We start from the raw sequence: 70,045 nt of genomic DNA on the forward strand, positions 1-70,045 counted from the left end.
AAGGCTGTGAGGAAGATATAGACCCTAATATTGCCTATGGGATGGATGTTCTTGAATAAAGTCCACAATACTACATGGAGGACTATTGGGGACAAGTCAAACATGTATATCAAGTAGCTGCTCTTGCGGCAAGAGGCCAAAATATCAATTACACTGCTAAGAGACCACCTCTTCAATTCTATGAGTGTGGAGGTCCACATCGTGTAGCCGAGTGTCCTATTAGGCTACAAAAGAACACCACACTAATGCAAACCAATCAAGCGAGCACGTCTACAATGCCGATACTCATGTTTAATCGATGTCGCATAGATCATTCGATTGCCCAATGTCCAAATAATCCAAATGCACCGAAGATCATGCCATTAAACTTGATTGAAGCTACCGAGGAGCCATCACAAAGTACACATGTGGTACCAGTAAACGTACTCACACGATCGATGCTCCAAAAACAAAATTATATTCTTGAGGAAAGAGACACGGCATCAATTGCCCAATCTCAGAAAAAGAAGAAAACACGAAGGAAGAGATCGCAAAAAGCAGCGAAGTCACACCCTAGTTCAAAGACCAACATAGGGACTGGTGACGACCCCGTATATATGAACGACACCGAAGAGGTTTCTGATTCAGGTGAAACCATGGAGATCAAAATGACCACTAAGATAGAAACCAACAAGGAAGATATTCATGAGCCACAATGGCCAGGATCCAAGAAGAAGATAAGAACTTATCCAAACCCTACAGAGGAGATTGAGCGAGTCAAGCAATTAAGGAGTTTGGTAGAAGATACCCAACGAGATCTAGAACCAGCACCTAGGCAGATCCAGATTACAGACACCGTGTTCCCTACGCAACGACAACCTCACCAAGTCCATAGACCCTTAGCCATACCTAGTGTCATCCAAGAAGAAAGTGACTTAAAGTCATGGGAAAGTGGGCGTACTCACTTCTTGATGAAAAGAATGTTTACAGAGGGACTACCTGATCCTATCGGAGAGATGGAGATCCCATCTTCCCCACATCAATGCACTCAAGGCCAAAAGGTGTCGTTAAACATTGCCAAATTGATGGATTTCATGTCTTCAGAAGTTAGAACCACCATCATGTCCAAACTATATAAAGACCCTGAGCTAGTCTCAGCTCTTCGAGCCTTCCTCAATGGAGAACTAAAGTTTGGGCTACCACAATTTGCACAGATGTATGGAGCGGGGGAGATGCCAATAGAGGAGGAACACTTAGATCCACAACCCAACCTAGATGAGAACCTTGTTATAGAAATACATGTTAACAAGTTGGGACAATACTTTGAGGGTGATGAATCCTATGCAACCATACCAATCACTACTACGGGATTAACTGTGAATGGAATCCTTGATGGTGGCGCTGGGGTTAGCATTGTGACTAAAAATTGTTGGGAAACTATGGGAAGACCTCACCTTGCGACCACAACCATAGTAGTGAAGATGGCCAATGGGTCTATTGTTAAACCTATTGGGATGCTAGAAGATCTCAAGATCAAGGTCTTTGGACATAAAATAAGGATTACCTTCATTGTTATGGATTTCTCCATACACACTATGGCATCGGAGATGATCTTAGGACGTCCTTTCATGAGGGAAGCAAAAATGGTGCATGACTGGTCTAAAAACCATGTCTACTTGCAGTTCCAAGATTCTGTCATTCGAGTGGATCTTGTGACTGGTCGAGCACATCCCCTAGGAAACAGGTTTATAATTGATCATAGATCTAACACCAATGTTCACTCGGCCCCATTGCAGTATTGTTACATGTGTAAAGCGGACACTGATGTTAGGGAAGATTCTCCTTATATGGATGTACTGCCTAGGATGACTGAGTCGGGCAATGTGGATTGGGTCTACCTAGCAGCAACCATAGACACTTGGGGAAATAGGGGGACGACCTGGGTAACACCTGAGGGGGATGAAATGCCACCACTCGTACCCTTAAATATGTTAGAAGCAATGCATACAAGTGGGTTCCTAAACCTAATATAACGAAGAAAACATACAAGTGGGTTCCTAAAGCTTCTTTAGCGACCATAGCTAGTGTTAAAAACAAAATCCTTGTAAGAACGTTCCACTCACTCCAAGAAATGTAAGAAAACTTGGAGTTGGATTCCTAAAAAACTATTGGAAGCCCAAGGCTACTATAAAGGAAATGATCAAATCTGGGTGCCAAAACGTAAATTTTGCTCTTACCTATCACCTGACCCATGTGAACCCAATCCCGTAGCTCCAAAACAAATCAACGATTGCGGGAAAAAAAAAATCATAGAATACTACACACCCGCTCTAGAGCTAGTTTGGGTACCAAAGAAAGAACAAATTCTTCCACCTAGCTCAGGAAGGGGGGAGTCCCATGAAGCTTCTAGCTCCTCATGTAATGCATCCATAGAGGTAAAAGCTTCTCCACAACCTTCACCTACAATAGTGGACCTCCATAAAGCTACAAAGGAATCCACACCTCCCAATGTTCAAGAATCAACTGATGAACCACTTCAAGTTTGATCCTGGGAGAGTACCTTACCACCCTTGCAACTCGACGAGGCACCTAAGGTAATAGAAAACTACTGGCAAAAATCCTCACCTATTACCAACTAGAACAATTGGTTTCAAAGGGTGACGAGCACATTTCAAACGGTATGATCTACCCAAGGAAGGGGGGAGTGTTTGCTGACAGTCATCATTCACTCACTCCCCTCTCAACCTTCTTTCTCTGACATTTCAATCTCCCAATCTTAGGGAATGTATATATAAAGCCTTATACTCACAAAAAACAAAAATAATAAAGAGCAAGAGCAATTAGCAAGCGAGTATGCACAATAAAAGTCAAAACATTGACCTAGACCTACACATTCACATCCGGTACACTGAAACAGAAATCTATGTCATCAAACGCCTTTGATCCTCATCACTCGAGTGATGGAGGATAGGTAGGATTATTACAATAGGAGTGTTTCTGTTTTAGTTTTTAGTGATTAGCAAAGTTCTTTTTTCCCACTGATGTGCCTCCTAGAGGTATTCCTTGTGTTTCCTCATGTGTACAGGAACGTGTTGCTGTGGTTAGGATTTGGACCTTCATGGAATCTTTCTCTCGTTCACACTTCAAATCAAGTGTGACCATCAACACAAACAAGTGTTTCTTGTCCATTAGTATTCCCCCTTATCTATTTTGCATCCATGTTTGTCTGCTTTAATTGTGATTGGTTATATAATATTCAACACATTTGCTTAGTATCAACAAACATTAAATTCAATGTAATTTTTTGTCATAATCACTTGTTTAGGTTTAAAGATCAAGCAGTCCAACTAAGCTAGTTTGACCAAGCTAGGTGTTACAGATCTTCTCTTAATACCATGGGGAATGTGTTTCTAATAATCAATGGTTACTTAGGTTCTTAATCCGATTTAGAAGCATTGTGTGAAATGTACTAGGGCTTTCTAGTGGGCTTGACCCTATTGACCTTTAGCTTAAGTATTATGAAGGGAGTTTACTAGTGTGATGAGCCTGGGGAGGTGTAACAGTGTTATATGGCCCCCCAAAGTTACAAAATTAAAATGCTGAAAACGAACAAACAAAAAAATAAAATAAAAAATCAAAGTGCCACAATGTAAAATCTTAAGCTGGAAGAGAAATCTCAGCTTGATTTGGTACTTCACTCACATGTATCGCCTATGGTACTAGAGCCCTAGAGGTTCCCAGTGTGGACGCTTTTCCTTGAAAAGCAAAAAACCCAAGGCATACAAAATAAGCACACACATCAAAATTGAATCACTGTGAAAAGACTTTGGGGGGTCAAAGAAAATGTTGGGGTATAAAGCCCAATGTGGTCGCCCAGGTAAGTGGGCGGGCCGCCAGGTATGTACACATATTCTTTTGTAAAAACCTAATAAGAACTCGCTATGCTCTACACATTACAGTAGAGCGAGTTCACCATATCGTCGTGCTCTTCTTCTCGCACTCTCTCTCGCGTCGCACTTCCGCTCGTACTCCTTCAACTGGTATCAGAGCTCAGATCGAGGCTCGGGGCAGCACTGCAGAAGGCTAGAGTCACCAACTCATATTGGAATGAAGTTCGACAGGCGAAGACACGGCCCCAAATCCTGTGGGAGAAGCCAAAGGGCTCGGTGTTCTCAGAATTTCATTCTGAGGTCATCTCGGCCACCGTTCGGCTTCGACAAAGGTCTACGCAGGCCATTTTGGACTACGTGGTCTCGACGGGTGCAGATCCGACTCTGCAAATTTGGGGTTTTTCGGCCGACGACTGCAGGTGCTGAGGATATCGACACTCCCAGATGTTGATTGTGGCTGTCTACACATCGAAGGACGGCTCACAGTTCTTGGAGGCGTGTCACATACGACACGGGCACATCTACACACAGACTGTAGGCGACATCCACTAGTTCATCAGGTAGCTTGTGTTTGTTGCTTGATATTCCATATTTCATCCTAACATTGCAGGTACTTCCACATGGGATGTATTGTCAGAGATGATGTATGTTTGTTGAGGGTTTGCTGGCTGTGAGTCACATAGCAAACAACCGCGGCAGCGGTTACAGCATATAGTGGGAAATTTGTGGATGTATGACTTTGTGGGAAGTCTATGTACTGTCAAATTTACTGCAGCCTTTGTTGAAGGTCGAGTGAGGTTTTATTGAGCTGGGGGATTCTCTAATGTTGAGATCCTTTCGGTGATACAGGTCTTGGAGCGATCCCTCGAGCACCCTTAGATAGGCAGCTAGGATGTTTTGACTGTGAGTTAGACAGTTGGGATTGCATCTTTGCTTTACTACCGTTAAGGCATTGTCGCAGTCTATGCTTACAGGACAGTGACAGGACAGTGAGAGACAGTACAGGTTCAGGACAGGTTTACCCACAGCTTACAGTGTTAGAGAGACAGTGGTTTTTTGAGCTGTTTTTAGTACACCAGAGCCATTTTACAAAGGAGACTCTGCCAAAATTTCTGCAGAATCTGAAGCTTTCTTGGTTCATTTGACAGGTTGATATTGGTTCAGAGGTCAGTTTACAGGGGAAACTCTGCCGAATTTTTCCCAGGAAAGTAAACTACTGTGAAGCGTAGCTATGGCTGGATCACAGGACACTGCTCTTTACAATATCAAGAAGCTGGATGGAACCAATTTCCCATTGTGGAAGAAGCAGATTTGGCACATGTTGGTACAAAAGAAGCAGATAAAACCTATAAAGCTCAAGGGGATAAAACCAGAAGATATGGACGAAGATGAATGGAGCGAAATGGATGAATTGGCACTTTCTACCATTATGCTGACTTTGGCAAAAAGCGTTTACTTCAATGTAGCAGACGAGATGTCGGCTTATCAAGCATGGTTAAAGCTGAGTGATCTTTATGAGAAGCAGAGTGTAGCTTCACAGGTATACTGGCTTAAGAAGCTTGTTGACTTGAAGATGAAAGAAGGGACACCTATGTCCAATCATCTGAATGAATTCAACACAATCTACAATCAGTTGTCAGCTCAAGGTGTCAAGTTTGATGAACCTGTTAGAGCTATGTTCCTGTTGATCACATTGCCGGAAAGTTGGGACACTTTTCGCACAGCTTTGAGTAATTATGCACCTCCATATGGTTTGAACATAGCAGGTGTAGAAGGAAGTCTGGTTACTAAAGAAACCAATAGAAAGACAATGGACAAAGGCAAAGGAACAGCCTTAGTTGTCAGGGGAAGGACCAATGAAAAGTACAAAGGTAAAAAGAGGAATCAGTCTCGTAGCAAGTCCCGCAGTGCTAAAGGCAAGAGTGACATAGAATGCTACCATTGTGGCAAGAAGGGTCACATGAAAAGAGACTGCAGAGAATGAAAGCAGAAAAAGGCAAAGACAAAGCTGAAGACCATGGTGAGAAGAACAAGTCCTCAGTGAAGATTCAAGAAATAAATGTGACAAACACTGTTGCAGAGGATGACAGTCTAGTGTCAGGAGACATCTACTTCTTGAAGAATACAATGGACTCAGCTCTTCTTACAGCATCTGATGGAAATGCACTGAGTGACTTGTAATGGGAATGGCCTATGAACTTAGAGAATAGCGGAATTAAGAGAATTAGAGTGAGCAATTTTGAGAGCATAGAGGGTGAACTTAATTGGTAGTAGCAACTCTATCATAACACTTAATTAACTAGGCATGAACAATACTTTTACAAGAGAGAGAGAGTGTAGAGAATATGACAACAGTTGAGGACCGGATTTATGTGGAGCCGGTCCCCCCTCCAAAAGGCATTTGTATTATAGATTCTCTCATTAAGAGAGACTTGGTACAATACAATCTTTGTGTTCCTTGAGACCTCCTTGGCAATATGAAGATGGAAGGTTCACACACCAAGCTTTTGCATGATTTCAACAATCAATCTTAGCTTGGAAACAATCAAGAACTTGTGAACATCATTAATCTTTGTGTTCCCTAAATCATTTGAGTGCATGAAGATGTATACTTTTTATGCATCAACTTGTGCTTAAAGCAATAATTAATCTACCTTGCAATACAATTAATCTACTTGCATTAAGTAATTAATCTACTTGCAATAAACCATTAGCCTTCTTGCAATAAGCATAACATGCACTTGTAGAAAGCATTAACTATCCCAAGCCTCAATCCCAAGACCTCAAACACCTTCGAAGGTGGAGAGAGCTAGCAGGGAATGAGGGTAGGGAAGAGGAAGAAGAAACATTTCATAGGAGAAAGAAGTAGTTCCTCACTTATCATAGTCTTGTTGCTAGCATACATAATAGCATAGTAATGAAGAAGGAGGAGATGGAAAGCTTAAGCATTGAAGCATAGCTCTTGGTTGGATTTGCATTCCATAGCCAAGAGAGTTGGTGTAGGCTCTCAACTTCTCAAGGAGCTTGGAGAAGGAGATGGAGCTCTTGCACTTTGCATAGCACACAATGAGAGTGTTTGTGAGTGTGTGTGGGTGAGTATACCCCCTAAGCACCCCCCTAGCTTGCTTGGGTCGACCCCCCCTTGTAGCTCATGCTTGAAGCTCATTGGACCCCTCCAGGCCTAGCCAATCACAAGCAGGAGCCATTACAAGCAACATGGGTAGCCTTGGGACAAGTGTCCCCCTTTCCCCTTTGAGGGAGTGGACTTGATAAATGCAAAATCAATTAATTAAATATCCTAAATTATCATTGGACCCCTTGGGTGGCCAACCAATAGGCTTCAGGCACCCCATGAGGGCAACATGGGGAGGAACTTGACAAGTGTCCTTGCGGCCTCTTCAAGCTTGGGCTTCCCTTGTGTGTGTGTGTGTGTGTGTGTGTGTGTGTGTGTGTGTGTGTGTTCTCTCTCATCCCCCCCCTTGTAAGCTCGCCCCCCTCCTTGTAGGGATCTTTTTGACTTTGGATGAGCAAGCCCCTTAGTCATCAAGCATGACAAAGCACTTGAACTAGGGGGTGTTCCCACAAGCATCTCAGGCAAGCATCTCAAGGCACCTCAAGCACCTTAATCATGTAGCAAGTCAAGCACCTCAAGCATGGAGCTAGTCAAGCACCTCAAGCATCTTAATCAAGCACCTCAAGCATGTCAAGCACCTCAAGCACGACAAGCACCTCAAGCAGGACAAGCACCTCGAGCTTAGGCCGGGTTCCCACCTCAAGCTCAGCCCTAGCTTGCCTAAGGTCAAAGGACTTTTACACACATTATTGGAGGTCTTCAATGAAGCTAACCCTAAGGTCTTATGCTCCATTGGTTAGCCTTGCTCTTTGATAGACCATCTCTCATTTGGGCCCCTTAACCATTGGCCCCGTGTTGAGATAGATCTATAAGCACATGTCTATATCTTAACCCTTGTTCCCGTGTATTCTCCCACAGTGAGTGATCGAAAATCATTTGGGTTGGATAGATATTAATTTTTATGACATGACTGGATTATAGACTCAGGGGCATCACTTCATGTGTCTCCAAACAAGGAGTGGTTTACCTCTTATGTGACCACTAAAGATCATGTTCGGCTAGGCAATGGGAAGACATGTGAGATCTTAGGTGTTGGAGAAGTTCAATTGAAGTTTCAGAATGGCTCTTCTTTCACGCTGAAGAATGTGAGACATGTTCCCGCAATTACAAAGAGCTTGATCAGCACAGGTTTACTTGATGATGCTGGCTACGTCACCACTTTTTGACAGAACATGTGGAAGATATCCAAGGGTTCTATGACAGTAGCACATGGAGTAAAGTCTGGAGGACTTTACATGATTTATGTATCAAATGTCTCTAAAAATGTAATCAATGTAACCGAGCAGCCGAACGTTTCTTTGTGGCATAGCCTGTTAGGACATATGTCCAAGAAGGGAATGGAAATCTTGTCTCATTCTGGTTATTTGCCTGGCTTTTCATTTAATGATTTTGAATTCTGTGAACATTGTCTGTATGGTAAGCAAACACAGCAGCCACATAAGCATAGAAGCAGTAGAAGAGATACACAGTTGGCACTTGTTCATAGTGATTTGTGTGGACCTATGCCTAACCTATCTCTAGGGGGAGCTTCTTACTTTATGACATTTATAGATGATTACTCGAGGAAAGTATGGGTTTACTTTCTCAAGCACAAGGATGAAGTGTTTAGTGTTTTCAAAACGTTTGTGACACTTGTGGAGAATCAGAGTGGCAAGAAGCTTAAATGCTTACGCACTGACAATGGTGAAGAGTATGTTTCAAAGGCCTTTCATGACTTTTGTGAGTCAAAAGGTATAAAACGTGAACTTACTGCTCCTTACAATCCTCCTCAAAATGGTGTTGCTGAGAGGATGAATAGGACCATACAAGAGAAGGTCAGAAGTATGTTGTCTAATGCACAACTGCCAAATGGGTTTTGGGCTGAAGCTGTATCAACAGCTGTTCATCTTGTAAATAGATCTCCTAGCAAGGTTTTGCAGAAGGATTCAGTGCCAAAGATGGTATGGTCAGGCAAAATGCCCTCATACAAGCATCTCAGAGTCTTTGGCTGTGAGGCATATACTCACGTTCCAAAGGAATTTAGGAACAAACTTGAGCCAAAGAGTAGAAAGTGCATCTTTCTAGGCTATGGTAATTCTGGTGAGATGGGGTACAGACTTTGGGATCCCGAATCCAGAAAGGTTGTCCGCAGCAATGATGTTCACTTTAATGAATCCAAATATCATTCTAAACTAGAGAGGGTTGAGGAGATTAGAAGAGTTGTCTTCCAAGAAGATGGACCTGTACGTGCAAGACAAAATGTCAGGGCTCAAGAGGAGCAAGGACAGGATAGAGTGGAACCACAAGTTGTGGCTGAGCCTGAGCCACCTATTGTGCGTAGATCTGGACGTGTCAGGCGACCTCCTGATAGGTTTGTTCCATCTATGAACTATGTCATGTTGACTGATTGCAATGAGCCTTCATGTTACAAGGAAGCAGTGCAAATGAAGGACTCCGGGAATTGGCAATTGACCATGCAGTCAGAGATGACAGCTTTGCATGAAAACAAGACATGGAAGCTAGTTAAATTACCACATGGCAAAAAGGCTCTACCTTGTAAATGGGTTTACAGGTATAAGATCACCGCTCATGATAGTCAGCCAAAGTACAAAGCAAGGCTTGTTGCCAAGCGCTTTAAGCAAGAACAAGGCATTGACTTTGATGAAGTCTTCTCTCTGGTGGTCAAGATGACTACATTGAGATGCTTTCTTGCATTGGTTGCCATATTAGATTTGGTGTTGCACCAAATGGATGTCAAGACAACGTTCTTGCATGGTGATTTAGATGTGGAAATTTACATGCAGCAGCCAGAAGGGTTTGTTGAGAAAGGCAAGGAAGATTGGGTATGCCAGTTGTTAAAGAGTCTTTATGGCTTAAAACAATCACCGAGGGCATGGTACCATAAATTCCACAAGTTTATGCTTTCTCAAGGCTACAAACGTAGTGAGTTCGATCACTATCTATATACAAAGAAGGCTAAGGATGGTAGTTGGCTGATCCTTATTTTGTATGTGGATGACATGTTGATTGCTGGCAAGCACTTGGAAGAAATCTCAGCTTTGAAGTCAAAGATGGCAAAATCGTTTGACATGAAAGACATGGGTGAGGCAAGTCATATACTTGGTATGCGCATTGAGAGAGACAAATCAAAGAAGTTGATTTGGTTATCTCAAACAGAGTATATTGACAAGGTTTTGCAACGTTTCAATATGGAGAAGGGAAAGGCACTGAGTGTTCCATTGCCACCATATGTGAAACTTAGCAAACAAGATTGTCCTGTGTCTGAGGAAGAACAGGCTGAAATGGATAAGATTCCATATGCGTGTGCAGTGGGTAGTTTGATGTATGCAATGATTGCTACTCGCCTAGACATTGCATTTGCAGTGGGAGTAGTAAGTCAATACATGTCAAACCCAGGCAAGAAACATTGGGAGGCAGTGAAAGGAATATTGAGATACCTGAAAGCTACAAAGAGTATGTGTATATGATATGGGAGTCAGGAGCTAAGTGTAAAGGGTTTTACAGACTCAGATTATGCAGGTGACTTAGACAACCGAAGGTCTACGTCAGGGTATGTCTTTACATTGGCTGGTGGAGCAGTATCATGGCGTTCTAGATTACAAGATTGTGTTACTCAGTCTACTACAGAGGCTGAATATGTTGCAGCATCAGAGGCATGCAAAGAATCAATTTGGCTTAATCGACTAGTAACAGATTTGGGAATCAAAGAAGAGATGCCTGTGTTATATTGTGATAGTCAAAGTGCTATACAATTGGCTCGCAATCCAGTTTATTACTCAAAGACAAAGCATGTGGATGTGAAGTATCATTTCATTAGGGAAATGCTCGAGGATAAGCAACTTCAGCTTGTCAAAGTTCACACCACAGAAAATCCTACTGATCTACTTACAAAAGGACTTCCCTCAGAGAGCTTTTGTCATTTTCGCAAGCAGTTAGGTGTAGGGTAGTACATCACTTCTCTACATCTCTTGTATATTAGCTTGTATAGTAGCTTCTCTCACACTTAAAGTACCACATTGGACTTTAAGTGGGAGGTTGTTGGGGTATAAAGCCCAATGTGGTCGCCCAGGTAAGTGGGTGGGCCGCCAAGTATGTACACATATTCTTTTGTAAAAACCTAATAAGAACTCAATATGCTCTACACATTACAGTAGAGCGAGTTCACCATATCGTCGTGCTCTTCTTCTCGCACTCTCTCTCGCGTCACACTTCCGCTCGTACTCCTTCAGAAAAGGTAATCAGTCAGGCGATGATTTCATGAGAAATTCCTTTTATCGTAGCTTAACTACAAGGTCTTCTAGGTATAGCCTCTAGTCAACCCTCGAACATGAAATACTTGGCTCTCGCAATTAAACAACTTAATTGACCAGAGAAAATTAAGAAGCTTACCCATGGTATTAATAGTTGATCTCTAGTGCCTTTCGATCATTAAATTAGCGACCCCATACTTGTTTAATTTTTTACCTTTACATCTGTTTATGCATTTGATTATATTGCAATTTAATCTTTATTGCTGACAAATGGTTTATAATTCTGTTACCAATCACATTGTCTGCCTACAACTGCATATGCTTTTTAATTCTATATGAGAATGCAATTACTGTGCCAATGCTGTTTGATTTTGCAATGAGGACTGAAGAAGGCTAAGGACATTCATCTCAAATGCTCTTCCACCTCGATGAACGAGCTTCAACTCAATAGCTTCCGAGGACGGAATCTACATCAGGAAGGGGGGCATGTTGACCCTCACGGTTCACGGACACCATATCACCTACGATGGACGTTGTATTATTTACTTGGTAGAGTCAGGTACTGGGCTTATCGGTCCAATAGGAAAAGGGTAAGAGTGATCGCCGATGAGAGGTGCACTCTAACTGGAACATTCAAGGGATTAGTTGGCTAAGCATGCGCGCCCAAGTGTGAATGGGGTGAGCTCATATAAAAGTCAACTAAACCTAAAATTCACTCATTCTCTCATTTGTGCAATTGAAGAGTGCTCTTGCTCCATCTCCATCTTCTTCTGCTTCATCTCCTTGTGTATGTGTGTATATGCGTGAGAGAGAGAGAGAGAGAGTGCGATCGAGCATTGCGGCGGCACGACGGCGGTGAAGCGGTTGAGCGTAGCGTAGCGGCGTCTCCTTCTTATTTGCAGCAAGGAATCCTCCACAATAGCAAGCGTAGAGCGGTGAGTGACACACCATCGCCATCTTTGAGCTTACTAGTTTAGGTTTGTTATGTGCTAGGAGCCATTTGTGGCTTGTACACAGTGTATCGGCAAGCTCCTTGCATTGACACGTGTGACATACGTGCACATCTCCTCACACCTATAGTATTGGGGTGCTATGTGAGAGCTTGGGGATGATTTACAAGAAGGAGAGGGGCCTATTTATAGGTTGGACACCTCTTATTAAGATTATTAATAACCTTATTTACACACTAATCAAATCAAGATTAGGATTTCTTTTGAATATCAAAACATTACAGGCCTTCTTTGTCTGCTTGGGTCATGGATGTGGGCTCAAAAGAGAGATTATTGATGGTAGATAAGGTGAAACTAGAGTTTTAAGGGGAGAGAGAGAGAGAGAGAGAGAGAGAGAGAGAGTTTACTATGCACATGTATTGAGGTGAGGTGCCTTTTTTGGTTAGGTCAATGGCTATTTTGTGTTAGCATGTTAGTGATTAGTGTTAGTAATCACTAAAAAGTTAATGATATATTTACAATGGGTAGAAAGAGGTGGATGGTTGAATGAAGTGAGGGAATCATTGTGATGGTGAAGCTTTGAAGAAGTTTTGAACTTCCTTGTGTAGGCTCTCAAAAATGACTGCCGATCCTCTTCTTCTTCTTCTCTTCTTGCTTCGTCGCCGCAAAGGTTGAACACCATGATGAAAGTGACGATGTTGGTTGATGAGAATCCCTTAGTTTGCATATATTAATCAAGGTTTTACATGCTATATTTTATGTATATAGAGAAGAGGTAAAAGGAATTGTGATTTAGAGGTAATAGAGAGGGGCATAGAGATGGTCTATGTACATATAGAGTTTATATGAGAGCTATGCAGGTGAGAGGAGAGGTTAATGGTGAAGAGGGTGAGAGAAACCATGGAAGGTGTAGGTTTGAGAGAGGGATAGAGAGAAATGTGTGTGTGTGTGTGTGTGTGTGTGTGTGTGTGTGTGTGTGTGTAGAAGTGTCAAAGAAACTGAGAGAAGACTAGGGCGACTTGTGAGAAAAAGTGGGCAGATTAGGGTCCACCAAAAAAATCATATCTCATATGTGGAGACTCCAGAAATTATGAAACATTTTGAGGTGATTATTCAGCTTGCAAGATAAGTTTTTCATTTTGGTCACTTCCTCAAATTTGGAGTGGAGGTGGACGCCAAAAATCCCCCCAAAATGCTTGTTTTTCCTCCTACAAAAGTCTTCAGTGGCCTTCCGTTTGTTGAATTTGCATAATCCTCCAAGAGTGAGTCCCTCCTTGCATGAGAGCATGGCTTAATATATTCTTGAGGGTTTGAAATATACATGGACTAAGATTATTCACAAATATGATATATGGATATGATGGAAAAAAACAGGTTAGTATATAAACAATTCATGGAATCTAAAATAGTGTCAGATGTTTTATTGATTTAGGACTATTTACAAGAAGTAAAGAAGATTGCATGTAAGAAAATGGTAATTTAGTAAAAAGGAATGACTAAGTGAAAGGTATTTTTGTGATTTTTTCTCAGAGTGGGTTCCCACCAAGATTTGGAGAGACTTGCATGAAAATACTTACTTATATAGTAAAGAGTATACACACTGGTAAGAAAAAATGTGGTAATGTGAGTATAACATACTTAGGCAAATACCAAAATAATAATTTTAAAAATTCCTATATTTAGGCTCTATATACAATGAGATATTTACACACAAATGGGTCATAATATACTTTTATTTTTATTTTTTTATTTTTTGACTCAACTAGCTCAATGACTAGCTAGCTGAGGGTTTTAAGGAGATATGGGAAAAGTCCCCTAACTTACACACGCCTATGTACAATGAAAAGGTAGGGATAGCCACAAGGTTTGGGTGATTTTGGTAGGGTGAGGTAGCTCACTATGGCAATTTCGGATAGCCCAAAAACGGCTATCATTAGCCCTCCCCCGAGATGATTGTACATTCATGTACCATCATAAGACATCTTTTCCAAAGAGACTGGTTCTGAGTCCTCTGTGATACTTGGTATCTTGACAAGATTTTTATTGTGTAGCTCCTTGCCACTTTGGCTTGAGTTACACACATGCATCGTTAGCTCTCTGATAATTCCTTGGTAGATCCTTTGGTAGAAGGCGACTCAAGTATGGCTTTAACCGATACCCATCTACCTTCTTGAAGTGCTCTTTACCATTCGAGTCCATGAGCTAGTAAAAACTCGAATTGAAAGCCTCTTGACAAGGTATGGTCCCTGCCATCTAGTCTCAAACTTGGCATTAAAACGATTATCAAGTCAATTGTCATATCTTAACACAAGATCTCCTTCCTTGATGCCTTTGTCTTTTAGTTTCTTGTCGAGCGTTTCTTTTGCTTGTATAGATTTCCTCTTATAGCACTCATAAGCAGCTTCTCTCTTCCATTCATGTTCGACTAAGGTAAGAAGTCGATCTACCCATGCTTCTTGGTCATCTTGTGCCCCTTTGTCATGAATCCGTATTGTTAGAATGTTGAGGTCAATGCTCTCCAAGGCCTCTTGACCATAGACCAAGTGAAATGGTGTGAACTCTGTGGCTTCCCTATATGTGGTTTGATATGCCCACAAGGCACCATCCAAGAAGTCATCCCACAACTTTGTCTTGTTTTGCACCATCTTTCTAATGATGCCTGCAATGACACCATTAGCCTTCTCCACCAAACCATTTGAATGTGGGTAGTAGAGTGTGCTATGACGATGTAGATTGTGAAGCTCTTCACAAACTTCCGTGAGTAAACCCTTTTTGAACCCTGGACCATTATCAAAAACAATTTCCAAAGGTGTGTCAAATCTATAACAAATATTAGTGTAGACAAACCTGCTCACTGTTTCCCATTTACCCTTGCCACACTTTGAGCCTCTACCCACCTAGTCATGTAATCTACATCCACTAGAATGTAGAGTTTACCATTTTGTATTCTAAGCAGAGGACCCATAGCATCAATGCCCCACTTTTCAAAGGGTCCATTTGCAAGCACCATTTGCCTTGGACCATGCACCAACCTTCTATTTCCATTTACCTGACAGGTATGATAGCTTTTACACAAATGTTGGGCATCCACATGTAGGCTTGGCCAAACATACCCCACAAGCAAAGTTTTCTTCATGGTTAACTCTTGGGCAAAATGACCACCACGTGCCTCTTCATAAAAATCTTTTAGAATGGCTAGAATTTCCTCGATAGTTGGTACTCTTCTTCACACTTGATCCTTCCCTCTTTGATAGAGGGAGCCTTCTAGGAAGAGATAGTAACTTGCCTTCTTCATGAGTCTCCTCTTCTAAGCTTTTGTGATGTCTTGTGGAAACTCGCCCTCCAGAATGTAGCCATTAATGGGAGCAAATGACTCCAATCCCTGGTATCTTGGTTGCTTGACACCTTTTGCCATGATGACCTGCACTTCTTTCTCAACACATGTAACTTCTTGTTGTATCTTCATTTTTTTTTCCTAGGAATATGATATAGTTTCACTTCTTCAAACTGATTAAACAACCTATGAATGGAATGAACTTTTGTCCTTAGGCTTTCATTTTTACATGCCCAAATGCCTAAGATCTGCTTCACAATGAGGAGTGCATCCCCCTTTATCATAAAATGTTGTATACCATGTCTAATGCACATCTTTAAACCGTGAAGCAGTATATCATACTCTGCTTCATTGTCTAGTTGAACCTGGTAGATTGACCTTCTCTTTCATGACCACCTCTCCACTTGGGTTGAGCAACACTAGCCCTCCCCCTACTTTTCCTGTGGCTCAACAAAAAGCTCCATCAAAGAACAAGATAAAAGCATTAGGAATACTTTTTGGTGGTGGCAATGGTAGGGTCTTTACTTCAGGCACCTTAACTACCTTCTCATGTACCCTACAAGTGAGAATCCGTGTCAATTGTGCATGCACACTATCTTCTACCTTGAAAGAGTATTGGAACTCTTGCAACTCCATACTCCACTTTGAGATCCTAATACTAAGATTCATTTGAGATGACACCCAAGGGAACAAATTTTCTCCATTAAGAGTTATAAAAGTTTTTGATAGCAAGTAGGATCTAAGCTTTCTCACTACAAACATGAGAGAAAGTATCATGAGTTTAGCCTCCATGTAGCCTCTCTCCAAAGCATTCATGACCCTATTAGCAAAGTAGATGGTTCACATCCTGGTACTGTGGGTATCTTGTTGTAATAAAGCTGCACCAATTGGTTATTTCCCAACACTAGAGCTAACAAAGAATGTGTACTCCCAACAAGGAGGCATAAGTGTTGGTAGTTTTGAGAGAATGTCTTTGATGTTACAAAAATATTCTTCAAGCTCATCATACCAAATAAACTATACTTGTTATGTCAATTTCTGCAAGGGGTGAAGTAACTCCGAGGCTAAGTGAATGAAGCGTGACATATACTTCACCTTTTGAATGAGAGATGACCTCCTTGAGACTTTTGGGTCATGGTAACTCAATGAGAGCCTTTGCCTTTGAAGCATCCACCTCAATGCCCTTATAGGAAACCTTGTGACCGAGTAAGATCACTTCATCCTCACCTATGTGGCATTTGTCGGGATTGAGCTGACCTCCCATGTTGTAGAGCTTCTTCAATCCTTATTCTACCCTCTGTAATGCAACAATTTTGAGCTATAAATCACCATGTTCATGAAGCGTTAGAAAGTTGCAGGAGCATTGGTCAGGCCAAATGGCATGACGCTAAAAGCATAACAACCCCAGGAGTGATGAAGGTTGTTTTCAATTGATCCTCCAATGCAATCCCTATATGAAAGTAACCTACGTAGCCATCACACACAGTGTACTTCTCATGACCAGCTACCTCATTTAGTATCTCATCCTAAAATGGGAGGGGAAAGTGATCTCTTTTTGTTGCCTCATTGAGTGGACGGTAATCCACACACACCCTCCACTTGTCGTTCTTCTTGGGAGTGACAACAAAAGGGGAGACCCACTCTGAATTCTCCACTGGATAAATCAAACGTGCTGCTAGAAGACTTATTATCTCCTTGAGTAGAGCCTGCTCCTTGATAACTCCTAGCCTTCGTAGCTTCTGAGCTTTAGGTGTGGCCTCCGACTTTAACTCAATCTTGTGTTGAACAACATCTACTCCACGAACATCTGTGTAGTCTTTTGTAAAAAGCCTAGGAAACTTCCTTAGCACACCTTTAAACTCCTCTTATTTGTCCTTTTTAAGTGTTGTAGATAGCATACCTTCTAACATTCCTTCATCTTGCACACCTTGGTTCTCTTGAGGACCTACCTCTTCAAAATCTGGACAAGAGGTCTCTTGGTTGCTTGGCTTAAACCTTACCCCCACGACTTTGATGGAAGACTCCTCTTCAGTAATGTTGCCGCTACTTTCTTCTTCTACAGTGCTATCAGTCTAGTTTTCCTCCATCTCACTTTACGATGATTCTTCATGGATCTCCTCTCGTTGCTCCTTCATGTCAAAGACAACCTTCTTATGATTGTCATTCCTACAAATTAACTTTCCACTTTTCCAATCCTGCAAAGCTCGCATTTTCATTAGCCATGGTCTTCCGAGGATAAATGGGTAGCCATTTTCTTTGGTAGATATAACATAGAAATCCATTGTCTTCTTAATGACAAAGGCCTCCACAAAAACATTTTTACAAATGCCTACGTACCTAGCCTTGCTATTATTTGCCATTTTTACTTTGAATTGGGGTGTCTCATGGATGTGCATGCCTGGTCTTTGCATCAATCCCTCTGTCATGATACAAATTTGTGCACCCCCATCCACTAGACCTTTTTTAATCAACCTCCTTGCTATATAACAATCTAGCACATGTGTAATATCCTCATTCATTTTAGCTTGTGCAATATTCACAATAGGCACACTCTCTTTTACCTTTCTCCTAGTACTAACTGCCTTTATTAAATCCCTCCTAACCTGTGGACATAATGCAAGAAACTGAGGTCATGAGATATCAGGGCCCTTACCTCTCTTGTCTTCCAGCAGGTTGTATGGATCCATAACATGTCCAAGAGGAAAGTCTTGGAGATTGATACGACATCGAGTCCTCTTGACTTGCTTGGTCTTCTTTCCCTTCTTTTCTCGTCCATGGTCACTTTGTGACGTGACTCCTTTCTCCTTACCTTTTTCACGGCCACGCTTAATACCTTTTTCTTCCATGTCAACCGCATTTGAATTTTTTACCTCTACCACATGCACATTTGAATCTGGAAAAGGTGGAAGTCCTTCTACCCCTCGTGGAGGTGGTATGGCTCCATTTGGCCTTTGTAGAAGCATTTGTTGTTGACTAGCTCCTTCACCTGCATTCATCACTGGATAATTCAAGTTAGGTCTCCATGGATCCCCACGGGGCCAAGGACAATTATACATCCCATTTTCAGACTCTCCGCAATTCCAACATTGCAAAAGTCACCTAGGTCGTGGCTCTCGCTCTTCAACTTTATTTGTTTGTCCCTTGGGACCTACAGCTTGTGCAAGGTGAATTGATAAGTTGCTTAAGGATTCATTTAACTTTTCAATCACCTCAGTTGTTACCTCGAGAATCTCTCTAGATGTTGATGCTTGAAATTTTTCCTTGGGTCTAGACCCCTCTATTGGAACCTCTCCCCTTAGGCACTTGAGTTTTCTATACTTCTTAGCAGCCCTACTTTCAGCTGCGTCAAAGGTAGCGGGTGCACCCGCCTCAAATTTTATCTTGAGTGTGGGAAAGATACTGGCTATGAACCTCTCCTTCTTTAGGAACTCTGCACCATCACCAGGGTTGGCAACATTTCTCACCCATATAGCCCAAAGACGTAGAAACTCTTGTTTGTACATGTAGTAGTCATCTAAGTCTTTTTGCTTGTGAGAAATGATGTCTTGCCATAACTTTTTGGGAGTCAAAGAAGTATCACTTGAAATTATCGACCTCCTTATAGTTTTCCTTAACTTTATGAGATAAAGAGACAAACCAAGTTCTAGCATCTTTCCTAAGGACCACTTCAAACATTTATATGCATTCATCATCTCCTATCACTCTCTTTATGCGGCAAGCCATTTTGAAATTTGCTAGAAATAACTCGGCATCCTCGACAGGCTCTACAAAAAAGAGAGGATATCCTAACATTCGGTGTTGGGCCTCTATTGAATCAATTTCAAAGTGACAACACATTTGTTTTTCTTTCTTAAAAAGATTTACACAATAATGTTTTCTAAATTGCAATCTATTCTACAACAAAATAAAATATGCATATCAAATGATCTACGATAGTCAACAAGAGGCAGGATGACAGGGTTTGGTGACGCGAGAATTTCTCCTACTATTTGGGCACCAAACATGAACACCATACATTGTGTAAATAATGGTCTATACATTACCTAATGCTTAAAACAAAACAAAAATATAGACGTCCAAACTGAAGTCGTAAATTAGAGGCAAAATAAAAGGATTCACTGAAGCGTTTATTTTAGCCAACCTAAGAGGGCCCAAAATTCTACGAATTACTCGTTGAAATTATAATGTTGTGCTTACAATGATATGCACCTTTTGCCTTGCAATGGGAATAAGCAGGTCATACAAATTTTCATAATTCGTACAAGCTACTTGATTACTCTAAAAGCTGAGTATTCACAACAACATACACAAGCCCTCCTCAGTGGGGGCACCAAAATTGAGCAGGCCCGGGCGAGCAACAAGAGAGGCGACCTCTAAACACCCCCCAAGGCTCCCATGCTTCTCAATTGGTCTTGGGGCAACAACAAGCAAGAAACAACAAAAACAAATTCACAGCCAAACAAGTGAAGGGGCACACTTAGTTATGGGATGAGAACTAGGACGCAGGAGAGATCTTGTCACAAACCAGAGGAGGTGCAACAAAACACACACAACAATCTCACACCAAGACACACACCAAATGGAGTAAGAGAGAGCCAGAGAAAAGGGGGGGGGAGAGAGAGAGAGAGAGAGAGAGAGAGAGAGAGAGGAATGAAACTTTCATAATACATCGTTTGTAACTTGCAAATGGAGATGGTTCATTTACAAGCTAACATACAGCTTGTACAAAAACTAACCCAATGCGTAGTGAATGCTAAACATCCTCCTAAGTACTGGAAAGAAACTATGAGTGCAAATTGGAAGTGAAATGGCATATGGATAGTACTTTCAAAGCATTGAGAAATTTGAAAAATGAAATGCCTTTTGGATCTCACTCACAACTCTCTTTGTCTCTCAAGAGTAGATCTAGCAAGTCCCCGGCTTCTAGCCTCTACCAAGCACTAAACCCTATGTCTAGCTACTTCATTGCTAAGGTGTAAACGGAATGGATTACATAATCTCTCAAAAAGAAGTCTATGAATATGACTAGGTCACTCAGCACCTAAGGATCATTCCCAAGCAACGACGTCAATGTTAGTGGGTCAACGCAATCGGATGTTTGTAGCATAGATATCTGGCACTACCATAATGTCAATACTGAGGGAAGTGACTTAGATGGGGCACGAAAACTCTTTGAGGGTGTCAACATCAAGAAGTGAACCTAATGAACTAATCTATCAACACAACTAGCAAACCATCACTATGTAATCTGAAAACTTGCCTATGTCCTATCTCACCGCTCTAGGTCATCACACCACTTCGTCAACCAAATGAACTCGGATCGCAATGAAACTTTAGGGGAAGCTATATTAGGCCTAAGGACACTAATCTAGAAATTCTAGAGATCATTTAATAAGGTCCAAAATCCCAATCCATCATGGTCTAAGTCTTGAAATTGCAACAAAACAGTCCATATAGGTCACCCTAAGGTCTAACATCACTCTCAAAATGTCAAAAAATAACCATTTAGACATTCAAATGTACAGAAATAGCTCACAAACATGTAGTCGCAAACCACAGTAAAATTGAAAATTATTTTACTGAAATGAAAGAGCAAGAGACAAGGAACACAATGCACTTTGCGAAATCAAATTTTGATTACCAGATCATGAGAAAAATCAATTATAAGTTGTTGTTGAGTAGCCGCTCATAGTCGACGTGCAAAAGCTCTTCAAAACTTTGAGATAATGTTACAATTTTTTCAAAATAAGGGTTTTTTGAGCTTTATACTGAGGGCTTTTCATATGGCCAATGGTCGGCTTACAAGGCTTTGGGCTCATGACAAGAGAATAATACATCTCGAAGTACACAACATTCGGGTCAAAAATCATCAAGACCCTTTTACAAGGCTATTCTGTAAGAATATAATAAATTACATCAAAATTTGTGACTTGGGCAAGGTGTGGTCGGCTAGGAGGGTGCCCATCAGCTGCATTGACCAAACACTTTGCCTCTAACTCCATGATCATTCTCTTCTCCACTCCTGGGCATACCATCACAACTCTAGTCATGCCCTCATCATCCATAGTCCGATGTATGTGCCATCTCTATGCTCAATCCTAAAAAGCCCTACTCTCCAATATACACTAGCAACCAGGAACCATCCAATGTGGGCACATAAAGTAGTATTAAAAAAGAGATAGAGTTTACTCAATATCTCTTCCATATGTACACAAAGAAGGTGTGGTGTTTAGCTGCTACACTATGAAATTGGAGGCGATGATGCATTATCCAACCCATGTACAAGATTTTTGAGCAACATGTTTGTGTTCATGTTCGTGTTCACAAGCAATGAAAGGTTCACCAACCAACAACATTATAAAGGCTCAAAATATTATCTCTAGGGAAGCTTGGCACGAAGTTTATGATAATCAATGAATCTTGGGGGGGGGGGGAGGGGCACTACAACAAAAAATTACATATCACGTGGGTTCAACAATTGGGATTATTTTACTCTATATTTTCTCACATTTTCACATACAGAAGGGTGTTGGAAAAATAACCTTGAAAAAAATTTATCAATTGAATAGGAAAAGAGTCCCTTTTATTGGTGAAAAATTCACTGTTAAGGGGTTTTATAAATAGTCCTTGAATGCATGTGATATATAGGTTTTACATATAGTGACCCTCCCACCCCGAGCAATCAAGGTAGCCCTAAAGAGAGTCACGCTGTAAATTTTTTGACAAATCCACATAAAGGCTTTGGTAATTTTCTACAAAAATCTATGAGAATATATTCAAAACTCACATTAGGTTGGTATCCCTTTCAAGCCAAGCATGTGTATGATGTGTTTTATATCCATAGAGACAATATCCAAGAAAAGCTACATCTATATTCCCATTAAATTAGAGATGGCCACCCTTGTCTTGCCTCTATACATTCCCTCTCACCACCCTTGTGTCGTATGATGCTACCCTCTTGTCATTGTTCAAAGTGCATAGGCAATGTTTTCTATGTGACAATTTATATTACTCCAAACATTGACATCACCGATAAGGGGAAAAAAAACCCTTCAAAGCAAGCAAAGAATATCCCTTTTTGTCATGTCCACCATAGTCTATTCAAGGGTGCCACATCAATTGGTGGAGCTCCATTTGGCCATGATGGACTAATAGAAGGCACTACCTCTAGCGGTGGACATCGAGAACGAACATGCAATACACCTAGTGAGGCTATGGTCCTTCTATACATCAAGCTATGCCTACTAATGTCAACAATGTTCATGTCTACCCTAGGAAGCTAAATGCTAAGTCTTGATGAGCATTGCTTTTGCAGTTCGATGTGCACAATGTATACAAATGTTGAGGATGTGTGGAAGCCAATAGCTTCTCTTACAGTCATGGCACAGAGAAGAGAGCAGACGAGTGGGAACATGGATAAGAAGATAAGCACATGACAGGACACAAAAGAAAGTGTTACGATATTGGGCATCCTCCTGTTGTAGTGGTTAGTTGTAATTGGGATAGATGGTGTAATGGTTAATTATGTGCTATCTATTTTATATTTCTAGTTGATTTGATGATGATTTTGTAAAGTGGAATGCGGGGAGTTGACAAAGAGGCGCAGGCAATAACTCTCGACCGTTTTATACTCGCACAGTATTTTTGATTTTCATTTCAATAAGCCACTATGGCTCTGTAAATAATTGTAGTGGGAACTTCCCCTTATGGGTCATGCAAGAACTAACGAGCTTCTCATTTACAAAAATGGAGTGGTTGTAAAAGAGGGGCCTCAAATTTTGGCACCTTAAACTCACAAATAATATATTAAATACCAAACTCCACAAGAATAGGTGCCGTGGAGTTTGAGGCTAGATTTAGGCCTTTCTCTGCAGATTCTCTTCTTTACACTCTTATGCTTTGTTTAATTTGATGTGTACTCTCTAATCAAATCTCTATCTCTTACAATTCTCTTACAAACTCTTACAATATTGTCTATGTCAATTTCATGCTATGTGTGTGTGTGTGTGTGTGTGTGTACGCTTGGAAATTGGGAAAATAGGTGGATAGGTTGATGGTGATGACTATGAGCAAGGTTGAATGGTTTTAAGCAACCGGTCTCCCCCTCTTCTCCCAACAGAAAGAGAGCTATTAAATTAAGTTTTATGCCTTTTAAAGGCTCTTACATATTGTTCACACCTCATGACCACCCAAGTTGGGTTGATCCCAACAATCACCCCCTTCAACCAAATTTGGCATAATCATCATCATACGCCCCTTGAGCTAAGTTATTGACTCTAATGACACGAGGACTTTTTGCCAACCATGAGTTTTAGGTTTTCCCACAATTTGGTGCTACTTCCGAGCTACCAACACAACGGGATTTTGGTTTACTCCGAAACCTTGGATTTAGGTTTACCCATTAACCTCATGAGAGTGGGTTGCCAAACAATCTAGGGATTTTATAATTCATGAGGGAAGGTCTTACCGTTGGCGTCATCTTCAACGTTGTGGCGGTGTCTAGTCCCTTTACAAAAATTAAATGGTGTGGGGCTTTGGCACAAAACTCATTCAGCAAATAGCATGTGTACATCATTCATCGTCAAACAAGTTTTGTGTGAACGATGTGACCATCCTCTAGGAGTAAAATAAAGGCCATTTTAAATTTTTGATAAAAGCCTTAATAAGAACAAAGATTATTCATGAAATCAAAAAACAGGTGCGCTCTATCTATCATCACAGCTTATGTAATAGAGCCAGAGCTTTTGTGTCATGGATGACAGTTCCTCTCTCTATATCTACCAATTGATGTTGGGTGGGGCTGATGTGTGCTCACCCCTTGCAAGTTGAGTTGTTATCATCCCTCTTGTAGCCAAATGTGTAGGTCACCCTATGGGTTGCAATTGCCGGCTGGTGTGTGGCCCCAACTGCCTCTTGTGGGGTTGAACCGCCATGTGCAATTGCTACTTGGTGGGCGGAGATTGCATTTGGCAACCCCCTATTGATGTTGATTCCATTTCTTTCTCCAAGAACACTCGACTAGCCAAAATTGTTGCCTGTTGGTTGCCTTACCTGGGCTAAATTAGCTGCCAAACTAGAGCTTCGAGCTGAGCTCCTTAAGCACCGTTAACTCTCCTTCTTGCCATGATCACAAACCCAATGCTCTAATACCAATTTGTTGAGGATGTGTGGAAGCCAATAGCTTCTCTCACAGAAATGGCACGGAGAAGAGAGCACACGAAAGAAAGAGAGCTATCAAATTAAATTTTGTGCCTTTTAAAGGCTCTTACATGTTGTTCACACATCATGACTGTCCAAGTTGGGCCAATCCCAACAACAAAGTGGCAGGGCATGGCTTTTATTTCTTATAAATTTTGGAGACAAATCTCCACCATACAATTCGCCCACCATATATTGTTCAAATATGTTCAGGGAGTTTGTTGTAGTGTAAAGTATTCCTATGGTTCTTTTTGTAGCTTGTTGATGACATTTGAATTGCAAACATTGTTGTAACATGTTAGTGTTCTACCTTGACTTTCTAAAAACAAAAAATATGCAATAAAGTATTTTGAGTACACTTATGATCTTCTGCATCTTCTATTTTACCAAAAACAAAAGTTTAGAGATAAGGAACCTAGGGAGTGCACCAAAAAGTAGAAAATGACAAATGGCTAGAGAGTAGGTGCCCAAAACGACTTTGTCATTTCTTTTTAGAGGGAATCAGCAAGATCATCTAAAGCCTTTGAAGAGAAAAACGTAGGTGCCCCCTCTCTCTCTCTCTTCCCCCCCCCCCAAGACGGGTCTCGACTCTTCTCCAACTGGGCGGTTCGCTCTAGATATGATGGCGAGTCGGTACTAAAGTGTGCACTCGCCTTGACTCACGCTCTTGCTCTTGGAGTTGGTGTGATAGATTCGTAGCTAGCAGTGGCCCAAACAATGCAGACGCGCGGATGATAGCAGATTTGGTGAAGGCCTTGCAGGAGAGGCAGATGGTGTGTGCCAAGACATGAATTAATTACTGCAGGTACAATGGCTTATGAGACAACTGTGCGCAGAGACTCAACCTTTTTCGGGCAGTCGCATGTTGCAAGGCTACAGAGATCGACGAGACCATGTGCAAAAGGAGGCGCAGAGTTAGTCATCTTCGTCGAGAGTGGGGCACACTTGCGAGAGGTGCAAGGCATGGTAAGCCAATGGGGTGCACCAGGGTATGCGGACTAGGGTAGGGCTGCCAAAGTGGGGGAGTAGCCAATCTTGTGTGCTTCGTTCTATTGACGAGTGCAAGGCATGGAGCACAACAGAGCTAACACTTAGAGTGAGGTGTGCGGCTCGTCTGGACTCTGCAGGCAAGGCTAGTGAGCAACATGGAAAGGAGAGAGAAAGATAGAGAGAGACAGAGAGAGGGAGCTCGCGACGGGAGGCAAGGCTTGTAAGCAGCACAAGAAGGGGGGAGAGAGGGAGGGAGTTGGGTGTTGTCGAAGGAAGACAGAGAGACAGAGCGCACACTTGCGATGGAGATGGAGGCAGGCGGGAATGGGCTCTAGTGCAAGGCATGGAGCACAGCAGAGCTAACACTGAGAGTGAGGTGTGCGGCTCGTCTGGACTCTGCAGGCAAGGCTAGTGAGCAGCATGGGAAGGAGAGAGAAAGAGAGAGGGAGCTCGCGATGGGAGGCAAGGCTTGTAAGCAGCACAAGAAGGGGGGAGAGAGGGAGGGAGTTGGGTGTTGTCGAAGGAAGACAAAGAGACAGAGTGCACACTTGCGATGGAGATGGAGGCAAGCGAGAATGGGCTCCAGCCCCTTTTTGTTTAACTTGGAAAATGCTAAAGGAATCGAATCTGCATAATTAATTAATGAAGTGTTGAGTAGAGCCAATAGAAAGACCCATATCCTTCATGATCGTTTGACATAGACCAATTTCCAAATGATGGAGAATGGGCCACACAAATTTTAGTCACTAGTCACGATTTAGACATTTGCCTAAATTTTGTATTAAGAAGACATGCATTGAACACATCCAATGCACATAAGTTCATTTCTTGACAACTTTAAATTTTGAACAGCCAGCGGAAGTGACTAATCACAACTCATATTCAAGGATATTACAAAAGAGAACAATTTTTAGTACTTCCGTAATTTTCAATAAATACATCCCACAATTCAAAACTAAACCTTTGTGAGAATGAGCTTCGTTAAAAAAAAATATCTCTATCTCAGGGTAAATTTACACTCCCTTTATACCCTTTATACCATTTTAGATTTTAGATTTAGATTAAAGAAGTATTTACTTGGTTGGCCTAAGCCAAATTTCTAAAATAAAACCAGAGCATGCTTCACATTGCAACACCTATATTGTCAATGGCAACTAAATTGCATGGTGCAACACGATTAATTAAACAACAGTGGACTCACTATAAAAGCATCACAAAAATAGCAGCAAACTTATCACAACAAAATCAACACAGCAGACTCATTGCAAAAGCTTTGAACTTGGGGGATGTCTTCTTAGTATTGCTAGTAGCCTCTCTCTCTCTCTCTCTCTCTCTTCGACGGAATGTCTCTATTGCAACAATGTCACAGTAGACAAGGGCACTACCTTCTTATTTTGGGGTTTTCTATACTATGAGGCAGAAGTGATTTGTATACTTACTATCATTTATATTTGTGGGAAGGGTTGATTGCTCTATTTTGGGGTTTTCTATACTATGAGGTAGAAGTGATTTGTATACTTACTATCATTTATATTTGTGGGAAGGGTTGATTGCTCTATTTAGCAATCCATTCATCCTTTTTATACAGAAGATATTGTATGTCTCTGTGTTACTATAATCATTCTACAAGTCTGGAGTCTTGTTTTGTAGATTCGATTGACTATTATATATGTTTTAGATCTTTAGAGGCTTGTAATATGCAGAAGGCAAAAGTGAGTCAAGTAATATCAAAAGTGCAATAGTTGTTCCAAACTGTAAAGTTTGTTAAGCTTTTATTAATTTGTACTATTAATGTGTGGGAAGTTAAGGGGGTGAGGTCATGAAGATATTACATAAGAATGTGTCTTCTACTTATAGTGATGGGGGTAGCAGTTTCTTTTCGAAGTATTGCCATATAGATTACGAATAATCTCCCCTCTTGTAGTCCATGCAGTTTAGGAGATCACATGTTGGATTGAAGATCGATCAATAATTTGTTGTGGTTCAAAAAAGTACAAGTCAAAGCATTAACAAGCACGACCTCTTGCATTGCAAAGCACAATATGTTTCTATCTGACCAAACTTTGGAAGGGTTACAAAATTTTATCACTCCTTATTGATGGATTATATTAGGGCCTTTCCGCAAGGATGGACAACCATGGAGTTTTCCCTTCATTAGAAAGAGTGAGGGCACCTTGCAAACTTCACCCATTTGTCTAATAAGCTAGCTAGCTCTCTCTCTCTCTCTCTCTCTCTCTCTCTCTCTCTCACTCACACACACACACACACACACACACATTGAATTGGGCCACTTTAGGAGAAAAGTGTATGTAGGCTAACAATGCCATACATGCAAAGTTACATGGGCTCAACTTTCAATGTCTAAGAGGATGCAAGTAGGTAAGTATGCAAGGTCAAGCATAGCCACAAGTTGAAAGTACATCAAAGTAATGGTGATGAATGTTTTCACGATAATTAGAAGTATGAAAACAATGAAGAGGATGGTGTAGATTGTATACACCTTGTGACCCAGACTATACTTCAATGTAGATAGCCTTGAATGGCAAAAGTCCACCATAGCCATTGGTGGGACTCTCTCTATACCATGGTAGCTGAGGAATCTCCCTTGGAAACTTGCTAGGCTGCCAATGGGCCTGAAAATTTCCTTTGTTATTTTTACAAATAGTACCACCCAAAATAAGGAAAGGATATGCCATGAGTGCCCAAATTAGAAGGATAACCATGATGGTACCAAAAGGGAGAGCTGAAGTGGCATTGTGCACAATAGCTACCATGTTTATGGAGCAAAATGTTGAGATCAAAGGTCCACAAAATAAGCAACAAGTTGCACACCAAGGAAGTTGAATAAAGCACCTTTGTTGTAGGAATAAAACAAGCCAACTAGAGCTAGCATGAATATAAAAATGGCCCTATAAAACAAACAGAGCTTTGAGAATCCTCATACTTGAAATTTCAATGATGGCACTTTTGAAATTATAGAACCAAAGCAAGTAATTGAGAGCCACTTCCAAGAACAACACATAAAAGACATTTGTGCAAAGGGTATCTACATACATCCTCATGTATATACTTCCAAAGTGTTTCTTCTTGATCGTCGTCCATCTTGTCATCCTCCTGAGAATACCTTCAAGTGATCTTAATGCTCAACAACCAAAATCATTTAATCAAAAAGCTAAAAAAGAACAGAAATGTTTTACACTCTTGTAAAAAAAATCCCTCACTTGATAAAATAATGTTTCAAGGAAGCCTTTTTGATGGAACACTTTACCAATGAATATCCAAGTGCTGCAAAAGGAAAGAGTACTGTGCACATTTCTCCAAATACCTCTCAAATACTGGAATTCAAATTCCATCTCCTTGTCTTCTGTAAGATCAACATTGGTGGAGGACTTATCCGCAACTACACTAAGTTCTATCCCCAATCAACATTATAAAGGAGTTCAAAGTGCAAATGCGTAAAGAGAAAGCGCTTCATCTCATTATCACCCACAAAAAATGGCTAGAAGGGAGTACTTCCCCTTGTTATGTGCAGCTTGAGAGCACATCGTCCTGCATGATAACGCATGATAAATGAACATCATTGAAGCACGGACCCTAACATCCTTCACAAAATTGAAGAGCTTGGTGACAAGAAGGAGTAGAAGAGCTACAGAATGTGAGGAGTCATTGTGGCTTAGCAAAGTGTCTGAGTGGTGAGCAAAACAAAAAGGCCTTGAGAATATTTCACACACAATGGACTCCAAAATTAGTAAATTACATGCATGCGTGCCACACAAAAATAACATCATGACATGCCAAATTTTGATTGGCCAAAGCCCCTATGGCCATGCTAGCAAAATTCCTCCCCATAAGCCCTGACTTAACGGCAATGCCACAACAAAATGTAGTTGACTAGAGAAGTGTTTACCCTATCAAAGGCTAAGGGGCGATATGGATTGAAAAATAAACTATATAATATCATGATGATATTTTCTATGGCGACAACCAATAGAGAACTCCATAAGGCCAGATCCTTGCCCTTCAAAGACATAATTTGATCTTGTTTGTTGATTCTTTCTAATGGAGGCTTGTGATCCCCACTAAAATCGCCACTACTATTATTGTTAGCGGTAGGGTGGGGGGGGGGGGGGGGGGGGGGGGGGGATCATTTTAAATCCAGGATGATACAACCTGTAACCTTTGCTTTCAGCACTATAATCAACAAAAATACATTTGACAGCCTTATCATCCAATTTTATGCGTTGTGTTTGCGGTAGAGTGGGGGGGGGGGGGGGGGGGGGGGGGATCATTTTAAAGCTCACAGGACATTTATGACACTTTGTTGCCTCTCTTTATTGTCAGCAAGGAGGTGTGCAAACAAAATATTTTTTAAAAACTTGCTTGGCCTAAGGCCTTTTTCTCAAATGAGACATGAGGCTACTCCACATTGCAGTATGGCTGCCACCAATAAAAAACCAATAGAGTACGTGCTCGTGGCTTTTTGTGTGTTGCAGAAACTCCAAGCTTTTTAACTCACCAACATTGAATCATATCCATTGCGTGATTCAACGCGAGTGACCAACAGAAGGACGAGGATGAGGTTTAAAGCATTAGAGTACTTCCTTGCTTCAAAGGCCTACACAGAGCTGGAAGCCAACATCGGCTGTCTGTCAGCAGAGTTCATAGTCGACCTCACCCAAAAGAGCCACAAGCAGGAAACATTTGGCAAAAGCCTCAATGAGAATGGCATTGAGGTTCCTAAGTACTTCATCAAAAATTCTCTCTCTAGCATTCATGTTGTTCTTCACCCTTAAAGCAAGACTTGAGAAAAGGAGAAACACAAATGTAAGTATTCAGATTTAGCCTCCTTTGGACTTTTTGTCAACAGAAAAGCTTGCTTGTAGGAGCCTCCCTAAGTTGAGCATTTGCTTTGATTCAATTGCAATGAAGTCGCCCTAAGAGAAGCTCATGTTGAGCATTCACTCTTGGTTCTATTGTAGGGATGAAAGTTCCATCCCAAGGGCGGGGTGGGCACAAATTTGTGGAGGCTTCAGAGTAGTGAACATAGGCCCCTGCAGTAGCCATAAACCTATGGTTGGAACCTTACTATGGAGAAAACACACTATCAATAGACAAGTCGTCCGTACCGCCCCCTTGTAAGAGCCTCAAACCTCCTCTAGATACAAACGTTGCACAATTGAAAATTCAACAAAAATAATGATGAGCAGTGCAACATTTTTCACAAGCTTTTTTCCTGATAAAACATGATCAAGATATGAAAACACAAAGACCACGACAAAGAGGTGTTGGAATTAGGGTTGCAGAGAAATGCACACAGCTTGGAGAAGACAAAGGAAGCTCAAGGCACACAATAGAGAGTGTATTACTTAGTGTGCAATGGAAAGATAGATAGCCCTAGAGTGATGGGCGTATATACAATGCACGGGGCGAAAAACCTCCTAAAGAGGGAAAAAATTGTTGGAATTAGGGTTGCAGAGAAACGCACACAGCTTGGAGAAGATGAAGGAGGCTCAAAGCACACAATAGAGAGTGTGTTACTCAGTGTGCAATGGAAAGATAGATAGCCCTAGAGTGATGGACGTATATACAATGCACGGGAGGGAAAACCTCCTAAAGAGGGAAAAAATGCCCAGGCTGTCCTAGTGTGTTTACACACATCATTACCACATGTATATGGTAACAAATCCCCCCTGGAGTGATGCGGTGAACGAGAGCTGGCACATGAGTAAAGGGAAGTGCTATGCCCTGAGGACATGATCAGTCCACAAAGGGGAGTAAGCCTAAAGCTTTGCAGAAAGCTTCGAGCTTCTCACGAGACAATGCCTTTGTGAAAAGATCTGCAAGGTTGTCTTGTGTTGGCACATAAGCCAAGCTGATCTCTCCTGCTGAGAGGCTCTCCCTGACATAGTGGTAATGCACCTCAATGTGCTTTGTGCGAGCATGAAAAATTGGGTTCCTCGCAACTGCCAATGCACTATGACTATCAGTGTAGATAGTGTTGCAGTGTCTTGTCCAACACCCAAATCAGCCATAAGGCGTCTGAGCCATACACACTCAACTGTAGCTGTGAAGACTGCCCTGTACTCAGCCTCACAACTCAAAGTGGCCACAGTAGGTTGCTTCTTGCTCAACCATGATATACATGAACTGCCAAGCATGAAACAAAAACCACTTGTGGACACTCGCGTGTCAAAACAACCAACCCAATCTGAGCCCGAAAAAGCATGTAAGTCTGGTGGCAATGATCCCCCCTTGGGATAAAACAAGCCAAGATGTAAAGTGCCACTAAGGTAGCGAAAAATCCTCTTGATAGCCTGCCAATGCTTAGACCCTAGGCTATACACAATTTGTTGACCTGTGAGACTGCAAACTGAATATCTGGCCTCATGTTGCATACATAAATGAGGCAGCCAACAGCAATTTCGTAAAGTGACATCAGCAGGATCGTCAGCATCATGTAGACTCAACTTCAAACTTGTTTCCATGGGAGTGGCAATAGGTTTGCAATCCTCAAGTCCAAATTTACATAGCAATGTCTCTATGTAACTTTTCTGGCACAAGGCAATACCACCATCACACTACTTAAACTGTATACCCAAGTAATGATGCAACAACCCCAAATCTTTCATCTTGAAAGTAGCATTCAAATCAGCCTTAAATTCAGCAATATGTCTGTCATTTGGTCCAGTGATCAACAAATCATCTACATAAAGAACCACAATGAGAAGTACATCACCCTCACGCTTTACATACAATGTGCTTTCTGTTGGACTGTTATGAAAGCTTTGTTTGACCAAATGAGTGTCAGCTTTCTCATACCAAGCACAAGGAGATTGCTTCAACCCATACAAATCCTTGTTACATTTGCACACTTTGTCCTCTTGTCCTTTCATGACAAAAGCGCAAGGCTGCATTACATAAACTTCCTCAAATATGTCACCATTCAAAAAAGCAGTAACAATGTTTGATTGATGTACATCCCAACCAAAATGAGTTGCCAATGCACATAGAGAACGCACAGTAGTCATACGACAAGTGGGAGCAAAAGTCTCTTCATAATCTATGCCTTTTTGATGTGCATAACCCTTTGCAACAAGTCGAGCCTTATGAAATCAATCTCACCATCCGGCTTGCGTTTCAACTTGTACACCCACTTTGTACCAGTGGCCTTTTTTCCAGGAGGCAAATCACATAAAGTCCATGTGTCATTTTCTATAAGTGGATCATATTCTGATTGCATGGCAGCCATCCAATTTTCTCAATTTTGTGCTTCATTAAAACACAGAGGTTCCTCAACATCATGTAAGCTAGACACAACCAAAGCATAACAGTCCGATGCATACGATGCATGGCGAGAGCGTGAACGAGTACGACTAGACAAAGGTGCATTCAATTTACTGTCACGCAAAGTGTGCACCAGCCATTTTGCATACCTCTAGCTTGCTCATTTTCAGCCCTTTCCTCATCAAGTACATCATGTACATCTGCATCAATACTAGGCTGATCTATAACATTTTCAGAAACCCCCATAGGCTGTACATTTGCCTCATTAGAACTTCAATTCATATTTCCACCACTAAAAAGAGGCTACAAAGTGTCATAAATGTCATGTGAGCTTACCTTACTGTCTCTAGTACATGACAGCAAGGGTTGAACAGAATCTTTCACAAACATTACATCCCGTGAAACTAGAATACGCTTTGTTTGGGGATGATACAACCTGTAACCTTTGCTTTCAGCACGAATACCAACAAAAATACATTTGACAGCCTTATCATCCAATTTTTTGCACTGTGTTTGTGGCACCAAAGCATATGCCAAACAGCCAAAAACATGCATGTGCTCAATAGAAGACTTTCTATCATGCCATGCTTCATATGGAGTAATAGACTGCAAAGCTTTCATAGGACACTTGTTTAGTACATAAGTGGCACACATGATGGCCTCAAGCCAAAAAGAATGCGGCAAAGCTTGACTTTTGACCATATATCGTGCCATTTTCGTAAGTGACTTGTTTTTCCTCTTAGCAACACCATTTTGCTGAGGTGTGTAAGGCACTGTACATTGGTGTTTTATCCCACGACTAGCCAGAAATGCATTAAATTCATGAGACATAAACTCCCCCCCTCGATCGAAATGGAGGGTGCCCATAGTACATTTTGATACATTTTTAGCCATAGCTAGAAATTGTTTGAAGCACATAAAAACTTCAGACTTCGCTTTAAGCGGAAATACCCATGCATGCCTGGAGTAATCATCAATGAAAGTCACGAAGTACAGGTAATTGCTCAAGGATGGAGTTTGCATGGGCCCACACACATCACCTATGCACAAGCTGTAACCTGCATGTGGCCCTAACTGAACCATCCTTTGGAAACTTAGAACGCTGCATTTTACCCAGAATACAATCTTCACAAACATGTTTGATAGGTGCTTCAAGAGGCAGCAAAGAAGCAACCATATCAGATTTCTGCAAACGCAGCAAACTGGAAAAATTTAGATGACCAAAACGTGCCTGCCAAAGTTTTGCATCTAAAATAGCCCTTGAATCTGCATTTGCAAAATTTTGTCCGCACTTGTCATACAAAGTGAGCTTATACAGCCCACGGCACAAAAGCCCAAATGCAACAATTTCATCAAAACTGAGATCATGAACTGTACATATGTCATCCACAAATTTGACTACAAGTCCAACTCTAGCAAGTGCGGACACTGACAAAAGATTCTTCTTGATCCCAGATACATAAAGTGCATCAACAAGTGTGAAGGAACTACCGTTTGCAGCAGTAAGCACAATCTTTCCAACTCCCTGAACTGGATAAGAGGCATTGTTGGCACAAGTGACTGAATTCCCATGAGGGACATCAAACTCGAGAGAGGTGAACAATTCATGATGTGAGGTAATGTGCTTTGTAGCACCACTGTCGAAATACAACACATGTGAATCTGTAGCAACTGACATGCATGCATCATGGACAACCGGATTATAAGTGCACTCTGCACTAAAAGCCCATTCTGCATCAACATCAGCATTACAGTCTCCTTTCACATAAGACTCAACAATGGCTGCATTTGTAGTGGAACCAGCATTTGCACTGGAACCACCCTCTTTCTTCTTAACCTCTTTTGCCTTCAACTTAGGACACAAGTTGCTCATTCATATCCTTGACACCAACAAGAAAAGTGTCCATATCATCCTCCTCATGCATAATCTTCGACTCCAACTCTTTACCCAGTAAAGAAATTTTAGCCTCATTGCGGCTTGCATAAAGACCTGCTAGAATATCCCAAGCCTATTTTGCAGATTTTGCTGAGCGGATATGAGGAACAATGATGCGCTTCACCGAAAATGCAATCAATGCATGAGCCTGCGCATCGTTTACATCCCAACGAGACTGTTCTACCGTAGGCAAAACAACTCTGATTGCAGCAAGACCTGCAACATCCTCAACATCGCCTACATCCTCATAACCAAGATGTACATCGATGCCCTGCACAATATTCAAGACGCCCTTTGACACAAGGAGGTGTTGCATCATATAAGCCCACATAGGGTAATTGTCCCCATCCAACCTGTCCTCAGCAGCAAACATCTTGAATACAACTATGTTTTTGTCAGCCATCGTAAATGTTGCACTTGATGTGAAAACTGTCCGAAAAGAGGAGAAAGGGAGCGAGAAAAACACGTGCTGTATAGCACAAACCGTAGAAGACTGCAAGGCACCTGTTATGCAAAAAACGGCACTGAAAAAAATTCTGCACAAAATGATACGGATGATACAACCTGTAACCTTTGCTTTCAGCACTATAACCAACAAAAATACATTTGACAGCCTTATCATCCAATTTTTTGCGTTGTGTTTGTGGCACCAAAGCATATGCCAAACAGCCAAAAACACGCATGTGCTCAATAGAAGGCTTTCTATCATGCCATGCTTCATATGGAGTAATAGACTGCAAAGCTTTCGTAGGACACCTGTTTAGTACATAAGTGGCACACATGATGGCATCAAGCCAAAAAGAATGCGGCAAAGCTTGACTTTTGACCATACATCCTGCCATTTTCGTAAGTGACCTATTTTTCCTCTTAGCAACACCATTTTGCCGAGGTGTGTAAGGCACTGTACATTGGTGTTTTATCCCACGACTAGCGCGAAATGCATTAAATTCATGAGACATGTACTCCCCCCCTCAATCGAAACGGAGGGTGCCCATAGTACATTTCGATACATTTTCAACCATAGCCAGAAATTGTTTGAAGCACATAAAAACTTCGCACTTCACTTTAAGCGGAAATACCCATGCATGCTTGGAGTAATCATCAATGAAAGTCACGAAGTATAGGTAATTGCCCAAGGATGGAGTTCGCATGGGCCCACAAACATCATTATGCACAAGTTGCAACCTGCATGTGGCCCTAACTGAACCATCCTTTGGAAACTGAGAACACTGCATTTTACCCAGAATACAACCTTCACAAACATGTTTGACAGGTGCTTCAAGAGGCGGCAAAGAAGCAACCATATCATATTTTTGCAAACGCGGCAAACTAGCAAAATTCAGATGACCAAAATGTGCATGCCAAAGTTTTGCATCTGAAATAGCCCTTGAATCTACAACTGCATTTGCAAAATTTTGTCTAGACTTGTCATACAAAGTGAGCTTATACAGCCCACGGTACAAAAGCCCAAATGCAACAATTTCATCACCAAAACTGAGATCATGAACTGTACATATGTCATCCACAAATTTGACTACAAGTCCAAGTCTGGCAAGTGCGGACACTGACAAAAGATTCTTCTTGATCCCAGATACATAAAGTGCATCAACAAGTGTGAAGGAACTGCCGTTTGCAGCAGTAAGCACAATCTTTCCAACTCCCTGAACTGGATAAGAGGCATTGTTGGCACAAGTGACTGAATTCCCATGAGGGACATCAAACTCGAGAGAGGTGAACAATTCATGATGTGAGGTAATGTGCTTTGTAGCACCACTGTCGAAATACAACACATGTGAATCTGTAGCAACTGACATGCATGCATCATGGACAACCGGATTATAAGTGCACTCTGCACTAAAAGCCCATTCTGCATCAACATCATCACCACAGTCTCCTTTCACAGAAGACTGAACAATGGCTGCATTTGTAGTGGAACCAGCATTTGCAGTGGAACCACCCTCTTTCTTCTTAGCCTCTTTGGCCTTCAACTTAGGACACTGCTTGATCAAGTGATCATTAGCTTTACAATAATGACAACGCATCTCCTTTTTGACCTTATCACCACAATTGCCAGACGAAGTGCTGCTAGCAGAAGCTTTTGGGAACAAAAGTTTTGCCACTCGCAGCAGAACCATAAGAAGTGGCTGCATTGTTGTTACTACCCTTTCTTTGAGAAGAAATAAAAGCTTGGTCAATTGCACGTTGTCTAGTCCTGGCTTTTTTGGAAAGTGACTCCTGCAACAGCAATGTGCATGATGCATCAAACTTGACAACTTCAGGATTTCCTTGGGTCATAAGTCTCCAAGTACTAGCAAAAGTCTGGTAAGAATTTGGTAAGGCATTAAGAACAGTTTGCACAAGGGAACTATCTGAAATGACTTCACATGCAGAAATAAGTTGCTTATTGATATCCTTGACACCAGCAAGAAAGTGTCCATATCATCTTCCTTTTCGACTCCAGCTCTTTACGCAGCAAAGCAATTTTAGTCTCATTGTGACTTGTTGCATAAAGGACAGCCAAAATATCCCAAGCCTGTTTTGCAAATTTTTCTGAACGAATGTGAGGAACAATGGTGCGCTTCATAGACAACGCAATCAATGCATGAGCCTGCACATCCTTTACATCCCAATGAGATTGTTCAGCCGTAGGCAAAACAATTCTAATAACAACAATCTTTGCAGCAAGACCTGCCACATCCTCAACATCGCCATCCTAAGAACCAGGACGTACATCAATGCCCTGCATAATATGCTAGACGCCCTTTGACACAAGAACATGTTGCATCATGTAAGCCCACATAGGGTAATTGTCCCCATCCAATCTGTCCTTGGCAGCAAACATCTTGAACACATCTGTGTTGTTGTCAGCCATAATAAATGTTGCACCTGATGTGAAAACCGCCTGAAAAGAGGAGAAACGAAGCGGGAACAACACGTGCTATATAGCACAAATCGTAGAAGACTGTAAGGCACCTGTTATGCAGAAAACAACACTGACAGAAATTTTGCACAAAATGGCAAAATAGCGTGTGCAATACTGCTTGTAGTGGAAACGAAGGCCGAAATGAGCCTGAATGAGAAATCTGAGCATACCAAGCTCTACGAGTTTCGTCAAAATTTTTGTCGACTTGCGAACGCTCGCCAAAGCTCACTGAAATCGGAGAAAATGAGTAGGCATGTGCTGGAGCAGCTGGCGACTAAGCCCGGGAGGACGCAACCTACTCTTAATACCAATTGTTGGAATTAGGGTTGCAGAGAAACGCACACAGCTTGGAGAAGATAAAGGAAGCTCAAGTCACACAATAGAAGTGTATTACTTAGTGTGCAATGGAAAGATAAATAACACTAGAGTGATGGGCATATATACAATGCACGGGGGAAAAAACCTCCTAAAGAGGGAAAAAATGCCCCGGCGGTCCTAATGTGTTCACACACATCACTACCACATGTTTATGGTAACAAGAGGTTGTATATATAAGGGATTATAGCCATAGATGGTTCACTTTAGAAAACTGCAATGACACATAGTTGTGAGAGAAACTGCAATTCCATGCCAGAAATAGAAGAGCGGCATATCACTGAGGAACTTCATTGTATATGACTCTCTACATATGACATGCTGAAGTGGAAGAAGGATGCATTTTTTAAGGCAAACACATTTGGACAATGGTTAGAGCTATTAGTACAAAAGAAAAGAAAGGTTTTTCCATTTACAAGCTAAAGAATGAGCTGGTAAGAGTAGTCCATAATACGGGAGCATCTATAAATTGACAAACAAACTCTGTGTTAACAAGTCATAAAGGTTCATAAGCTGCATTCAGATCTCCATGTCTATGCATTTGATTTGACCGCACAACTAGAACTACGGGGTAATGGATTCTTATTATTTATAGGGAGCACAGTGCCGACTCTCCACCATACTTTTGTATGGCACTTTTGTATGATGTGCACTATATATGGTCTATAGTTTGTCATTTTCTCATCACATGACAGAAAGTTTAACTACTCATATAATTTCCATGTAGCTAGACATAACAAAGTTCTCTGCCTAGCGCACTCAGACTAGACACCGACTCAATGATCATGTTAGTAATCAAGTTAACTTTACAATCTACTACTATATATTAACAAACTACCTGAAATGAGACAAGACAATGTGCCATGTAACAAATTATTTGTCGTCGATGTAACAAAAAAATCAAACAACCTACACTGGCTTATGTAGCTTATGTAGCCCGCATTCATAACTTTGAAGTTGTCTACTATTTAAGTACTTTCTACCTATAATTAACATAGCTCTCTGTCTACGTTTCTCCAGCCACTTTTCCTAGCCTGTGTCAGAACGCAAGTAGCCTGCAATGAAGCACCTCCAATCTGCCAAAATTATTTATGACTAGCCCTGTGATATGTGAGAGGTGCTTCATTGCAAGTGCCTACAATGAAGCACCTCCAAACTACGACAATCATCTACAACTAGCCATGTGATCTATGTTCTACGATCTGTGAGTGACATACGACCAGCTAGTACACATAACTATTTTTTGACAACTGAGTGAACCATCTTGTATTTGATTAGTCTCTTCCTTATAGTGATGTTGCATGGTCTATGTATGTGCGAGAGAAGGAGGTGTAGAGAGACAATAAAGAGAGGTTCCACACTTTTTATTGTAGAGACCTCACAATAGTTAGAAGTTTCACACCAGCATACGATACGTTGTTCTTCCCTCTAAGAGCCAAACTAAGCAACACAAAAGTAAGCATTGATGTGGAGCCTTCCCTAGATTCTCAGTACTTAATGACAGAAGGAGAATCTAGGATCCACAAAAGGATCTTGAGCAAGACAAAGAAACATAGATGTAGTGGTGATGATAGACATGATAGCAAATTTGAATGCAATAGTCCACACAAGGGTAGAAGTTGCAAAAGAGACGACAAGAGAAATTGTAGTAGACATTATCGACACAACAATGTAGATTGGAGTAGACATGATCAACATGAGCTTGAAGATATGAAAGTCGAAGAGGCTACGATAGAGAGGATGAATATCAAAGGGATTTTAGCTATATGACCCCTCTGTGGATGTTGAATCGGGTCGTGTAGATGAGAGACTCTTAGGTGGTGTCCAATGAGGGCCATGAAGACACGTCGAGCTCAAAGCCAACTCGAGTTGGGTCCACTCAAGTCCCAACTAGGTTAGAGGTATCCTAAAACTACTAGCTATGGTGGGCAATGTTGGTCCATACACAACTTCACAAGCAAAGTTTCGACCGTCTCTCTTTATATAGACACAAAAAGTCTTTTGACTTACCTTTTCCATGGGTCTTTTCATTTTCTAAACTCACCCTTCACTTATGCACTTAAGATGTTTTGAAAGGATTTTTAATTCATTTTGTTTTTGACTTGCATATACATACTTCATCAACAAATTTCTATACCATAAACAAGGCACGAATAAATAGTCTTTGTCGACAACTAAGCGTATGCACCACCGTCGATTCCTGCCAGGAGGGTTTTATGGTAGAACGGCCAGACCTAGCGCGCGGACGCATTCTTTTCAATAAACAGAGCACTGGGATGTCTTCAGTCCCAATGGCGTTGCACAAAGAAGCAGAGGACGGAGGGACGGAGCCCATGATCGTCGGAGGTGATGATGAGCTGAAACCTAGGTTTCAGCCCCTTACAACCAGTGAGATGAATGGTGGGCGTGTGCAGTTTCGCAAAGTTCTTGTGCCTCCTCACCGCTACACGCCTCTCAAGCAGCACTGGATGGAAATCTATACACCTGTATTCGAGCAAATGAAGATTGACATTCGTATGAATCTCAAGGTTTGCCACTTTCCCCACCATGATGCACGTGCGAGAGAGAGAGAGAGAGAGAGAGAGAGAGAGAGAGAGAGAGAGAGAGATCTCCCTGACTGTTCCAAGAGTCCTCCTAGAGAAGAGAGATTAAGCGTGCACTGCTTTCACTTTGGATTACCAAAGTGGGTAGGGCCTGAGGTCTTTTTTTCGTTGGAAGTGTAGAAGAGTTTTTTCTTATCAATGTCTCATAGATAAAGAGTTCCGGAATCAACACCCCATGATTTTGGTACCTTACAGATTGAAGCTAACTTGGTATTCCAATTGGTGATGGATTGTCGTGCTTCAATTGAGCATGCTATGGAGGATTTTGGTATGCTCGCTAGCGGGGGTTGGTCTCTTGTTTATTTTGTGCTGGGCCTTGATGTGTGCGGGAGTTTTGCGCTACCTATTGTCAAGCAAGAGTTGATGAGGGGAGACTAGGTTGACTTATAAGTTCTTTTTTTGAGCGGGCTTGCTAGGCAAGACACAAGTGCCAGAGTTTTGAGGGTCATCTCTTGGGTTTATGTCCAAATATAGGGAGTGAGGGCTTCTTTGTGGCTATGCCCGCACAATGCTAGCCTCTCTTGATCTGGTCTTGTTCATGTTCCTTTAATTGTGTCTAGTTGGACTCAATGTGGTCCGTTGCGGCGTCGCTACAGCGTTAGGCACCCAGTTGATACCCAAGGACTGTTCATATTCTACATTTTTGGCTCATAGGTCGTTCTTGGGAGAGGGGGGCTGGCATGCATCCTCCCTCCCTTTCATTTTCATTCATCTTAGTGTCATTTTATTGGCTCTCTCTCTCTCTCTCTCTCTCTCTCTCTCCCATCAACTAGTATCATCTAAAACCATGGAGCTGATGAGGGACAAAAGAGAGGTAACAATTGATGACAAAGAGGATAGATGAGAAGCATTTGGCATCACCAAGGGATCTAAGGAAATCAAGAGGAAGAACCATGAGGAGCACTAAAATGGAGCTTCTAAAGAGGTTTCGACCATTATAGAAGACAATCCACTTCATAATGGTGGATACTGAAAAAAAAGCTGGGAAACTCCAAGAAGACAGTAGACGAAACTTTGGGGCCCGTCACAAGAGATCCATCATGAGAAAACTTGATAGAGAGAGTAGAGCTCCAATCGAAGTGCACTGCAACACCTCACCATGCAACAAAGTCAAGGAATCTAAAGAGGATAGATGAGAAGCATTTGGCATCACCAAGGGAGCTAAGGAAATCAAGAGGAAGAACCATGAGGAGCACTAAAGTGGAGCTTCTAAGGAGGTTTTGACCATTATAGAAGACAATCCACTTCATACCGGTGGATACTGAAAAAAAAAGCTGGGAAACTAACTCCAAGAAGACAGTAGACAAAACTTTGGGGCCCGTGGGCCGTCACAAGAGATCTATCATGAGAAAACTTGATAGAGAGAGTAGAGCTCCAATCGAAGTGCACCGCAACGCCCCACCATGCAACAAAGTCAAGGAATCTAAAGACCAATAAAGACAAAATAAAATCGAGAAATCAAATGAGAAAGAAGGCCTTATAGACAAGACTAGCTTCGCCCCGTGCCACCCCCAAATGTGCGCGCACACACTCAAAAGCAAGCTTGAGAGTATAGAACCAAAAATAGTGCTCTCATAACCCACGCTACGCTCATTGACAGACACCCCTCAACATCAGGAAGATACATTTTGAGAAAACCAAATCCAAAATAAAATATAGGAAGAATAAAAAACAAAAAGCAAAGGAATTTAGGAAAACGAAGAAGATAAAGAAAAAAGGAAGCAAGCACCAAAGAAAAAGCTGGCAAAGATACGATGGCAGCGACGGTGGCACAATTGAGGACACCGACAAATTTGCCATAGGAATTGACGTCATTGATAGTGAGTGGAGTTGTGGCGTTGCTATGTCGGCGGCAAAAAGCTTCAAATACTGTAGCCAATAGCGGCAGCAAAGGCGAAGAGAATGCCAATGAACCATTTGCTCTCTCTCTCTCTCTCTCTGAGATGGTAGATGCTACGAAAGAGCTGAGAGGTAGCAATGGTGGTGAGTACAGAAGCACACATGCTTGACAGCGCTGACAAGAGCTCTGACCGGATGGACTATTGGCCCAACCATGGTACTGACGTGCTTTGAAGAGGCAAGCAACAATGTCGAAGACTGTAGGTGATAGGTAGGCGGCAGGGATCCAGCAACGCGCACGAACGATGGAAAGGGTCGTCGTGATGGGCAAGAGTGGTTGTGAGGGGAAGGGGAACGATGTTGTCACGATTGGAAGGGTCATCGTCTCTCTCTCTCTCTCTCTCTCTCTCTCTCCACCTTCCCATTGTCCATCACACACTTTGACATGCGTTCAAAGCATACGTGGTGTGAATGCTTTGGAGCTCGAGGGGCCATTTTTAGCCTTCAACAAGGCAACGTAATGTGGGTACATTTTTGTTGAGAGACGAGCCTCCTCATTGTAATTCTGTATCTAAAGGGGTCGATGTAAATCTACTTTAAATTTGTCGCGAAGAGTATCCCAGTATTTACTTTTTTCATCCTGGAAGGAGAAGAGATGGTGTCACAATTGTGACTCGTTACACTCTTCTTGATTCATTACAGATGCAGATGCGAAGTGTGACTAACCCAGGAGGACTCCTGTTCTCGAACGGTCACACCCCTTCACCCAAAAGACATACCTCTTCGCCAAAAGCCACACTCCTTCGACGACTGGTCACACCGACTCATCGTACGACTGCGACTCTTCACCCAATGGTTGCAGCTCTTCGCCGAAAGGATGTGTCTTTTCGCCTAAAGTCATGTCTCTTCACAAAGAGACATGCCTCTTCACTGATGACTATTCAATTCCTATAAAAGGAACCCTTGTATCACACTTTCAATAAATCAAACACAGAGTCTTCTAAGTCTTGTTCTAAGTTCAGTTTCAGTTTCTTAAGTCTTAATCATGAGTTTAAGTACTTAATTAAGGATTAGCGACTAGAATCCTTACAGTGGTATCATAGCAAATTTTTCCCGGGACCCGAAGGTTGTGAGCCTCTCACCCTCGCCGCTACTCTCCCCCTTCCCGGAGTTGTATGGAAGCAGAAGAAAGATGGCCAGGACCCATGTCAGCATGAGGTAATTTTTTCTCAAACACATACATAAAGATAAGCAGAAGATGGCAGAAAGAGTGGATGTTGTGGCATACCGGTTGCACTCCTAGAGTAAGTCTCTCCAGCAGTAGGTGACTCTTCGCGTGGACGACTTGTTCTGCCCCCTTGCGCATCTGACGCGAGCCAGTGCATCCAGGCCGCCCCTTCACCTGGCAACTCACACACGGCAACCCACGTTGGCAAGCGCTGGCTGTTTTCGTTGGAGGCAGCAGCGTTCAATTTATTGCTGAAGCAACGCAGCGTTTCACTTATTAACCAGCGCTGGATTTAAAAATGCAAGGCCCCTTTTAATTAAAAGGGTTTTTGGCCGGCTGCCCAACCTCACTTTTAAGTGGGCACCCTTGGGCACCCCTTTGGGGAATAATTAAATAAAAACAAAAGGCCAACGGCTGCCAGCATAATGACAAACCAACGCCAGCAAGAAAGAAATCCATCGCTGTTAATTCCCAGCGCCACCAATTTTGGCCATCGCCAGACGCGCACGCGGGCTTGTTCAGAGTCATGGAAGACGATGCCCTCGACGTTTCCGTCAATTTTCTCTCGTACATAGACGAGGTGCCCGAAGAAATATTGCCAGAAAATCCTCCTCCGGCTCCCGAAGTGATAATTATACCAGATACCCCCGAAGCAGAACCCGTACTCGAACCGGAACCCGCATTCGAACCGGAAGTAATTCTCATTTCGGATTCCCCATCTCCAGTTCCAGTTCCAGAGGAAAGACAGGTTCCCGACTTCATTCCGGCACCCGAGCCTGCTCTTGTACTTGCATTACAGCCAGCAGTGTTGCCACAAAATTACCTGGTTTATGTCACTCATCGGCATGCCTCGTGCTCATAGGGCTGGGTGGTGTGGCATATCATAGTTACGTGCGAGCCTCTTCATTTGCCGCACTACGAGCACATACTGAGCCGGTACCCCGACTTGGCCTATTCTCTGACGGAGTGTCGCATGGATTCAGTAAATGACATCATTTCTGAGCAGCCTTTAGTTCGGGTTCACAGCGAGTTACAGCTTCCGGACTACACGCCTTTGACGCCAGACGACACACCTCCTATCGACAAGGTGGAAGATATCGAGGATTCGGATCTTGGACCAGACTTCTTAGAGGAGTGGGACGTAGCATTAGCAGCAGCTTCACCCTTTTACGGCAACCACACCTCTCCAGCTTCTCCGAGATATTCCCTCTGAGCCGTTAGAATGTCAGAGACAGGCAGTGCTACACCAGACGATCCGATAGCCATCCTCAGAGAACAGATGTCCGTCCTCCAAGAGGCCCTCTCCACCGGTCTTGCATCGATGACTGTACGATTGGATGTTCTGCAGGCCTTTTCTTCTTCGAGGACGCAGCCAGCTACCCATTCAGTTTCTTCGGTAGCAGAGTCAATTCTTGAGCAAGTCGACGCTTCGGAACCAGAGGTAGACAATCCTGAATTGAAATATCTTTTTAAGATAATAAACACATCACAAAAAAAGAAGATAGATGCAAAGTTGCCCGAGCCATACAACGGTCGTCGCGATAAGCGCGTGCTGGACCATTGGCTTTTCAAAATGGAGGTTTACTTTTCAAATATTGATCTCATTGAAAGCAAGAAAGTTGCTTTGGCTAGCTCTCTACTAAATGATACTACATTCCTTTGGTGGCGTCGCCGCATCAAAGATGGAAAAATCACCGCTACTTGGGACAAATTCCGGCGCGTTCTTTGCAAGGCTTTTGAGCCTGCAAATGCCAATTTCCATGCCCGGTCTTCTCTCTGCCGCCTGAGCCAAACTGGTTCCTTGGCCGCGTAAATCTCAGAGTTTCAGAAATTAACTCTTGAGATAGAGACTCTCAGTCCTTCCGACAAACTCCACAGTTTTGTTGACGGACTTGAGCCTTCCCTACGAGATGATGTCCATAAATTTAACCCTGCCACACTGGATGCTGCAATCGCTTATGTTGAGCGTCTTGGTGACAATCGGCGCCCACTCAGAAGTTTCCTTTCTGGTGATCGAGTTTCCAATTCTGCAAGCTCTTCACAACGTAATTACCAAGGACATGGTGGTCAGAATCAGCGTTCTTTCTCAGGAGCTCACTCTTTGAGACAATACTCTGCTGGACAAACTTCTTTTCGATCCCAATCTTCTAGACAAGCAGCCACTTCCAAAGCCTCCTCTTCGGTAAATAATCAGAACCGACGAAACAATCGTCCCAATCATAGAAGGAATGGTCTTCGTGATTTTCGGTCGAATACGTCCTCTGGACAGCAATCCCCTTCATCAGCTCCTTCAACCTCCAACTCCAACCGTACAGGATTATGTACAATTTGTCATGGAGATCACAGGTGGTATGAATGCCCCAAGAAGCCAAATCCTTCAAATCCTCGCCAGAATTCTCACATGGAGACCACAATTTCAGAACCTATCCACAGCCTACCTCCTGTCCCGGACAAAGGCAAACAAGCAACACGTTGTGTTCGAGTTTCCAAGGTTGTAAGTGCCTTAATGATGAATGCTCGGAATCATGTCATTGCTCCAGTGGATCTTTCGAATCAGGTTCTCAGCCTCCTTGGCTTTGTTGGCAAGCAGCCAATCAATGTTCTTGTGGATAGTGGGTGTTCTACTAGTTTCGTCAGCACATCTTTGATTACTAAATTGCGCCTTGAAACTCAACCTAGTGAGGCAGCTTACCAAGTAGAACTTGCTGATGGTTCCTCCCTCGAGTGCAACAAAAGGATTGAAAAGCTGGATTTTTAGATACAAGATTACCAAGATCAGCTTGGTTTTTCAGTTATGCCCTTGTCACATTACGACTTGATCCTTGGCCAATCTTGGTTATTTCAGTATGATCCATTAATCAGTTTCAGAGATCACTCAATTCGGCTCTTTCACAAGCAACTGGAAATAGAGCTTCGTGGTCTTTTCAGTGCCAAACCCATTATATTGGTTTCTGCTTTACAAGTCAAACGGCTGGTTCGAAAACATGATTGTGCTACTGCCTTAATCATGTTAAGAGATGTTAAACCCGGTGCAGAAGAAGCAGAAGTTAAATCCTCCTCAAATATTGCCTATTTGCAACAACCCTTCTTTCAACCACATTTGGACTTGTTTCCTGACGAGCTACCAACAACTTTGCCTCCTCGGCGTCTCGTGGATCATCCCATTGATTTGATCCCTAGCCAACCTCCACCAATTCGAGCCCCTTATCGAGTTTCATACTCAGAGTCTCAAGAGATACAGCGGCAGCTAGAAGATTTGTTGGATAAAGGTCATATTCGCCCAAGCAAAAGTCCCTTTGGAGCTCCTGTTCTGTTGGTCAAAAAGAAAGATGGATCTATGCGTCTTTGCATCGACTATCGTGCTTTGAATAAGTTAGACGATCGAAAACAAGTTTCCCTTGCCTCGCATTGACGAGTTATTTGATCAGTTACTGGGAGCAAAGATCTACTCCAAAATTGATCTAAAATCAGGGTATCACCAAATTCGCATTCGCATTGGTGATGAGTACAAGACAACTTTTCGCACAAAGTATGGTCACTAAGAATTTCTGGTATTACCATTTGGGTTAACCAATGCCCCGGCCTCTTTCATGACGTTGATGAACGAAATATTCGGACCATACTTGGACAAGTTTGTGATCGTGTATTTGGATGACATTTTAGTTTTCAGTCGAACGATGGTTGATCACAAGGAACATTTGAAGCTTGTCTTCCAAGTTTTGCGAACCAATGTGCTATACATCAATAAGAAGAAAAGTGATTTCTTCAAGAATCATGTGGAATATCTTGGTCACATTATTTCTGCCAGTGGCGTTGCAGTCGATCCCAAGAAAATACAGGTCATAGTGGATTGGTCTTTACCACTCACCATCTCAGATGTGCGCTCCTTTTTGGGACTTGCAAACTTCTATCATACCAAGGTCCACAAATTCTCCGACATTGCAGCTCCTTTGACTGAGCTTACCAAGCAGGATAAACTTCAATGGACCGAAGAAGCAGAACAGTCGTTCAAAGCTCTTAAACATGCCTTGACGACAACTCCAGTTTTGGCTATTGCAGATCCTACTCAACCTTTTCAGGTCATGACCGATGCGTCAGATCGTGCTTCTGGAGGTGTTCTTATGCAGAATGAGCGTGTCATTGCTTTTGACACCCGCAAATTTTCAGCCATACAAATGAGATACCCAATTTATGACAAGGAATTTTTAGCCATTGTTCATGCTTACCGCACTTGGAAACACTATCTTCTTGGCGCAGATTCCATGGTGCAGACAGATCATCAATCATTGACATACATTTTTACTCAACCTGTGATGAATCCTCGTCAAGGACGATGGGTTGAGTTCTTGGCAAATTTTCATATGATTATTCAATACGTGCCAGGCCTTTCAAATGCAGTTGCAGATGCCTTAAGCCGCCTTCCTCGAGCCATCAACTTTGCCATTTCCGGTGTGCAGATGGAAATACCTGCTTGTTTCAAGCATGAGTATTTGACAGATCAAGATTTTGGGGATGCATTTCAAGCTCTTAAATCCTCTACTCCGACTCCTGCAGAGATGAATATGTTTGCAGCTTACACCATTGTCAATGACTTGCTGTATTACATTGATCGCATTTGTGTCCCACACAATACATCATTGCGGAAAATTTTGATCCAAGAACATCATGAAGTTCCTTTTGCTGCTTATCCAGGCATCAACAAGACATACAGATTGTTATCTGCAACATATTTTTGGCCACAAATGCAACAAGATGTTATCAAGTTTGTCAAAGCTTGTTATTCCTATCAAACAATGAAGGCTTCTCGACAACTTCCTCAAGGGTTACTTCATCCTTTGCCCGTACCTGAAGAAAGATGGGAAAGTGTCAGCATGGATTTTATCACTACATTGCCTCGTTCTCAAAAAGGCAATGCACAGATTCTCGTAGTGGTGGATCGGTTTTCAAAGATGGCACACTTTATTCCTTGCAAGAAAGCTGCCTCGGTACCAGACATTGCGCAATTGTTTGTGCAACACATTTTCAGATTACATGGATTACCAAAGTCTATTGTTTCAGACAGAGATCCAAAATTCACAGGGCATTTTTGGACATCCCTTTTCAAATCCCTTGGTACAAATTTGTTATTCAGCTCAGCATGCCATCCTCAAACTGATGGACAGACAGAAAGAGTGAATCAAATTTTGGAAGAAATGCTTCGACATTACATACAAATTCGATTGGGATCATGGGAAGAGTATTTGCCACTTGTAGAGTTCGCATACAATAACTCTATCCATTCAGTAACTGGCATGACTCCATTCCAAGCAGCTTATGGGCATACTCCTCTTATGGCGACAAACTTTGTTCTTCAACACAGAGTAGCTCTAGCAAATCAGTTGGTTCAAGAAATGCAAGATGTACTTATTCAAGTACGTGACAAGTTGGTTCATGTCCAACAAAAGTACCAGAAACAAGCCAAAAAGCATCGACGACATGCAGATTTCCAAGAGGGAGATTTGGTTTTATTATATATAGCGCCTCATCGCTACAAAACTGTGAAATTTGTCTTTCCAAAGTTGCGCCCTCGCTTCTACGGACCTTTCAAAATAATCAAGAAGTACTCAGTTGTCAGTTACAAGTTGGAACTTCCACTCTCATGGGGAAAACTTCATCCAACTTTCCACATTTCTTGGCTCAAACAATACATACAAGGAGATTCGCCAATTCGAGACTTATCTTCTTATGTGCTAGAAATTGAAGATGAACACATAATTCTTGTTCCAGAAAAGATTCTTGATGTTAGACAAAAAGAAACAAGATGAATGATCACAACAGAATTTCTTGTCAAGTGGATGGATCTTGATGAGTCAGACTCAACTTGGCAGACGGATGAAGATATGTAGCAGTACCCAAACCTCCTTCAAGAATTCTTTGAAAAGCGGAAGACTTTCATCTGAACACGGGGTTTTAATGTAAATGGGAGGGAATGTCACGATTGTGACTTGTTACACTCTTCTTGATTCATTACAGATGCAGATGCGAAGTGTGACTAACCCAGAAGGACTCTTGTTCTCGAATGGTCACACCCCTTCGCCCAAAAGACATACCTCTTCGCCAAAAGCCACACTCCTTCGACGACTGGTCACACCCCTTCACCGTACGGATGCGACTCTTCACCCAATGGTTGCAGCTCTTCGCCGAAAGGATGTGTCTTTTCGCCTAAAGTCATGTCTCTTCACAAAGAGACATGCCTCTTCACTGATGACTATTCAATTCCTATAAAAGGAACCCTTGAATCACACTTTCAATAAATCAAACACAGAGTCTTAGATAATACGCATATAGCCTATAATATGCATATAGCATACAAAACAAACACAACTCTTTGTTACATCTTGATCCAACCTTTAGCCGTAGTTAACAAGAACGGAAAATCGGAGTGGGAAACGGGGAACGGAAAGAGGCATGAATTACCATTCCTTGTTATATATACTCCCTTACTCCTTATGTTTATGATGGTATTTAGCAAAAAGCTTTTTGGGACATTAGGCCTCTTTGAGGTTTGTGATGTGACCAAGAGTTCAAAAGGTTACCCTGAGAAACATACAGAACCAGGCCGGAATAAGCTCAAAATTGACTGACTACTCTTTGACCCCGTTTCAAATCTTTTACCGCTTGAAAGATGAAATCAAGATTTTTTCACGGCATACAAGAGTCCATGAGTGTATGGCATACACTATCACAGTCAGGGCTGGCAAGTCCGATCATGTTTGGTTAGTCCTGTCCGACATTAGTTAGGGCTAGACTGGGATAAAAAAAGTGATGTACGTTTGGTGTTCCGTTCGGTCAAAAAAAAAACTGTATGTTTTGCTTAGACTTAGTTGCTTTGAACTTCTAAGAGTACACATGTGACATATATAAGGGTTCAAGCGAAATCTATCTTTTGCCCCAAAAGACACCAAAATGGCCTAAAAACTCTTCCCCCAAAACTGTGTTGGAGGAACTGGACAAGACTACAGGATGGAAGATCCCGTCTGTTGGACTCAGATAACTCTGATGATTCACAGTCATATGACTGCACAACCGTGAGACAGACTGTAAATCGTGTTTAACTTCATGAAGACTCAATTTTATGATAGGAAGCATTATTATACAATGGTGTATGGTTGAGCAGTAACATGCTGAGACTGCCCTGCACCTCTCCACACAGAACTTTGTGTTGATGCATGTTCATGTATGCGTGTCTGTTTGTGTGTGTGTGTGTGGGGGGGGGGATATATTGGTACCCTAGTGCACACCCCCTATTAGGCACTGACGACTTTAGTGGGGGTGTCGGTCATTAGTTAATACGAAAATTTGTGTTTTAGATGCCACTATTGTTTTACATTATTTGATTGTGCTCTTGTGTCTTGTGTTGTGGCAGTCTCGAAAAGTGGAGCTGAAAACACGAAGAGACACTCCAGATACAGGCGCCCTTCAGAAATGTGCAGATTTTGTGCATGCTTTCATGCTTGGTTTTGATGTGGTGGATGCCGTTGCATTGTTGCGGCTGGATGATTTATACATTGAGTCCTTTGAAATCAAGGATGTGAAGACTTTGAAAGGCGAGCACTTGTCTCGAGCCATTGGAAGACTGTCTGGTAAAGGGGGCAAGACAAAGTTTGCTATTGAGAACTCTACAAAGACGCGAATCATTATAGCAGATGCCCGTATACACATTTTGGGTTCCTTTTCGAATATCAGAGTTGCTAGAGATGCCCTATGCAGCCTTATCTTGGGTTCTCCAGCTGGAAAAGTGTACTCTAAATTGAGAACTGTGGCTAGCAGACTGGCCGAGAAATTTTGAAGGTTTTGCATTGTCATTTTGAGCCGTAGTGGCTGCAATGGTTGTTATTTCAATGATTTTTTTAAAGCCATTGGGTTACAGGCTGTTTGGAGAAAATGAATAGAAAATTAGCTCGGATCGAATCGACTTCAAGGGAGTCTGTTGTGGTACTGACAACAGCAGTATGGTTAAAGAAGCCTGTAACAACCGTTGCCCCCTTACCTTCACAAAGGTGTTCTATGTTATCCAAAACAGAGTAGGCTGGTTTTGTTTGGGGTATGTAAGTGTGAGCTGAGAGATGGCAGGTTGAAGCCCCCGTTTAAATTTCCTTGCTGATTTCGTGCTCTTGATCCTTGCTAGTCAATAAGAGGATAGCAGTGAACCTCAATTTGTCTGAGAAACGCTACAATGACACGAGTAGTATTACTTTTGAATCCTCTTATGATGATGGCCTCCCTCATCCATCGTTTAAAGTCGATTCTGATGTATCATGATTTCTACCCCTTGATTTGATGAGTGATGCCCTACTTTTCACTTTGGAGCTACAGTTATGAGGCTTCCAATCTTGTTTCTTTGTAGTAGGTTTGGATACTATTGAGCTTCTCTATGGGAGGCAACTTATGATGTTTTTTGAAGTTCACTGTACACATTCTGAGTTGGTGACTGTTAGAAACCATGAAGGTCTCTCTCTCTCTCTCTCTCTCTCTCTCTCTCTCTCATGTTAAGCAATGTGAAAGGCATACGAAAGTTCAAATTTAATTCTCTTAGTGTGTAAATGGGTCCTCTTATTGAACCGTCTCATGACTTTCTTTTCGACTTTTTGTTTTCATCTTTTTCGAGTGCATAAGTGAAGGGTGAGTTTAGGAAATGAAAAGACCATGAAGGTGGAAAGTCAAAAGACTGTGTGCAAATAAATAGAGATGGTCGAATGTCCCTTGTGCATTTGTGTTTTTTTTCTTAATTTTCTTTCCTATAGCGTTTTCAAGCCATTAGAGCCATTAGGAAAGCCTGTTTTTTTATTTTGAGCGATCAGGAAAGCCATTGGGCACAAAAGAAGCCAACACCAAGAGGTAATAAGGAAGACCAAGTAGAGATAGGTAGAGAAGAAGATGTATGATGTTTATGAGTAATGTTCCTTTGTGCACATAGACATTGGATGAAAGAAACATAATATCAATTTTCTTTTTGATGGGATGCTCCTTAGCTCTTATGGGCTGAGGTTTCATTTGAAGCCTTTTTGGCACACTAATTGACTTTTTAAATAGAAGCTTTCAGTGCATATAATGATAAGTGGCTTTAAGATAGTCATTAAAACAAGTTTTTAACCCCCATCTCCCTTCAGGAGGCCATAATAATCACACCCCATAAAGCAAAAGAACATAACCTATAAAGAATTGAATGTGTGAAGGTCTATCGCACAGATTCATTTCGGCTTTTTTTATTACATAGCAAAGTTGGGCAAGGAGGTATTGCCTTTGTTTTGAGGATGAAAATCTTCTTGAAGGGTGGATAATGTCAAGATAATAGCCCTTTGGTTCTTAGGCAATGGGCGAACAACGTCGTACAGCTAAGAGCGTAGTCACTAAGGGCCTAGTGGCTAGGAGCGTGTGGAAATATGGGCTAGAGAATCCCTATTGCAATGTTGCACGTATGGAAAGGGGTCCTATTTATGGGGGCATGGATAGCTTAAATGAGAAGTTCGTTGGTGGGGCTTTAGGGTGCTTTTGTCACCCCGTGCAAAGAGGTGGTGCTTGGTATCTATGAGACTTATATAAACACTCAAAGTGGGGTTTTTGGCTTTCTAAAAGAAACCTTAGTGTTGTGTAGGGTTAGGGAGATTGTTTTCAGGGCCAAGATGGAGACTTACCTTTCATTTCACATCGTGACATGTCTTTATTTATCTTGCATTCTATTGTTTTAAAATGCTAAAGTGAAGCTTCACCTTGTATAATTTTAGTAAATTTTACACACGCACACATGTATGTTTTTTTTTGCATTCTATTGTATTAGAATGCTAAAGTAAAGCTTCACCTTGCATAATTCAAATTAATTATATATACACATATATTAATTAGTTCTTTTTATTTCACCTTTCATTTCACAACTTCACATGGCTTTACATTTCTTGCATTCTATAGCTTGATTCCAGTGATTGTTAACGTTCGAGAAAGTCTCTTTTATTAAGCAGTTGCCGGTCAAGTTTTCTTCTCACAAAGATGAAAATCGGAAATAGAAGTAGAAATTTTGAGATTTGCAGAATTTTTGAACGACTTCCTCACATATTTCATCAATTTTTCTTACGTTACCATGGTTTGTAGCCAGCTAGTCTCGATTTTCAATCAGCTCAAGACTAAGCTAAGGCAATCCTTTCCAAACACTGTTACCAGTTTATTTCAACCTAACAATTTTATCACTTTCTTATTGTTTTGGAAAGCAATCGTGACCCTTTCACTTGTTTGTACAAGTTTACAACCCTTGGGCTGTCTTTATCATATTGTCACAAAAAAGTAATCAAGTTTGGATGGGAAACCTTCAACCAACCAACTACAAGATGTAGCATACTTGCCATGATTGGATTTCAAAACCCATGGTTATGGATCCCCATGGGACCAAGCTAGTTCTTTTATTTGGCTTTGATAGTTATTAAGAGTGAGCTTGAAAGCTTCTCTTCCTAAACAACGGAATGGTGTATTTTGAAAAAATAGCAAGAGAAGCATTTTTTGTTTTCTTTTTTTTTTTTCATGATTTCTCTTTTTGACCCCATGATAGTGAATAATGTTTGTGTATACAACTTGATGGAGCCTTAACAATAATTGGCAAGAGTTTTTTTTTTTGTTTTTAGGGGGGGGGGGGGGATCAAGGGTTCTTACGAGTGACTAGAATCGCATGTCATAGATCTCGTCGCCCGAGATTACTTCTATGATGGAAATTCTTTTGTCTTGGAGACTTATTTACACATCACAATTACATGTTAAAACATGAAAGATCCCACAATGGTTATGTGAAGCCTGATCGGTAGGCTCCTTTATGCTCGTAATGAAAAAAATATTTCAATACATCATGACACTAATGATTTAGGTATTGGCACACAGAATTAGAGCCAAGTCTCTTTGGGAATTTTGTTCTAATACTCTTATGATAAGGGCTAATGGGGAATGGATAGTTAGACTTCTTTGTTTTCATGCAGGCATTCACACAATCACCCAGATATGCTATTATGGCAATCATATAAGCCATCTAGAGTGCAATTAGGATAGATTGCCAAGTTAGACCTATTGCTAGAGACTTGCCACGGAAGCCAAGTATAGACACTTGCTTAGCCATTGATTAATTCAATTGAAAATATGGTTGTGATTCTTGGTTAATTATGTTTGTGAGATATACATACATGTCCTATTGCAATGGACTTTTCGATGTGCTATGTGTCTTCTTCTTAGTGGGTGCACCAAGGCTATGTAAAAGCCTTAGTGTATAGACCATGTACAAATGTACAAGAGTGTATAAGGATGAACCTAGTAAAGCTTCAAGATGGATAAGGATCTAAGTTGGTGAAGCAATCACCTACTCTACTAAGTTTTCACTATAGCTTTGGATCCACATGACAATAATAAAACTTGAAATCTATGTTTGTAATAACAAAGTGGTCTCACATTGGCATTCTAAAATTCTAAAACAATCAAATGAAAAGGTTATCAAGTCATGTAAGGCTCTGAAAACTAAGGGACCCATTGACAAACCACAACCCCCCAAAAAAGAAGAAGGATTTCAATGCTTTCACATGAAAGGTACGTCCAATCAATGTGTGAAACTTGCCCCTTGGCATTCTTAAACAATAAACTGATTCAATCACTGTATGAGGCTATGGTGTGAGACTTGAGTTTTATTTGAAATAAGTCAACAATCAAATTCAATTTGATTGTGACCATTGGATAGTGATGGCTTTGCACGTTTTTTCTACCACCCTCCTATGGCCTCCTTGGCCAAAAATAATGTAACCGAGTTACTCACATAGTTTGCCTTGGTTGACTTGTATCACTTCCACAAAGTACCATTGTAATGCTTTAAGAGTCATATGCTTTAAAACGCACCCACATGAAGGAGGGGCTATTACTTGCCCCTTCCCTCCCCCGTCTTGTGTATTTATGTATTATCAATGTCACAAAGCATGTGACATAGTCTCTTCTTACTATTATACTTCTAGTGTGAGAGGGCACCTTAACACCTCGTGACATCCAAGCATAAGCATTTCACAACACAAAATCATCAAATGAACCATAAGTTGCACAATACGAATAACATAGTATACTCGCGCCTTCATGCAAAGCCACCTCAATTATCCTTGAACACATGATTTAAAGGGCCTTAACCATTTTCTTTTGAGAGAGAGAGAGCCTCAAAATTTTACCATGTAGGGTAGAAGTCCCAATATAGAGACGATCAAATTGAAGCAATCCTCACATGGGCTTTGTTTTACTATATCGAGCAGGAAAGAGCGCATTTTAAAAAACTGTACGACAATGTTATTGCAGCAAAGGTCTTGTCGTCGCGATGTAGCGAGCGCGCTACAGGCGGTTGCAATGCATTTTTGTGTTAAAAAATCAAGGGGGGGTAGCAAACTCAACCTGGGGTATAAACCGGCAATCTGACCAGCAAAGCTTGGATCATCACCACAACAAACCTTCATGAGGCACGTAACCATCAAGCTACGCAATTTTGACGTGAAGACGGCTCCATTTTGGTGCAATATTTGTACACTTTATTGGGGGCACCTCAGCTCACGACTGGGGCCCTGCCACTTACTGGCTCCTCTACCCTATACAATGCTTACAACGACTTCATTACGTGTGTCTTCTTGCATACATGTGGCACTATCTACTTGTTTCTTGATGGTTATATGATTGCATTAGCTAAGTTGTGCACATTAATTGGGAACCTAAGGTTTATATGCAAAAAGATGTTGCGATGCCTTGCAGTGGAAACTTGTGTGAGAATTGCCTCAAGCGTCATCTTTCACATAAAAGTTGAAGAGTTGTGCTTGCACAAGGTCTTTCTAAACATATATGCCAAGTGTGTCAGATTATGTTTCTTCAGTAAGATCTAGAAGGTCAAGAATTGCCGTGTCTTTAATAGCGACCTCTCTGTGGCTAGATTCTTTGAGATTGTACAAGAAAGGAGTTAATATTTGAGATAAGTAAAAGGCAAAACTCGGATGATTGGCTCATGGCGACTCTCGCCTTCTGTCGAGCCTTGCTGTGTAAAAGATTGGACTTTTGGTGATAAATACTTCTAACTAGGCTCTGATGTAATCACATGCCCCTCAAGGCTCGTCATGAGCTTCAGGTTGTTTTGTATATTGCTTGGTGTCATTCTAATACAATCACTCACCCAATTGTGAGTTTTGCAACAAAAAAAAAACATATATGCCAAGTGACATATCTTTGTCAAATTGCTTGCTCAATCATTTGTCAAACGCTTTCTTCAAAGGCAATTGCATTGATGTGTTTGAAGACAAAGATGGCGTGCTCTTGAGTGACACTTGTCTCTATGGTGTCAAAAGCTAAAAGTCACGTCGGCTTTCTAAAACAATAAAACTAAAAGAAAACAAGAGGCTCTAAAATAAGATTCTTTTACAGAATTAAATGGAAAAAGAAAAGTTCAATGCTTCACAAGTTCAAATGCAAAGGTGGTCTAATAACAATCTTTGAAATGGACCCATGGAAGGCTCTTAAATGAAATGACACTTTACAAGTTAAACTAAAAAAAAAAAAAGGTGAAAATTCACAATGGCCTACATAATACATAAGACTATTGAGAGGAATATAATAATAAGAGGCTTCTTTATGAGAGAGAAAATGAGAAAATGACACTAACATTTTAAACCATTTGTTATCACAATAGAATATTATCTTTTCTAGAAACAAAATGTAACAATGAACTTTTTAAATCACAGTATATTTTAAAAGCATTATAAATAATGATAAAAAAACACTCGATGCATTGCAAGAAATTGCAAAAAAACAAAGTGAAAAAGGATGGGAAAGATAGTTTGTGACCCAATACCCAATGCCCCTCTTTAAAGAGGCCCTTTCTAAAGTGGGAGGTAAACAAATGTCTCACAAGGGCTTACAAAGGATAGTAAAAAATGAAATTATCAGCCTTAATTTGCAATTTTGTACTAATAAGCAAGCTTTATCCAATGGTCCACAATTTCACCCAAAATGCACCGCTTTACTAAGCACTTACGTAGCCCAAAAAATAAAGCCGAGAATATAATACTTTTGAATAGTAGTGGACATTGTTCAACCTCCCTAAAATGATATTGCTTTCTATTCCTATAGAATTTCAACTTCAAAAAGAGTATTCAATGTCAATAGCTAGTGGGATTGCAACTCATCACCACCATAAAGATTCAACCAGTGCATATTGGATCATTTTGCCAAGGCTTCTTCACCACACAATCATAACCTTTACATTTAACTTTGTGTTACATAGCACACAATAGATTGTCCTTGTAACTTTTTTTAGTTCATATAAAAGCACGATAATTGTTAAACTCAAAAGATTTCTTTCAACACAGTAGGTTCACCACCCAAATGAAAGGTTCTAAGCTTCGAGGTGGAGGTAAAACTCAAAAGAAAATAATAGGAAGAATGCATATAGAGATAGGACGTTATAGTAACAAAAAAGAAGAGGGACTTACACTTTTTTTTTTGGGTGGCCCTACTCACAAACATTTTGGAATGGTGAAAGTTCAAGTTGACATTCTATAGCAAAGAAAGAGACTAGTGTACAAACTTCAACGGGATAATAAGAGGGTTCTTTGTGAGAGGAAAAATGAGAAAGTGACAATAGCTTTTCTTTTTGTTACGATAGAGTATTAGATTTTTTGGAAACAAGTGTTACAATGACTTATTTAGATTAAAATATATTCCAAAAGCATAAAAAATATTGTTTGACACAATAAGGAAGTGTCCTCTTTAAAGAGAGAGGTACACAAATGTCAACACCCTCTCACAAGGACCTAGAAAATAATAATTTAAAATTATCATTAGCTTGTCATGTCGCATTAATTGGCAAGCTTTTTCCAATGGTCCATATTTGCACCCAAAAATCCACCCTTCACTAAGGACTCATTACGTAGTCCAAAAAAATTCAAATAGTCAATACTTCACATGAAACTCCCTTCTTCAATCAGGCCTGTTTTAGGAAGCCAAAACGAGAAGATTGAACATTTAAGCCATATCACTAAGAGTGAAATCTAAAGGATCAAGCTATGTAATTAAGAACGTGGCTATGGAGAAAATGACACTTGAGAGAGTACTCTGGTAACAGCATGAAAATAGGAGATCGTCGTGTGCATCAAGCTGTAGATCGTGGCAAGCAGGGAAACCTATTGAGTGCAAGCGGGCCAGGTTGCGCCAGGTCCTAGGTTAGGTTTTTTTTTTCTTTTTCAGACTGAGCTCTCGCACCTTGGATGTGGGGAAGGTGGCCGTGGAGTGTGATTTCACTTTCGCAAGCTTGGGGCACCTCGAGTCAAGGTTCTGTTGCTTCATCACCAATCGCGCCCATCCTTGCTTGCGTTAAGTGCTGCCTTGGCATCTTCGACTTGATGCAGGGCGTTTTCTTTCGCTAAAGCTTAACGATTATTAGTTAATAATCGCAATAATCTTCAAAGGCCTTTGTTTTGTGGTGTTTTACTTTAGAAGTATTGTTTTGCAAAGTCTATGCAGTATTGATTATTATCTCCTTTGCTTGTGGCTTAAGTGCTTTAAAGCCTTGTTGCTCCTAGGGTCTTGAGGTTAACGAAGCCACTTGATAATGGAACCCAATATTGTCGAATTTTCAAAGATGCTAGCGGCGGGTAAAATACCCGAAATGGAGCTAGTCGTGCCGATGGAGGAAGGCAATGGCTCGGTCTTGAGACCGTTGGATGATGTGACAATGTCAAGCCCCAATTCGCCAAAAGCTTCACCCACAAAAAAGGACAAAACTGTCTCGATCGGAAAAGTTCCCTTTGAGGAAACAAGGGAGAAAATGGCCGCAGTTCAAGGGTTCAAATTCGAGGTAAAAACCCTCAAAGACGGGGTCCCTCAAGGTCCCATGTGTACGAACGTTAATAAAGCGTCAAGTGCATCTGTAGCTCGCAGGTCAGGCATCTCGTTTGCTAGCATACTCAAGGGGCCTAACTATAAGGATTATGAAAAAGGCTCATCAGAAGGGATGTTGGGGGAAGGGGATATCGGAAAACTGCAGAATACAAGAGCTAGACTTCAACAAGAGCTCACGAAAGTCAACAAAATGATTGAGGCCGGCCCTAACAACAACAAAAGAACTTGCTCCCAAACAGATTGCAGTGGGTTGGTTGAAGACAGATTGGCAGATCGAGCCTACTCATCTTTGAGAAAGTCTCTGCCCACAGCAGGTGGAGGTTGCCGAGGCTATTACTGTAGCGATTCCACCAACACTTATCAAAAAACAGTTAGCCAAGCAAGCTCAGCTAACTCTGGTGTTTGGGTTCAGTGAAAGAATCCCAAACAGGTTTGAGATGATTCAATGGCTTCAGGGCCCCCAAATTCTTGGTCATGGAGGAGCAATTGAAAGTACTTTTTACCTAGCTAAAGGGTTTTGTTCAGTGAGATTCAAAGAGGCCTCCGATGTGGAAAAGATCCTCGACAAAGGGCCCCTAGTATTTAATAGGACTGCGGTTTGTGTGGTGCCATGGGAGCCAGTGTTCGACTCAGCTGAATCTCTACAAGGGTTTCATCCGGTCTGGTTGAGTTTGTGGGACTGCCTAGCTGGATGTGGGATAATCTCAGGATGCTCGCTAGTTAACTGGGCACTCCCTTATTTATACCTAGCAAGAGAGGGTTTGGCAAAACCTCAAACAGGGTTTGTATAGGCTGGGATGTGTCTAAAACGCCACCTAAGAGCATGGTAATCAATGTTGGAGCTAGTCTTGTTACTATTCCGCTCAACTTTGGAACATACTTTGGAGCATGTTTTGAATGCAACAACTTTGGACACTTCGGCAAGGATTGCCCCTTGAAGTCTAATGGTACTGCAGCTCGCGCAACACAGGCCACCAGTGAAATGGAAGTCCAGATGGAAGGGCTGGAGAAGCAAGGAGGTAGTAACGGAGGGGCAAATGCAGAGAAGGTTAAAGGAGGTATGATGGGTGTAAAAATGCAGGAAAAGATTGTGGAGGAATCGATTCCCATGCAACGAATTTCCGAAGGTGCATGCAATAATAATAAGATCATTACTCCTGCTGCTACCCCGAAATTTATGACAGTGACAACGGGGACGGCTATTCAAGTCCCTGGCCTGAAAAGAGCCAAAAGGGTGAAGGCAGTGGCAAGAGACTCCAAAGTGCTTCAAGTCGTGAGAACACTTTGAGGTGAAAGGTTCTAGTCCGTCCTCCACCCCACTGAAAGGAAAAGAAATCCCCAGACTTCGAACCCTCGGATTCTCCTGAGACCAAGGAGAGGGGAGGGGGACTCATTTGGATGCTGAAGAATTTGTCCCTCTTTCCCAATGAACCCCTCATTAGAGATGGAGTCTCTCACTATCCAATCTTGGAACGTAAAGGGGTTGAAAACCCGTAAGAAGAGTACCCTATTCTGGGAGGAAATAAAAAAGGAGAAGGCAGTCAACTGCCATGTCATCCAGAAACACCACTTAGATGCCCATAGCAAGAGAAAGCAAGCGCTAGGAAAGAAACTAGTATTCTATGGAGAAGGAAGTAACGGTTTCAGTGGCGTCCTCGGCATTGTGGACAAAGAACTAGAGTTGAAGTTGGTTCTAAACCACCCATCCGACAGAATCTTGGGGATTAGAATCATATGGGAAGGGCATCCCTTCACCATTGTGAATGTGTACGACCCTTGCAATGCAAAAGACAGAGCTAAACTATGGATGCATCTTAGAGATACTACTATTGAAGGTGAGTGGTTGTTGGTTGGTGCCTTCATATTTGTAGAAAAGAGCAGGGATAGAACAGAATCCTCCAGTTTGCTCGCTGGATCAGAAAGGTCTAAATGGCAAAGTTTGTGCAAAAAATGGGCGATGATCGACTTATGGGAAATCAGCCCATGGAATAGCACGCCTGGGTTCACTTACACAAGCCGCCCCAGTATGCCAGCACTACCTCCAGGCTGGACAGATGTTATTGCTCATACCAAGCTAACTGGATATCGTCGTTGATGGAGATGAAGGTAGTCCCAACAAAAATCCTTTCGGATCACATACCTCTGCACATACATTTTAAGAAGAATACAGGGGAGGATCAGACCCCAAGAGGGAGGGAAAAACTATTAGTAACAGAGGCACACCTATTCAAAGACCCTCTTTTCAGGAATCTAACCAAGAAAGCACTAGGTAAGCTCAAAAAAGACGTCGACCTCAACAAACACAATGCATGGGACCTCTTTTCTCATTGCATCTAGAAAGCAATCAAAACCTCGGGCCCCCGAATCAAGAAAGTTAGGGAGGTACACCTTCTGCATCTTACAACAGAGGTACAGTTGCTTACCTCCAAAAAAACCAATGGGCTTGCTACTGAGAATGAGCACAAACGATGGCTCGAAGCCAAATCTAACCTTGTTGATGAGCAGTTAGAAGATATCACAAAGGCAAGGCTTCTCTCCAGGGAGATTGCCCTTCAACCTGAAGCCTCTAATCAAGCTCATTTTTTTAGGGCTTTAAAAATCAAGAAGAGTCGAGGCCACGTCCGCTCGCTCGATGATGAGAAAGGGACAGCATTTAATAACCAGGATGAGATGGTTGGTTTGATGCTGAGATATCTTAGTCAAAATCATTGGACGGCCAAATATCCAGTCCCAAGAAGTGGAAGAAGCCAGAGGGTCCTTACTTCAGAGTGTCAAGAAGAAGATTCCCCACTCATAAGCTAATTTCTTGGAAAGGGCATTTTCTGAAGACGAATGTTCACTAGCATTGCAAGCCCTTGGCAAGGAAAAGTCCCTTGGTTGGGATGGGCTGACGGTGGAATTCTATAAAGAATTTTGGGACGATTTCAAGGTCCCAATCACAAGGTTGGCCATTAAAGCCGTTGTCAAAGGGTCATTGGAGATAAGTGTAAAGAGAGGGCTTATCAAACCCATCCCCAAACAGATCTATTGTTCTCAATTGAAACACTGACGCCCTATAACGATGATGTCGGTGGCCTACAAAATTATTGCTAAAGTTGTAGCCCTCAGACGAGCCCCCTTACTAACCCATATCATCTCTCCCCATCATCATGGGTTCGTCAAAGGAAGATCCATTCACGATAACATCTTGGCAGCAATGGTGGGCATCAAGTACGCAACTGTCACAAAGCAAGAGTGTGTACTGTTACAATTGGACGTGGATAAGGCTTATGACAGAATAACATAGACATTCATAGAAGCCGTCATGGAAGCTCTGGGCTTTGGACCTTGCCTATGTCGTCTGGTAAGTGTACTGGGAGCTGAAAGCCACTCAGATTTCCTATTCAACGATAGAATTGTAGGCTCTTTTGAGGTCAAAAGGTCTATTAAGCAGGGATGCCCTCTGGCCCCCCTGCTCTTTGCCATAGGATCACATGATTTCCATTGTAGAAGCCTTTATTTTGTAGTCAATGACAAGGTATCCATCTGGAGGTTGTAGCATCCTTAGTGGTGGCTAGTTGTTGGCTCTGCCTATTGATTGTGTGCCTTTGGGTGGAGCATTGTGCTTCTTGATTGATCGTCATTTCTCCAGGTTGAGCTACAATTTTTGGTAACCATATTTGTGTGTTACCTTCATAAAATCCTTGTGCTTAGAGTAGCTTGATTGGAATCATCCGTTGCTTAACCCGTTTTTGTTAGGTAGCTTGGGCGAGGTCTGACTTTGGTAACCAAACTTGTCGCATTTTGTGTTGCTTTGATTTTTACTCTTGCATTTTGTGGTATTTCTTTCTCCTCGTTGAGTTGATTGTCTTGCGTTTATAGCGTGTCTTGTTCTTTGTAGGATTCTTTGGTTGAGGTGAGTAGGTCCAAGCTGTTACTTTAGGCTTTTTGGCCCAAACATTAGTGTTTCCTTAGAAGTAGCCTTGAGTAGTGATTGACTCATTTAATACTACCCACCTGATCACCTTTTGTTGTTGAGGTTTAACTTGTGCTTCATGTATCCAAACTGGGTCTTTGACTTTGATGTGCTCTTTGGATACCAACACTTGGTTGACATTCTTCGGCTTCTTTTGTATGCTTTTTTGTGATAGAAACTTTGGTTGATATACTTTTTGCTTTGGTCTCCATTGCATTGTTGATGGTTTGGCTCTTGATGTAGAAGCTTCATTGGAAGTTTGATGTAGGCTCATTGAAGGTAAAGTCGTCTTGTGATGTTGATATATTTCAGTGTTTACCTTTGTTTTACCTTTTTCGTGATGGTCGGTGATTTCTTCTTCGTATGGATTTGAGAAGCTTCATGGAGTCTTACTCTTGTCGTTGTTGAGGCTTTTGATTGTTGTCGAAAGAAGATGTTCCTCTAGCTTTGACTAGAATCTCTTTGATGTGATGGGATTCAATTATGTGGAAAGTATCCTTGTACTCCCCAGTATTCAACTTGAGTACGGCTTCTGCCATGCCAAAGCTAGGAATTGTCGTTTTAGAACTTGTGTACACCATGTCCTCTAGCTCGTTGATTAGTGGCTTTCCCATCATTATCCATATTCCATAAGACATTATATTCTTTGTTGCTTTTGGATCTATTACTACTGAACATGTGATTTTGAGTCTTGTTTCTCCGCATATACTGAATTTGATTGTCGTAGAAGACAATCTTCTTCTTAATCCCTATTCTTGTCTTGATCTTGTGTTTGTTGAACTTTATTTCAGAGATGGTGCTGACTGTAAGGTAGCACTACCATCTTTTTGGTTTCTGATCGATTCCCATAAGGATTGTGGCCACGGTTCTTCTACCTCCGGAATAGGCATCACTGCTTGTGAGCCACCCCATCTGTAGTATTGGCTACTTTGCTTGTAATTAAAGGTGTCTCAACTCCTGGCTCTTCTTGGTCTCTGTTTACAATACCATGGCTCTCCATTTCCTGGACTTTTTTGCGGATTAGCACCTCTATTTTTGGAGCATATGGAATATGTGGTTCCATAAGAGCTTGGGCCTTCCGGATGAGCTCCTTGCACATTTGTAACCTCTCTTTTTCATACCTTAGATGAGGATATGTCAGCCATCTATGCTCTTGGATTTGATTGGGTTTTAGCCTAGCTTCATATGCCTTCAAAATTGCGAAGGCTCAAAGAGTTTGTCGACCAAGACCGAACCACCTGAGTCAATCTTTGACTCTTTAGGTCCCTTCACGTTTTTCTGCTTTCTTGCTCATGTTTAACATGTTCTTTGGTTTGGTTTAGTCCAGTTTCCAAAGCATCTTTCTCGTGCAGCCTCTTCGCTTTCATTTTGTTTCATTTGGCTTTCCATGATTTATTCATGTTCTCACTGATATGTTCTCGATTTCTATTTGAACAAGCAATGTGGCTTCCTCAGATGGTTTGTTTTTGGTAGCTTCTTCAGCTTGAGCTCGAGTCATCACCTTTAAAGGAATTGCAAGCTCTACCTTGGATCCGCTTGAAGAAGGCATCACGCCTACAACATTCATTGTTGCTTTTCTCCTGTGGTCTGGGTTCTTAGCATAGTGTTGCCGTAGATGGTTTCTCCCCCAACCATACTCAACCAAAAAGTGTCCCACATAAGCACCTTTGCAATCCCAAAATGTAGACCTTTTTGGGTGAATTTTGGCACCCTCTTATGATCTGAATCGGCAAAAGTGGTCAAGGTAAAAAATGTAGTCTATGAGCTGGATTATTTTGCATTAAAATTTCAGAATTTATGGATAGAAGCTAGAATTTTGGCGAATGTTCGGTGCGACCTAGTCTGCCCATTATATGCTTACAAGAATCCTCTCACTCTTCTCTCACCTTTCCACACTCCCACGTACACATAGACACTCATCCCTCTACATCAACCTCTCAAACTTGCAAATTTTCATCTTCCCTATCACCTTCTTCATCATCTTCCTTTCCTCTCTTACGACCGTAGCTTCTATTTGTGGACCCTTGTTTGGACAACTTTGTGCCCAATGGTCACCTCCACATTCATAGCATGGACCTTCTTGTTTCATAGCTCGTGATCCAACCAATGGTTGTTCTAGCCTGGTAAGAATGTTCTTCAAACCACACTCTTGATTGGCTAGAAACATGAGTGTATTTGCATCCATGGAGTATTGATTTCTCATGGGTTGCAGCAATGCATTAGCAGATAGGATGTAGCACCACATGAGCTTCATAAGCCTCCAAGGTTTGTGTAAAGGTCTTCCACTTGAGCTAATTGATTAAAAGATAAATTTATGGTTTTCATTAAAAGCTAAATACTAAGTTAAGATCATCCCTTCCTCATTTAGTAAGTTGGCTCTATTCTTTTGTTTACTAAGCTTAGCTAGGCCACATATCTAAAGAAGCACACACTTGCTTTGTGTGAACTTAATAAGTATGTGTGGTGTGTGCACTTGCCAAGAAGAGTCCATGAGAAATGAGGGCAAGTTCTAGCATGCAAGGCAAGAGAAAAGAGGGCAAGTTCTAGCATGCTAGGCTTAATATATCAAGATTAGAGGTATAGAGCCTTTAATGATAGCCATCTATCTAGACATGGATAGATCTTTGACCAATAGATATAGGTCTATCTTATCTAGTAGAACCATTCAATTAGAAGTGGCTTTAGGAATTACTTATTATATTATCTTCCTCGTTCGTCTCATAGGTGAGTCAAAACGTGTGAACTCGCCATTGAGGAAGAAGGAAAAATCACTCAAAAAAGAGGCATCAATCTGCAAGATACTAGAAAAACGTTTTGAGAGGTTCAATGGTGTTTCAACATCTCTCGAAGAGAATATAAGATGGCTTAGAGACCAAACAAAAGCTTAAGTATGAAGTTTGGGAAACCTTAGGGTGAAATCTAACTTACCACCAAATGTCTAAATTTAGCAGGCTTTGGGAGGAGCTTTGCGGCACTTCCAAAACATTGTGCTAAGGTTTTGCACAAGAGGAGAGAGTTTTAAAGCCCAAAGGAGGGTGAGTTTTAATTTTTGCCAAGGTTTATTTTAATTTGGCAGGTTGGTTGTAGCCTCGGGCCAGCTTCATAAGTCTCCAAGGTTTGTGAAAAGGTCTTGTACCTGAGCTAATTAATTAAAAGGTAAGTTTATGGTTTTTATTAAACGAGAGGGAAAAGCTAAAGACTAAGGTTAGATCAGACTTTCCTCATTTAGTAGGTTGACTCTAGTCTTTGTCACTAAGCTTAGCTAGGCCACGTGTCTAGAGTAGCAGACACTTGCTTGTGTGAACTTAACAAGTGTACATGAGTATGCATGGTGTGTGCACTTGCCAATAAGATTCCAAGAGAAGTGGGGGCGAGTTCTAGCATGCAAGGCAAGAGAGGACAAGTGTTGGGCATGCTTGAGTTGCACTAGGAGACGTTCCCACCTTACACACTTCCATAAGCTATATAAGAGGGGGACTTTTTGCATTTTTGGGGCTCTTGATCCTCTCACACACTCTCTCAAGTGCCCAAGATTGGCAAAGCAAGCGCTCTCTCTCTCTCTCTCTCTCTCTCTCTCTCTCTCTCTCTCTCTCTCTCTCTCTCTCTCGCGGACTCTATGCTCAAGCTCTTGGCCATGGATGCAAATCCAAGCCAATGAAAGTTTCATCTTCTCCATCTCTAACATTCTATTACACTATGCTATGGTAAGAGGTTGATTGTGAGCAAGCGTATTCAAAGAATCCATTCTCTTGCTTGAAAAATACTTCTTTCCACCTCCATCTTCCTCTTTCCCCGTAGTTCCTTTCTCCCCATTGGGGCTTTTAGGGTTTGGGAAGGAGGGTCATACCATGGAATCTTGAAGACACCATCTTCTTGATTCAAGCAAGGCTTTGCGAGATCACAAGCATGTATTGTAACAAAGCTCTCTTTTGAGAGCATTATAATACAAGTCCTTTTGGAGGGGGGATCGGCTCCAAGTAAATCCGGTCATCATATAGTTGTCAATCTTAATTAGTTATTCTCTTTGAATTATGTGCATGAGTTTGTTTTTTAAAGTGTATGTTTGTGTAAAGAAATCAGCCCGGCAGTACCTACGTTCTCCTTGCTAGCTCTCTCTTAAAGAAAAACTCTCTCCTTTCATAGTTAAATTCCACTGAATCTAAAAGTGAGTATTAGATTCTTTGACATGTGTGCTTCAGGCATTAAGCAACTAAAAGTCCCCTTGATGGGATAGTAGGCTTTAAGTAAATCAATGATAGTTGAACTTTCTATCTCACTTTGGCCATCCATTGTGGGTGATAGGCAGAAGAGAAATTCAACTTAGTACCAAAATTCTAAAAGAGACGCTTCCAAAAATTACTAGTCATTCTTGGATCTCTATTGGATACTATAAACGTTGGTAAGCCATGGTACTGAAAGACCTGTGAGATAAAGAGGGTTGCCATATGGTGTGCTTTAATAGTGTTTTTGATCGATATGAAATGTGCTTGCTTGCTAAACCGGTTTACTATTGTACATAAACTCGTGCTCCCATGTATGGACTTGGGTAATCCAAAGATGGAATCCATGCTTATACTTTCCCATGGGGAATTAAGTATAGGCAATGGTTGAACCAAGCCAAGCTACTTTCCTCTCTCATTCTTTATTTTTTGACATACAATTCATCTGGCAACATAATCCGGTAGATTTGCCCCCATTGTTGGCCCATAGAAGGATATCTCTATGTCCCCCATAAGGTGGAACATGAGATTCATACATAACATTTTTATGGAAATTATGTGTAACATATATCCTATTGCCATAGAGAAGATAACCATCTTGTACATTTTACGGTTCATCTTTCTTCCCTAGTGCAATAATAGACAATACATTCTTGAAGCTTGGATCCATAGCGTACTCGTCTACCATAGAGGAAAGATCGTTGTGAGTAGCTATTGATACAACGTTCACCCTTGGCCTTCGTGAAAGTGCATCGATCACTTGGCTATGCTTACCAGCTATGTGAGCAATATGAAAATTAAATGTGAGATAGTTTTTGCCCATCTCATTTTCCTTATCACTCAATTTAGTTTGCGTCAAAAAGTATTTAAGACTTTGATGGTATGTGCGCAAAACAAATGGAGTGCTTAGGAGATAATGCTTCCAAGCATCTAGGGCATGTAAGATAGCTAAAATATCTTTCTCATATATGCCTAGATTCTTTCCTTGGTCATCCAGTCTCCTACTTTTATATGCCATGGCATGCCCTTCTTGAAGCAAAATAGCTCCAAGGCATTGTCCACAAGCATTGCATTGTATCTCAAAAGGCTTTGAAGGTTCTAGTAGTGTTAGGACGGGTTGAGAGATAAGCTTTGCCTTTAAATTTTCAAATAGCTTCATTTTCCTTCGCAATCCATAAAAATTTAACATTCTTTTTAGAAATCATACAATGGGCCTACTATGAATGAGATTTTTTCTCTGAAGCGTCCATAGTATGCACACATTCCTATAAAGCTTCTTAATTCGTGTAGATTCGTTAGTATATGCCATTCTTTTATTACCTCCAACTTTGCAAGATCTATTTGGATCCCTCCTTGAGAGATAATATGACCTAAATATTGAATCTCTTTTAAGAAAAAAATGCTTTTCTTTTGGTTATTCTAAACCTTATTGTCTTTTAAAACTCAAAATTTTACCTGAAGATGCTGCTTGTGTTCCTCAATAGTCTTTGAGTATATGATAATGTCGTCAAAGAACATGCCCATGAAGCTTTGATGAGGTCTAAGTAGCCTTTCCATCATTCGGTTAATGGTAGTTGGTGCATTGATAAGTCCAAAAGGGAGTACCAAGAATTCATATAGACAAAAAATTGTTTGCGCCGTCTTATGAATATCTTCATGCACTATCCTTATCTAGTGATAGCCAGTTTTGAGATCTATTCTACTAAAGTAGGTAGACCCTTGTAGCTTATTGAATAGATATTCTATCCTGGGAACAAGAAATCTATTCTCTACAGTTATTTGATAAAGCGTCTGATAGTCCTATAAGTATCATCTTTCTTTTGAACTGGTAGAACGGGTGAACAAAATGGAGATGAACTAGGCTTGACCATCCCTTTCTCCACAAGCTCATTTACTTGCCTCATAATCTCCTCTTGCTGAGCTGGTGAGACTCGATAAGGAGGCTTATTAGGAGATAAGCTACCAGGTAGAAGTTCTATGGAATGATCATCTTGTCCCCTTTTGGGAGGTACCTCCCTAGGAATGTTATCTGTAAACTCATCT

The 70,045-nt window shown here is 41.5% G+C and overlaps 1 protein-coding gene and 1 pseudogene across 1 annotated transcript; one reads left to right on the forward strand and one right to left on the reverse strand.

Moving 5' to 3' along the window:
• Window positions 1-28,237: 28,237 nt before the first annotated feature.
• LOC147437879 (transmembrane 9 superfamily member 2 pseudogene) lies at window positions 28,238-29,199 on the reverse strand (annotated as a pseudogene).
• Window positions 29,200-40,427: 11,228 nt separating this feature from the next.
• On the forward strand, window positions 40,428-51,998 carry LOC147437880 (RNA-binding KH domain-containing protein). Its single transcript, XM_086487308.1, has 2 exons — window positions 40,428-40,770; window positions 51,318-51,998. The coding sequence occupies exons 1-2, from the start codon at window positions 40,459-40,461 to the stop codon at window positions 51,738-51,740; spliced, it is 735 nt and encodes a 244-aa protein (XP_086343434.1). The 5' UTR covers window positions 40,428-40,458; the 3' UTR covers window positions 51,741-51,998.
• The last annotated feature ends 18,047 nt before the right edge of the window (window positions 51,999-70,045 follow it).

Source organism: Adiantum capillus-veneris, chromosome 17 (assembly GCF_014529385.1).
Source record: "Adiantum capillus-veneris isolate H3 chromosome 17, ASM1452938v2, whole genome shotgun sequence".
NCBI classification, from domain to species: Eukaryota; Viridiplantae; Streptophyta; class Polypodiopsida; order Polypodiales; family Pteridaceae; genus Adiantum; species Adiantum capillus-veneris.

Bases quoted from the DNA above. Each gene is read 5' to 3' on its own strand.
- LOC147437880 (XM_086487308.1), top strand. From the start codon at position 40,459: ATGGTAGAACGGCCAGACCTAGCGCGCGGACGCATTCTTTTCAATAAA. The intron at 40,771-51,317 runs GTTTGCCACTTT...GTGTTGTGGCAG, and splicing joins ACATTCGTATGAATCTCAAG to TCTCGAAAAGTGGAGCTGAA.